Here is a 70,426-nt window from a genome sequence, read left to right as displayed (position 1 = left end):
CTAGTCCTCTGTGTTTTGCAAATATCTTCTCCCAATCTTTAGATTGTCTTTTTATTCTCTGTACAGGGTCTTTCACAAAGCAAAAGTTTTCAGTTTTGATGAAGCCCAATTTATTGATGTTTCCTTTTATGGATAATACTTTTGGTGTCAAGGCTGAGAACTCTGTCTAGCCCAAAACCACAAAAATGTTTCTCCCATGTATTTTCTTCCTAAAAGTTTTGTAGTTTTAGGTTTCACATTTATGTTTGTGATTCATTTTGAGTTAATTTTTGTATACAGCCTGGAGTCTAGGTCAAGGTTCACTTTTACCTATGGATGTTCAGTGGTTCCAGGACCATTTGTTTACAAGGCTATCCTTCATCCATTGGATTGCGTTTGCATCTTTTTCAAAACTCAGTTGTGCCTATCTGTGTAGGTCTATTTCTGGATTTTCCATCCTTTCCCATTGATTTATGCTTCCATCCCTCCACCAATATCACACAGTCCTAATTATCATAGCTATATAACATCTTGGAATTGGGTAGACTAATTCCCACTTAGTTCTTCTTTTTCAAAAAAAAGTGTGTGTATATATTATTTACTTCTTATGCTTTATCACAAAACCACAAAAACAATCTCCTACATTTTATCCTAATTCTTTTGCAGTTTAAAAAGATATATTTAGTTCTTTAAGTAACCTGGAGTTTATTATTATGACTGGTGTGAAGTAGAAATTAAACTTGACTTTCATTTTTTGCAGTTGTTTCTCCTAAAATATTTAATTGAATGTTTTGTCACTCATCTGAAATACCAACTGTATCATACACTAAGTTTCTACATATTCGAGGGTCTGTTTGTGCACTCACTATCCTATTACTTTGGTCTATTTGTCTATTTATTCCTATATTATTTTTAATTCTCTAACTTCATAATATGTTTTGTTAAAGTAAATTAAAATGGAGACCAGACCTGAAGAATCCCTACACAGACAAAGGCAGTTAGGATAAGTGACCTTAACCTTGCTTGATTTGTAAACATGAGTGAAACTTAACCTGGGCCATTTCTTATAAATACTTTTTTTTTTTGAGACAGGGTCTTGCTCTGTTGCCCAGGCTGGAGTATAGTAGTGCCATCTTGGCTCACCACAGACTCGATCTCATGGGTTCAAGCAATCATCCTGCCTCAGCCTCCTGAAGTGCTGGGATTACAGGTGTGAGCCACTATACCTGGCCCCAAATGCCTATGTTAAAGAAAAATAGAATTTAAGCTCAACTAATCAGAAGCAGCCAACAAACTTATATAACTGGGAACAGTTTCCAACAGGATAAGCCAAAGAAGGCAAGTGTATAACTACAACCACTCAAATTTTTTTTGCTTTACTTCCCTTTTCATCCTATAAAAGCCTCCCTCTTGTAGTCCCTCAATGAAGCTTCCCAACCACTTCTGGTTTGGAACCCAATTCATAAATCTCTGTCTACTCAAATAAACTTATTAACATTTTGTTGTGCCTCAATTTACCTTTTTAATACTTTTTTTTTTTTGACAGAATCTTGCTCTGTCACCCAGGCTGGAGTGCATGGCAGCATCTCGGGTCACTGCAGCCTCTACCTTCTGGGTTTAAGTGATTCTTGTACCTCAGCCTCCTGAGTAGCTGGGATTACAGGTGCACACCACCATGCCCGGCTAATTTTTTGTATTTCTTGTAGAGACAGGGTTTTGCTATGTTGGCCAGGCTGGTCTCAAACTCCTGGCCTCAAGTGATCTGCCCACCTCGGCCTCCCAAAGTGCTGGGATTACAGGTGGGGGCCACCATGCCTGGCCACATTTTTAATAGTTTTGATATCTGGCAGGATAAGTTCCCCTTTACTCTTCTTCCTTTTCAAAAGTCTTTTCTTATGCATTTTTTCCATGTGAATATTAATCATCATCTGTCTATTTTAATGAAGAATTCCAGTGAGATGGTTGTTGGGATTGCGCCAAATTTATAGATAATTTTATAAGGGATATTTTTATAATATTGAAATTTCCCAATGTAGTAGAATATATATCTCCCTTTATTTAGGTCTTTTATGTCCATCATTAAGTTTTACTGTTTTCTTTGTAAGTTTCTTGCATTTCTTTTAAGGACTGGTACTAAATATTTTGTGAATTTTAATTGTGCTGTACAGAGGATTTTGTTAACATATAATATCAAGTTGGTCACTATCATGTAGGAACACAGCCTTTCACATAGCTGTTCACATGAGATACTCAGGAACCTTCTGTGGTAAGCAATGTTTGAACCGTCTTGTGGAAGAAGAGACTGAAGCTCAGAGAAGGAAGCCTGGGGCCAAATGCGGGTCCCCCAGGTCCAAGTGCCAGGCACAGAAAGCTTCCACTCCAGGGAAGGCTCTCGAATGTGCAGACAGTGGAGCTGCAGGGTCTCCCTTTGGCTTACAGAGTGTGGACCCAGCAGACAGTTCCTGGCCTCCCAGCGAGGCTCCAAGAAGACCTAACTACAGCCCCATTTCCCCGCTGCTTCATCTTTGTCTGTCACAGGCAAGGTCTGCCTTTCTCTTCAGGGGGACAAGTGCCTGGCTCTGTGACCAAGGCAGAGCCCAACTTGGTAAATGGTTGCTATGGTCATTAAAAGATTAGAGGGTCATTAAACCATGGGTTTGGTGATGGGGGTCAGGTGGCTGAGCATTCCCTGAGGACAAGGTGAGAGATTAGTATGGAGGAGACTGGTTAGAACCAAATTCCTGGCTTGGGCAGCAAAGGGGTTCAGGAATGAAGGAGACCAGCCCTCAGGTTCCAGGGCAAATAATGACACCCTCTACAGGGAGGCAGGCCAGAGAGCAGGAATTGAGGGGTCGGGCCAGTGGTTTGGGAGGCACATGAGGTGGGGTGCGGAGTGGGATGGTCTGGGAGCCTGAGGAGCAAGAGAGCTGTAGATCACATCTGTGAGTTAGAAGTGAGCTAGGGGAGTTTATCATGTGTGTGATCCTTGGCTTCTCTGTTTATTTCCTTGCTTATCTCACTCAGGATTCATCATGGTGTCAGTAAAAGACCTAGCCTGTGTAAGGAGGCCAAGCGAGGCAGGATGGGTACCCTGGGGCCAGCATCTTGCAGAGGTGTCAGTGGGAAGCAGGATGAGGGAGTTCCTCAGAAAGAAGGAGACTCACGGCTGGAATCCCACCTACTCTTCTTTGCCTGAAATACTCATTTCGGTTGCACCATGCAGATTCAGGGTTTGGTACTAATGAAGATTATTTAGCTTCTTAGCTTTGTGATCATAGCTATTTTCCCAACTGCAAAATAGGGATAATAATTCTACCAAGTTCCCCAAATTGTAGAATGCTCATCACTGGAGATTTGGGGTGGTATGATAGATTATTTTATATAGTACATGGCCATACCTTTAAACAATGATAAATAACATAGTGAGAAATACATCTCTTTTTTCTTTTCCCCCAAATTTGCCTGATGACATAAGGAGAAAGTTTCCTCCTCAGAATGCCTCAGCCTCAAAAAGGGCATCCAAAAGGCAATACAATGATAACATCGTACTGAATTTTGCAGATATTCATGACAAGTGATAATGAATATAAAACTTCCTTTAAAGGTAAGTGGGTTTGGGTTGGGCGCGGTGGCTCATGCCTGTAATCCCAGCACTTTGGGAGGCCAAGGCAGGCAGATCACTTGAGATCAGGAGTTGGAGACCAGCCTGGCCAATGTGGTGAAACCTTGTCTGTACTAAAAATACAAAAATTAGCTGGGCGTGGTGGTACGTGCCTGTAATCCCAGCTACTCGGGAGGCTGAGGCACAAGAATTGCTTGAACCCAGGAGGCAGAGGTGCAGTGAGCCAACGTTGCACCACTGCACTCCAGCCTGGGTAACAGAGCGAGACTCCGTCTAAAAAAAGTTAGCGGATTTAAGCTTATCTAAAGGTAACTGATATAAAAGAAAATTGATTTAAAGAAAAGAAATAAGAAATTGTACAGGTGGTGTGCAAAAGACAAGGCAGAAATCTTACATGTGGTAAGCAAAGGATCCAAGTTTGGGGTTCAGGGTAGTGGTGTGGGGAGCTGTAAATGGAAATAACACACTCAAAGGCTCAGCCCAGTACCTGGAACATAGAAAGGGCTCTCTCAATGATGCATGACAATAACTGTCGTTCCCTTTAAGTGAAGCTTGCCAGATTCAGCAAATAAAATCAGTGCACTCCCAGTTTAATTTGAATTTCAGATAAACAATAGGATTTTTTAAGTATAAGTATGTCCCATGCAATATTGGGAACATATTCATCCTAAAAAAGTATTTATTATTTAATTAAAATTTAAATGGAACTGAGTGACCTGTGTTTTATCAGGCAACCCTACTTCTCATGCCTTCCCTGGAATGCGGGAGAATTGGACGTGGCTTAGAGACCCTGGGAAGTCACCCGGGATGCCTATCCCCCACCAGAGACTTGGGCAGAAGATGGTCAGGGGATGTGAAAGTTCCCGAGGAGGCCAGAGCATGCTGAGGGCAGCCTCCAGCCGGGACATTAGACACCCCTGCCCTCCCCACAACCCTGGCTCTGCCACTTGACTCTCCAGTTTCCTGTGTCCTGTCTTCCACCTGGCTGTGATGGGGAGGGGACCAGAGTGGCCCGGGAGTGAAGTGTATTACAGACAGACAGACAGGAGCTAGGTACACTCAGGAATTCGCTACGTGATGTTGAAGGCTTTCCACAGGGACCTGGGCCCAGAGACACTCAGTGGAAGAGGTTTTACAAATATCAGGCTGAACCTGGCCCTCCTCTCCACCTCCCTCCCTGTCTGCACTGAGCCAGCCAAGGAAACCTCTTCCATCCATAGAAGGGCGGGAGCTTGGCCAGCAAAGGGGACTCAGGCTTTGTCACTTTTCCTTTCATTACCCTCCCTGGCCATGCTGAGCAGGGGTCCTCTGCCAGGCCACAGCGGCAGATGTCCTGGTCCTTCTCAAGGATCCATCCCTACATACTCACACACACCACACTCACAGCACACACACCACAGACACACCACACTCACCACACATTCGCACCACACACACCACACTCACAGCACACACACCACAGACACACCACACTCACCACACATTCGTACCACACACACCACACTCACAGCACACACACCACAGACACACCACACTCACCACACATTTGCACCGCACACACCACACTCACAGCACACACACCACAGACACACCACACCACACTCACCAAACACACACCCCACATACACCACATTCACACCACACACAACCACATATACACCACACACACCACACACCACACATACACACCACACACAGCACACTCACACCACACACATCACACTCACAACACACCACACTCAACACACACACCATGCTCACCACACACTCACACCACACACACTCACAACACACACACCACACTCACCACACACACCACACATACACACCACACACACCACACTCACAACACACACACCACACTCACCACACTCACCACACATACCACACTCACACCACACACATACCACATACCACACTCACCACACACACATCACACTCACCACACACTCCCACCACACACACACCACATTCACAACACACACTCATACCATACTCACAACATTGACATCACGCACACAGCACACTCACCACACACTTGCACCATAAACACACCAGACTCACAACACAACACACACCACACTTACCACAAACAACACATACTCATACTATACTCACAACACACACTGACACCATACACATACCACACTCACCACACACACCACACTTACAACACGCTACACATGAAACAACACACACCCACGCCACAGACATGCCACACAGCACACAACACACTCATATCACACTCAGTACACACAACTCAAACCATACCACACTCACAACACACAACACACACTCATTCTATACTCAACATATACTGACACCACACACATACCATACTCACTTACACACTCACATCACATACACACCACACACAACACACTCACATCACACACTCATCACACACAATACACACAACACACAATACACACTCACACGACACACCACATACATATACCACAGTCACCACACTCGCACCACACACAAACTCAAACACACATCACACACACCGCACATTCATACCACACTCACACAAAACACACAGCACACTCAAACCATACCCACACCACACACACCACACTCAATACACGCACCACATTCATACCACACTCACAACACACAACACACTCATACCACACTCACAACACACAACACACACACCACACTCATACCACACTCACAACACACAACACACTCATACCTCCCTTACAAGATGGATTCACAACACACACTCACAACACACCACATACAACACAGACATTACACACACCCACACTCACCACACACAACACACTCATAACACACACACCATACACATACACAGCATACACATACACACGTGTATCCACGTTCACACCACACAAGCATACACACACACCACACCACATACACACATATACTACATCCCACATACCCACACCATATACACACACCACATGCACATACAACACACACACACCACACATATACACCACATATATATACACACTCACAAAACACACACACATTGTTAGCTGCAGCAAAGCGTGACTGACCCCTTCCACTTGCTAACTCAGCTCTTTGCAGGGGATCGGGATCTTCAGCCCAAGACTTCAAGCAATGCTCCCTGTCTCTGAGCTGAGAGGCCAAGCAGGAGGATGTGGTCATAACTGCACCCACCTGTGTGCTCAGCTCCCCTCCCCCGCCCCAGGCCGCTGTGTCTCTGTGCTCTACCGTAGAACCCACTTAAACTCTCCCCATCTCCTGGGGGCTGACCCTGCCTGCCAAGGACATCGTGAGGGAGCAGGGTTTAAATGAGATGCACTCTCATTTAAATTAAACAGCAGGAGCCTGTCACAATCTCAAGGGAGAAAGACCTCAAAAATTTGTGGATGCTCATGTCTGGAAAAGGGCGACTGTGGTTCATACCAAACTGAGAAGAAAGAGATTCATGAGCCCAGCCTGCCCCACGGCATTGATCAGCCCCGTTACTCACATCCACAGAGCAGGGTGACACAGCCACTGCCTAATGCTTACTCATGCACTGCCTTCTAGCCTGGGTGTCTGGTGCGTGTGTGTGTGTCCTTCCTGGATAAACTGAAATCCCTCTACAGCAGAGTGACCTCTCCTTCCTCAGTGGCCTCATGGAGATACAATAGGTGTATAATAATTACTGCCTGCCCTGCTCAGAGCTTCTGAGCATTCCAACGTGTGTGTGTGTGTGTGTGTGTGTGTGTGTGTACAAGGAAGTCTAGCTCCCATATCTGCTCTTAATGGTGTTACAATTTTTTTTTTTGAGACAGAGTCTTGCTTTGTCACCCAGGCTGGAGTGCAGTGGTGTAATCATAACTCATTACAGCCCCATACTCCTAGGCTCAAGCAATGCTCCACCTCAGCCTCACAAGCAGCTGGGACTACAGGCATGCGCCACCACACCTGGCCAGTGTTACTACCACTGCACACCTTCCTCTCCGTCCTCCAGGCACATACAGAGAGCCCTGAAGTAACCACAGACAGTGGTCGTGTCTCCCAGCCCATTGGAAGCCTTGGTAGAAGGAGGTCCCCTGTGGCTCCTCCACGCCATTCCTCTCACCCCCTTGTCCCCAGATGTCCTCACAGGGACCCATTCTTGAGATGGGGAGCAAGCCTTCCCCTCAGGCCTCCCTCTGTATCCAGGCGTGGCCACTCAGGCCTTCTGCTCCTCTTCTTCAGGCCCTGCCTTGGCTGTTATGTCCTATCCATCCTCTCTCTGACTGTGCCCAGAGAACGAGGGAGTCTGACTTCAGATTTTACAGACAGAAGATATCCCAGGAATGTGTCCATCACATCGCCAAGCCAGCCCCTGTCAGCACAAGGCCAGTGTGGAATGAAGCTGAGTCTCTCTCTCTTCACCTGGAGTCCAATGCTCATCCGTGGCCATCGCTGTGTGCCAAGGATGTAGGGGTTGGCCAGGCCCAGAAAAGGGGATGTGGGCAGTGTGGGAAGAAAGAAAAAAAGCCCTCCAAATACCGGAAGATGGGCACAGTGAGCTCCACGAGCCAGCCACAGCTCACCTTGCCATCTTTACCTTTCCCATCTTGGTGGGTAGGGTGGGGGTGCCCTGAGCACTGCACAGGACGGAGGGTGCTTCAGGGCCACCGCAGCTGCGACCAGCATTTGGCTGAGAGATAAACCCTCCCCAGCCAAGAATGCCGCCCCTGGAGCCTCCTCTCCCTAAAAGCTTAGTGGCAATTCTAGCAACTCGGGGGTCAGGCAGTGCTGGACTGGGGCGAACTAACAGAGCCTCCTCCGTGGGAGCCATTTCCCCTAATACCCCCTTGAACAAAGGCCTGAGATAGCTGTCCGCTGGTCCACACACCTGTGGAACACCACCCTCCTTGCTCTCATGCCTTCTCTCGGACTCAAAGGCCCCAGAGAGAAGCCCCATTCAGGCAGCTCAGCCTGCACCTCTGCTGCAGGGCGCTGGGCCACACCTGCCGCCCCATGATGTGGTCCCTTCTCCAGAGCACGGGGCTTCAGGGTCCTCCCTGCATGGCATGGACAGTTCTGAGGGATGGCTGTGACACGCAGCACGAGGCCACCCTGCTTCCCATCGGGGAGCTCTGACATCAGGGGCCAAGACATCTTTTTGAGATGAGTGGGGGCACGGAAGAGACGTTTGGATGTTAGAGTCGTGGTCTCCAAAGTGGGGACTGACCCAGCTGCTGGGCCTCCCTCCAGCAGCCCAGCCCTGGGTGGACAGGCTGCTTTTATGATGATAGTTAACTTTTTATAGATATTCCTCCTGCAGCAAGTTAAATTGCATCTGCTGGGGCAGACATCCAGGCCAAGGGCAGGCAGATGGAGCGGCCGGGCCCCGAGGCTCTGGCGAGCAGGTCTTCCTGCTGTAAAGCTCTGTGTCTGATAGGAAATCCAGGCTGGAGTGTGGGCACAGGGCAGCTTGGGTTGCTTCCTGAGGGTCTAAGAGCCCCAGATGAGTCGTCCTTTTCTTCTGCAGCCTCTTCATGTGGCTCTGAGTTCTGCACCTGGGCAAACTTCCTTGTGGGAGGAGTCATGAGTGGGTAGAACGTGCAGTCACAGCTGTATGACCAGCCAGGGAGGGGGCCTCAGCCAGTCAGCTGTGATGGGGCAGGGGATCGGAGCCTCACCCGGTTGGTGGGCAGGGATCTGGCCCTGAGGAGCAGGGCCCCGGGAGTGGGACCCTCATCCCACAGGACCGGCAGCACTGGGCAAGTTATTGCTACAGGGATTTGGCCATGGCATATGGGGTACAGACCAAAACAGGGACCACCCCCAAACTCAGCCTGAGTCGACAGCACTGCCCTCTAGGCCTCCACTCCCCACAGGGAGAAGGGCTCCCACACTGGTCCCTCTGACGCCTGCAGAGTCACTTTTGATGGGGCCACTTCGCCTCCCAGCCACCCCGCCCTTGGTCCAGGGCATTAGCGACTCGGCGAGATGCACTGAGTTTGACTTTCAACACACATTTATTGGACACCTAACTCCCCATAGGCTGTGTGTTAAGTTCTGGGGCTTCAAACTCTGCTGAATACAGCCCCTTCCCTGGAGGAGTGCCTGGGCTGTGAGGGAGCGAGAGCAGTAAATAGTCGGGGTGATTGCGTGAGGATAACAGAATGCACAGAGCGAGGCTGCGGTCTGAAGAGAGGCCAGGCTGCAGGGCCTGCTGGGACTGGGACCACTGCTATCCCAGCCCAGCCTCGGCCCACTGCTCCCAGTTCCTCCTCACGCTCCCCACCTCTTCCTGGGATGCCTGTCATGACCAATAGCCAACAGGAAAAAGAACACCTCCCTATCTGGTCTTCCTCCACAGGGACTGGTTCTTGTCCAGGGACACACGCCCTCTCCAGGAAACCTGTGGACCCACTGGGCTGGGGCAAATAACCCTCTTCTCCAGAAAGCTCCTAGCAACTTAGATGGCTAAGCAGAAGTCCCATCAGGTCCCAGTTACTCCATCACCTGGTCAATTTGCAGGTCCCATACATTCAGTGTTGCCGAGTACCTGGCATGTGAAAGGTATTATATCAAGTGATGCTTACAGCTTCCCTTGAGGGTAGGCAGGGTGCCCAGATATTACCTAACACTGCATAACAAACCACCCTGACACTTAGGGGTTTAAAACAAAAACAGCAGTATTTATTTTGCTCATGAATATGCAAAGTGGGCAGGGCTGGGCGGGCAGTTGTTTCTGCTCCACTTGGCTTCAGCTGGGGCAGCTTGGAGGCTGGAGGCTATTATCATCCGAAGCTGCTCTTTCACTCACATGCCTGCGCCTGGGGTGGGAAGACCCGATGGCAGGGGGCAGGCACAGCTGGGGTGCCTCACACTCCTCTCTCTATCTCCTTGCAGCCACGCCTCCCTCCAGCCTGGCGGTGTCAGGGTAGCTGGACCTCTTATGTGGGCTCAGGGCTCATGGGGTGTGCGTCCTGAGCAAGAGCAAGCCAGGCCGAAGCCGCATTCCCTTTTCTAACCTAGACCTTGGAGTCATGCAGCACCATTTCCGCCTCTATTAATCAGCAGTGTCTCATCAAACTTGGCCCATACTGAAGGAAGGACAATTGGATTCCATCTTTTCATGGGAAGCGTGTCAAAGGATATGTGAACACGATTGTGAGCCTGTTTTTAAATCACCACTTAAGACAAGGTTGTTGCCTTATTTTAGAGAGCAAAAAATAAAGTGGCTTGTCGAGTTCATGCAGCAATTTAGAACTGATGAGAATTCTAAGCCACTTAGAGATGAGAATCTCCCAGCTCCAAGGCCAAGGCCTCCTTCTAGTCACCAGTTAGTGCAATGATAAAGGGATCAGAGTCCCTCGGAGCATCTGATGAAATCCATAGACAATTTTCCCAGAAAAAAAAAATGCACGTGCATTAAATCTTGGGTCTATATGTGTGTGGGGGAGCAGAACAGTATAACCAAAAATATAAGGCTGGGCTAACCAATTGTGAGCTCAGCCTGCCCCTGGCGCAGCCACCACACTTAGGGCAGCCAGTGCGCGGCGCGACTCAGCCTCGGGTTTGGAGAAGGGCTTGCTGTGGGCAGTGCCCTGGGGACTTGCTGTGGAAGTCCCATGCTGTGCTGTGTCAGCCAGCACCTCCTCCCCATACATACCATGTGCAGGAAAACAAGTGTTTCCTTCCTGCTGCTGACATGGGCGGACTCCAGGGTTCTGGATGGAGAGACCCAGAATCCAGACTTCCCTACAGCAGCCCCCAGCCTTCTCACAGCCCCAGGGGCAGCTGGACAGGTACCCAGGGCAGCCACACAACAGAACAAGAGGCCTCGTGGAGCCTGTTAGTCTCTGCATTTGACACAGCGAGGGGTGGCGTAGTGGTCCCTGCCCTCTTTTCCTTCTGCTCACACCTGAAGGAGGAACAGGTGCATCGGAACTGCAGGAGGAAGAGAGTTTGGAAAAGTCCCTGGCGTGACTGTCATAGATAATTCCCACCTTATCCTTGCCCTCGAGAACCACACATGTAGTAGATGACATAGAGGCATTTAACAATTTCATATAATTTAATTGTTTTGTTAAACAATTGTGTTTATCAATTGGCTCAGAAAATCCCTCGAAAATAGGACAAGCTGTTCTCATGAGTGTGTACAAGTTGTCTCTAGCACACCGCTGATTCAAACCCAGGACCTCTGACACCAAATGTAACCCCCACTCTACACAGCCAAAGGTACTGGAGCTCCACAGGCAGTAAGTAGTGGGGCTGAGATTTAAAGCTAGTCTGACCCCAAAGCCAAGTGTTAATCATTATCATTTGGATAATGATCTCCATTGGAGGGCCTGATGGGAGAAGAGGAGAAACAAGGACGCTGACCCAGAATGCCTGTGGGCTTTACTTCCCTGATCCCAGGCCACGGGGGCAGATTGAGGGGGGATGGTCGGGGGGTGTCATTAAACCTCAGGCATAGTCAAGCATTGTTCCCTCACTGCAGAGGGGCAGACCTGCCCAGGGTCACACACAAAGCATGGGGCTATGCTCAGACTAGAGCCTGGATCTCCTCAGTCACCCTCAGACCAAGGCATACCCTCAGCCCTGTTGACCTGTGCCCGGTGGGGACCAACCAACAAAAACCACTACTGCAGACAGGTGTGAGCTGTGAGGAAGTCCCGTAAGACAGAAAGGCTGAAGCCTGCTGTAGCCCAGCCTGGGCCAGACCCTCTTGGGGGTGCTGCAGTTTTAGAGAGGAGGGCACCAACGAATCAAACAAGAGCCCTGTTCACAAGCCGCACTGTCTAACACAGTTGCTACTAGCCGCATTTGATAATTTATATTTAAATTCATTAAAATTAAGTACAATGTAAAATTCAGTTCCTTAGTCATAATAGCCACATTTCAAGCGCTCAATAGCCACCTTTGGTTAAAGGCTATTGTGTCAGATAGTGCAGATAAAGAACATTTTCATCAATGCAGAAAAATCTGCCGGACAGCACTGGCCCTAGAGGAAAGTCAGATAAAATGAAAAACAACAATTTCACCTGCCGGAATGGAACCAGCTGCCGAGAAGTGTTTCTTGGAGGAGGAAGGTCTTGAGGTTCCAACTGACAGGAGCCCTGCCCACTCCCAGGTCTGGGCCCTCCCTCTTCTCCCCTCCAACCCCAGCCCCAGGCCTGAGCACGCTCTGGTTTCTTTCCGGCTGCTTGTGTGTGGCTGTCCTCCACCACCCGGGGTGGGGAATGGGGCCTGTGGGGACCTGCAGAGAGTTGCCCAGGAGCCAGCAGACGTGGGAACAGCTGAACCTTCTCAGGCTGCCAGGGCCGCGGCCCACTTACCCGCATCCCTAAGGCTCAGAAAAGGAGGGCTCTGGGGAGCTGCTGGGGCTTGGAAAGTCACAGTGATGGTGCAGGCAGGGGCGGGCGCTGTGTGTTTGTCTCTCGGCATCTTTGATGTGCCTCGGAGTCTTTCATGTCGGAGGCTGTCCTCGGCCAAGGGCCCCATGTGCTGTTTGCTCTTTTCCTTTTATTCCTTTTTTTATTCATTTCATTAAATTGGTTCTGTACAGGGCAAAAGAAGAGCCCAGCAGACAAGAAATGCTCTCAGGTTATAGGGGAAGAGAAGTGGGGGTGAGAGCTCACTTCTGGCTGGGCGGGTGCAACTGAAAGCAAAGCACTGGCTCATCCACCCATACTTCAAGGCTTCAGCTGCTCACACACTAAGTAAGACCTCTTAGAATCTTTATAGAACCCATGCCTACTTCTTGTGGATGAAGATAAAATCCTTATGAGATCTTAATGAAATCCATGTAGAAGCTTCATAGAATCCTCTTGGATGCCACATAAAAATCCTCACAGAATTCACCATATTGCTCATAGAAGCCTAAATCCCCACTGCCATACGCACAACACACACGCATAACATACACTGCACTCCAGTGGAAATAGCAAATTATCTTGAACCCCATCTCCTTTCCTCAGAGAACGGCCACTTGACAGATCTATTCTGTAGATGGAGGGACTGGGAACATTGCCCAGGGTGAGGTTGCAATGCAACCTTTTGTGGCCTGACCTGGGCAGGCCTCTGTGAAGGCCCCTTACTCTGCAAACCAGGTCCCTTGGGAAGAGGAGAATAATGTGCAAAAGGATCCCAGGGCTTCTGGGAAGAGCGGAGAAGCCAACTCCTGTATGAAAATTCATCATGGTTGCCCTGGGTGCTCGATCTGCTGGGACGGAAGCCCTGTGATGCAGCAGGAATTGTTGTTGGTGTTAATGTGTCCCAGCACCTACTCCTGTGTCCGGCACACATGGTAGATCCTCAATAAGCAAATGAATGAAGGTGTGCTAGCAGGAAAGGATCCCCAGGGCCCTAACGAGCACCCACCATAGGACAGGGCAAGCAGCAGGCCACCACGAAGCTGCACCAGGTACTGGGCATTGTTATGGGCTGGGTGGGGACCCAGGCAAACGAGACCTCTCTGCTGAGTGGATGGATGGCGGCCTGGCTAATGCAGGGAGTAAAGGGGTTCTGACAGCAGGCGGGTGAGGTCTGTCTGGCAGGCATCCTGGTGGTTGATGACCAGGAACTGCATGGCCAGTTGGCCCCGGGCATGCAGGCTGAGACAGCTCCAAGGATTATATCCTTGCAGGGCCTGGAAAAGTTTTCTAGTTATTTGTTAGCTTCATGTCAAGCAGAATGGCTTTCTTTCATTCTTCAGCTGTACTCGGCCAGAAGTCCCCAAATTCAACCTTCAGGACCTTTGCAGGGACTTAGAGACAGGAGTCACAGAGCAAACCTGACTGTGGAGCTCAGATTATAAAGAGGAAAGAAATTCTGCTTCTTCCAGGCACAGAAGGCAGTTGATCCTTAGCGGGAGCCCTGGGCTCCGAGAAGCCCCTGGGGAAGCAGTGGAGCTGACACTCATCTAACAGGCCGAGCTGTGTGTGTCTGTCGCCTCTCTGTGTGGGGATGATGGCACCCACACTCCCAGCAGCTCTCTCTGCACATCATGGTAGAGCCCCAGCTCCGTGCCCTGCCCTGGGCATGGCTGAGAATAGACAGGTGCCCTCCGCATTTGGGAATTAGCAGTTTTAGTCTCTCAAGAGCAAAGTACGCCCCGGATACATGTTTTAAAAAAGAAAGGTAAGAAGGAAGAGACCCCTTTCCCCTGCAAAAAAAATCAGGCCAGGTTGAGCCACTTCTAGCCCAGAACTGTTTTCATGGCAAACCCTAACATCCTACTTCTGCCAACATTCAAATTCAGGTAACTTAGAGGGACAGCTAAAATCCAAATGAACAAAAAAACCATATCCAGGTTGCCCACCAGTGCCTCCAGCATGCACAGGGCCATGCCCCATGCAGCAACATCTCTGAGCATCAGGGAGTGGTGGCAGTCACCAGATTCCTTGGGTGATGCAGCCACCAGCTGGAATCACATCAGGAGGATATTGGAGGAGAAGGCAGGAGCAAGTGGGGGGCATACCACAGAGGTCCTTGAGACGGGCTGAGTCGAGACTTTGTATTTAGGTGCTGGGAGCCTTTAGAGGCTTTGAGCAGGGGAATGACTTTTCAGACACATGCATTAGAAAGGGTTATATTTAAGGAAAACACATGCTCCATATGCCTGGCACAGTCCTGGTTTGCCTGGACAGTTCCAACTTATGCCTGCTTTTCCTAGTAAACTGATTGCCCATTACACTCTCAAGAGTATCCTGGTTTTACCTACTGGATATTTTATGATATTAAAGAATTATTTTTAATTTTTAAAGTATAATAATATTATAGTTACATTTTAAAAAAAAGAATTCTGGGCCAGGCACGATGGCTTATGCCTGTAATCCCAGCACTTTGGGAGGCCAAGGCAGTTGGATCACATGGGGCCAGGAGTTCGAGACCAGCCTGGCCAACATGGCAAAACCCTGTCTCTACTAAAAAATACAAAAATTAGCCAGGCAAGGTGGCACATGCCTGTAATCCCAGCTACTCGGGAGGCTGAGGCACAAGAATTGCTTGAATCCAGGAGGCAGAGGTTGCAGTGAGCCTAAATCATGCTACTGCACTCCAGCCTGGGGGACAGAGCGAGACTATCTCAAAAAACAAACAAACAAAAAAGAGTTCTGCCGGGCATGATAGTGCATGCCTGTATTCTCAGCTACTCTGGAGGCTGAGGCAGGAGGATCACTTGGCCCCAGGAATTCTGGGCTGTAGCGCGTTATGCCAATTGGGTGTACACACTAAGTTTGGCATCAATATGGCGACCTCTTGGGAGCAGGGGACCACCAGTTTGCCTAAAAAGGGGGAACCAACCCAGGTTGGAAACGGAGCCGGTCAGAACTCTTGTGCCGATCAGTAGTGGGATTGCGCATGCTCTGGGTACGTTGCCCAGGCTGGATCCCACTACTCTTACTGTGTTGCCCAGGCTGGAATGCAGTGGAATTCAGGCTTCACTCCTTTCAGTGGAGCCACTGCACTCCAGCCTGGGCAACATAGTGAGACCTCATCTAAAAAAAACAAAACAAAACAAAACAAAAAACAGTCCTTATCTTTTAAAGATAGATTGATTGAAAGATAGATCAATCGATCTAGTGCTCACTCTGGCAGCACATATACTAAAATTGGAATGATACAGAGATTAGCATGGCCCCTGCACAAAGGATCACATGCAAATTTGTGAAGCATTCCATATTTTATGATGAATGTTTGAGAGATGAATATGTCAATTACCCTGATTTGATCAGTACACATTATATGCCTCTCAACATCACTATGTACCCCATAAATATGTACAATTACTATGTGCCAACTAAAAAATCTAAAAAATAAAGACATACGCTTAGATATTTATAGATGAATATTGTCTAGAATTTGCTTCAAACCAATCTAGCAAGGGGAAGTGGTGGCCGAATGTGAGTGGGAGTAGAGACGAAATAAAATTGGTTGAGTTGACAATTGTGGAGTTTTAGTGGTGGATACATGAGGTGGTGGTGTGTTGATGATACTAGTCTCTCTATTTTTGTGTTTAGTTAACATTTTCTGATATGTAAGTTTAAGAAGAAAGTGTCCCAGAGTGGACAATAAATATGGTCACTCTAGTTCAATGGTTCGCAACTTGGAGAGATTTTGTCCCCAGGGGACAGTTGGCAAGGTATGGTGGCCTTTTGGTCATCACAACTTGGTGGCAGAGGGGGGGATATGCTACTATTACCTATTGGATAAATGCCAAGTATTGGTTTTTATTGCTAAAGGCTGCAATGCTCAGATTGCCCCCCACCCCAACAAAGAATTCTCTGGCTCAAAATGTCAATAGCGCCAAGGGTTACGCCCCGGGTTAGTGTAATGTCTGTGACTTACTTTAAAGCTCCATTGTATGAACAGAAGAGATAGTGTCTCTGTGTGTGAGCTAATCGTAATGTATGCTCTAGGGTTGATGAGTTAACACTTAAAGTAACTCACACCCTAGAAGTGGCTAGCAAGGGCTTCAAATATAGTTATTTAAATCTGCTCCCCAAAATTCATTAACTAGCATAAACAATATCCAGGTAATTTGTTGTTGGTGAAGTGAGTGATGTTCAAGAACTATATTCAGCTGGAAAGATGGTTTAGGCACCTATGTCTCTGCTTGAACAAGACAGAAGAATCCAGCAAACCTGGGTGCCTGACAAGCAGGGACTGGTGCTCTGGGTCTATTCCCATTTCATTCTGAGTCCCCTCTTGGCCTTGACAACTCTGTCTCCTGGCCCAGCCAGAAGCTCGGCTGGTCCCGCTGACAGAACATCGCCATATCTTTGAGCTACTGGACTTCCCATGTGAGTGCTTATCAGCATGCCTAGAGGTAGAGAAAGGTGATGCCCCAAGTTTAGTGGAGGGGCCAAATGACTATTTTTGTGACTATTTGCTAATAAAAGTATGTCATTGTGGCAGAATATGGTCTGAAATTTACTTTCATTGTAACATATCTCCTTGTGGCAAGGGTGTGGGCCTGAAGACCCTTTCTCATCTTATCTTTGGGGATTAGGAGACACTAATGTTTACCCTAAGAACTTGATCATCATTGAACAGCCAAGTTGGCTGAGATCAGGAAGATGATAATGGTAGTGTGTGTGTAGAGAACAAACTGAAGATGAGGTTAGAACCTTTGCCTTCTCCATGATCTGTGTATCTTTCTCATGTCTTCAAGGAACACCACATACCTCCCTAACACCACCACCATGTATCATTGAATAGCTAGACTGGCTGAGATAGAAAAAATAATACTGGAGGTGTTTGTAGAGGATAGATGGGAGAGGAGATTACAACTTTTTCACTCCCTTTAGGATCTCTCTAATATCTTCCATACACCTGTCTGGCACCAACACCATGTATCACACGCACTTTTCCTGCCCCACCAGCGTCTCACCTGTGTCCCCCGACACCTATATCTGTGGCTTCAACCATGGCCAGGAAGTGTCTCCTTGTGCCCGAGGCCTCTCAGGTGTGTCAGCAAGTAGGTAGGAGAGTCTCATGGCTCAGTCTGGCCTCAGAGGCTAGAATGTGTCATGGTGGCCGTGATTGGTTTCAGCTGCCTTTAGTCCACAGCAGGGCATGTCTTCCATCTCCAGCAGGAGCCAGGCAAGAGCAGGCTGCCTCTGTGTCCTAGAAAGCCAAGGTCCTCCCTGGGCATAGCTGACGCTGCGCATGTAGGGACAGGAGGACTGTCCCTGGAAGGTGAGAGTGGCTGGGAGGGCCACACGGGAGGCCTCATTTTCAGCCACCAACAGCTCAGGAGAAGTGAGTTTCTCAGAGGATATTCTGAGAGCCTGTTTGGATGAGGAGAGGCTGAGAAGGCAGTGGCCACTGGGCATTACAGTGAGGGCAGGTGTGAGTGGGTGTCCCCTAGGAAGGGGAAGGAAGGGTGGCATGCCAGCGAGGCAGGGAGAAGTTCCCGGGGCTGTCATCAGATGACCATTACCAATTTCAGTGTTCTGAGGAGGAACATTGCTGCCCTAGCCAGCTCTCATTGCACATTCATGCACACACAGATACAGAGAGATACACACACACGTGCGCACACGCGTGCACACGCACACACACATACACACACGTACACATACACAGGTCACTGAGCCACATTCCTTGGCCACAAGGTCCTTTCTTTCCCAAGGTCTCAGATTGCGTGTCTGACATGGATTTTTCCTAGCTGCCTATCCCATGGTGTGCAGGCTCCCATGGGGCCCCACAAATGCCCCACAGGCCCCAGGGCAAGCTGCCCGACACCCGGAACTCTCCCTCAAGGTGCGGCTCTGAAGTAGACCAAAGAGCCCTCGCCAAGGGCTGGGACTCTTCCCAGGAGACGAGTGCTCCTCCGACAGGGCCCTTAACAGGAGTCTGGCACCTGTCTCTATGGCTGTCTCTACTCAGTCCCAGCTAGTAGCAGCACCGTGGGGAAGCCTGGGGTAAGAGGCAGAAGGGGATTCTAGGCCTCTGATCTCTGCAACTCGCCCCCACCTAAACCATGCCAAATATACACACGCTGAAAAAAATCACACAAATCAAACACAGTGTGCCGCTTCAAGGCCCTTTTCCCACCAACTGCCTCCTTGACCCTGCCTGTCTGGGGGTCCTGGAGCCACCTGGGTCTCAGCCATGGTGGTGCTGGGCTTCTGCCGGGCAGTGAACAGCTCATGCTCTCTCCTCATCCATCGAGGGCTCTCTGGGCCCAGGGACTGGGCTGGGCATTGTTGATCTCTGTCTTTCTAACAGCAAACTCAGCCCAGAGCCTCCTCACCACCCCTCTACCTGCAGTGCTCAGAGAATGTCGGTGAACATGGGCAGAATTTAATTGCCTGGCAAGTTCAGATTTGCACCTTTGATCTGCAAACCTGGCAGGGCTGGGTGATGGGAAGAACATGGCATTTGGGTGCAGATGAACCTGGGCTTGAAACCCAGCTTTGTCATTTCTATCTTGTGACCTTCAGTAGCTGCTTCACACGTAACATCCCTCTCCATCCCTCTCCTGAGCCCAGGTGTTCTCATCTGGGAAGTGGGGAAAGTCGTACCTAATTCACAGGAGAACATGTGAGTGTACAACCAGCCCAGCCCGTCATCTGGTGGCCACTCATCTTCCTTTTGGGGATGAGCTGGGAGCCGTGATGAGTGTTTCAGTCTTGGTTCGGGGCAATGGACCTAGTAAGCACTTTATATATATCCTAATCCTCCCAACAGTCCTATGAGGAGGGCACTATTATCATCATCAACTCCTTTGTACAGCCCAGGAAACTGAGGCACAGAGAGATTATGAAATTTGGCCAAGTTCACACAGCCCGTAAGTGACAAGGCTATGGTTTGACCCAAAGCTTTTGGACTCTGGGGCCCACCCTCATAGCTATGTTACTAAACTGCTGGGTGTTTACCCCAAAACAGGAAACCTACAAAGCGGTGTTCTTTGAGTCTATCAAAAATATTTACTGAGTTCCTCCTAAGGAATTAGGAGAGGTGGTCTCAGCCCCACTGCAGGCTGCTCTCTGTGGGGTCCTGGGGAGCGGCTCCGGCCCTGGGCCTGCTGGCAGAGCTTTGCTGAGACCTGGCAGAGGCGGCCCTGCCCTGTCACGTCTCCCTCCACAGCCCACTTGCCTGCCAGGGTGTTTGAACAATGATTAACCAGCAGCGGGCAGGCCAGTGCAGGCCAGGCTGGGCACGGCGGGTGAGCTCACCCCTTGCACAATGGTGGCCGCACCCGCCGCCCGCACCCACCTCCCGACTCAGGGGCCGGCCCAGTGGGGCAGGGCCAGGCGGGCTCCCAGAAGCAAGGGACATGAAGCTGGAGGGAAATAAGGGACAGCCTAGCCAGATGTGCAGATGTGACTACAATCACATTTGATGCCATCCTCCCACTCCAGCCCATGCAGACTCCAGCCCCTCTTGCCAGCCATCCACTGCTGGGATGAGACCAGCCTCAAGGGAGATGTTCCTCAAACAGTGTCACCTAAGCCTGTCCCAAGCTGCTCCAGCCACAGAGCATCAGACTCCAGACTGGACTAGAGGACGCAGGAGGACCCGCCCACCCAGGCCCATGACAGACAGGGAGCCACGCCTCAGGCCCCTCCTCCCCTTTCTCCATGAACCCTCTGAGCCTTGTGGAGCCCGGTCTCTGGCCCTGGCTGCTCGGGGAAGCACAGGCATGTGCCCATACCCACACCAGCCCCCGGGCCCCTCCCTGGGAGCATCCGGGGTCTCAAGCGCCAGAGCCTGCATGGTGGTGGTGGTGGAGAATTCACAGCTCATTCGGAGCCAAATCTGTCTCCAGATTCACCGACGTTGCCACACCTGTCCACCCCAGCCTCGCCCGAGGCTTCAGCCTTTTATTTGCTTGTTGAGTGGAGCACTAAAGTCCTTTACCCTAAGTAAACCGTGTGTCCATTTCAGATCCGGCTTCACTGCCTCAAAAGCTAGGAGGACTGAAGAAGGTTGGGATGTGCATCTGGGGTTCGGGGGACAGCACTATGTGTGGGGGTGGGGAGGGGGAAAGATAATTTTCTGTGAAGGTGGGAGGGGTGGAGGTGCCTTTACCCCACTCCCACTCTCCCTCCTCAGTGTTCCGAAAAGTCTGAACCCTGCTGGTCTGATGAGGGCTCCCAGCTGATCTGAGGGCTCAGTCAGCCTTGCCGGGTGCCCCTCCAAAAGAACCCAGGAGTCTGGGTGCCCAGGTCTGGGCCTGCCGGAGCTCCCTGGCCCCTCCTCACAGCCAAGAGACACTGTGATCCTCAGACTCTCTGAAGGCCCCTCAACAATCAAAAAAGGGTGGGCTCCCGCTTATTGAGAAGTTGTGCCTTTTTTTGTCCTAGATTCACCTGCCCAGCCTCAGGGACCCCAAGTTCTGGGTCATGTGCTTGGGATATCCTCACAGCCCGGCCTGAGAAGAGCTGGGTATTCTGGCTCCCATGGTGCCCTCATTCTCTCAGGACACCTGAGGCCCTGGCCCTGAGGCCTGTCATGCGGCCTTCTTGCAGCATCGCTGTTTGTTTCCTGAGCTCCTGTCTGGGCTATGCCCTGAGGAAGAAGAGAGTAGAGAGGATGCGCTTGCTGCCTCGGGGGCCTGCACCCTGGTTGGGGAGCCAGGCATGGATGCGGGCTGCATGGGTGCCAGCTACCATGATGGCTCCCTAGCAGCACCGTCTGTATACCACACTTTGTTCTGAGCAGGTCACATGTGTTTGTTTGTTTATTTATTTATTTATTTTGAGACAGAGTCTTGCTCTGTTGCCCAGGCTGGAGTGCAATGGTGCAATCTCAGCTCACTGCAACCTCCACCTCCCAGGTTCAAGCGATTCTCATGCATCAACCTCCTGAGTAGCTGGGATTACAGGCGCACGCCACCAAGCCAGACTAATTTTTTGTATTTTTGTAGCAAAGGGGTTTTGCCATGTTGGCCAGGCTGGTCTCAAACTCCTGACCCCAGGTGATCTGCCTGCCTCTGCCTGCTGGGATTACAGGCATGAGCCAGTGTGCCCGGCCAATATGTGTTTAATTATTTATTACATGGGCTTCACAAGCCTGTGAAGCACATAGATCATTCCATGACCACCATTTTAAGGATGAGGGAAACGCTAAGGCGTAGTGACAGTAAGCAACAGCCTAGGGATGTACAGCTAGTAGGTGGCAGAGCCCAGCTAAGACCCAGGCAGCGGGTCCAGCACCCATGCTGTCAGTCTCTATGAGATGCTACCTTTGGAGCAACATGCACCAGGAAGACAGGGCCAGGGGCAGCTTTCAGAGGGTGTAGACCAGATGGCGGCAGCGCTTGGCCCTGAGGTGTGATGGGATTTTGTGAAACAGAAGCAGCACAGGGCAACGCAGACAGAGGAAGCAGAAGCAGTATCTGCAAGCCTCGGAGGTGTTAATGACAATCACCCGAGGAAGGAGGTGGGGACAGGGGACTCCTGTACTTTCCCCCATACCCTTGCCTTGTTTGAATCTTCCATAATGTGCATATATTCATTAATTACAGGTGAAATTTAAACGCACAAAAAAATACAGTGAAGACTGAGTTGTGTGTCATAAAGCCATACAACTCAGCAGGAGTTGGCAAACCTTTCCTGTAAAGGGTCAGATAGTGAGTATTTGAAAATATTTTCAACTACTCAACTCTGCCACGGCAGCACAAAAGCGGCCATAGACAAGAGGCACACAAACGGGCGGGGCTGTTTTCTAATAAAACTTTATTTATGGACATTAAAATGCCACATTTTCACATGTCACAAAATATTCTTCTTTTGAAGTTTTCAATCGTTGAAAATGTAAAAAGCATTTTTCCCTCACAGACCGCACAAAAGCAGGCATGGAGGCAATACTGTGGCCTGTGGGCCATCGTTCGTACACACCTTCCCCAAAAGGCTCAGATAGGCGAGAGAGCAGGGAGGCTCCAGAGTTGGCTGGAATCTAGTTGGCTGAGTCCAGTCACTCAGGTTGGCTGCAGCCCAGGAGTCCCAGGAGCGAGGAGCAGCAGGGCTGGGCCAAGAGTGGAGAGGGCTGAGGACAAACCCATAGGGCCTCGAAGGCCCCAGGAAGAGATGTTGTCACAGCTGACTCAGCCCCGTGCTCAGACTCCAGTGTTACCAGGTCCTGAATGTGAGACGCAGGCGTCTGCTTCTCCGAGCTTCAGTTACTTCAGCTGTAAAATGGGACACTGGCATTGACCTTGAAGGTCATGATGCATGGAAAGAGAGGGTTAGATCTTGTGAAAGGGGCTGAGGCTGGTGCCTATCCCGCACCAGAGACCCACGGGGGTGACGATGGTGTTTGCTGTTCATTCACACAATTGTTTTGGTTATTCTCAGGATGTTAAGCAGGCTCATGTCCAGGTATGTGTTTTAGAAATGTCTCCCTGGTGCTATGTGACGAATATGTCTGCATGTCTGTATGAACATCCTTCCTTCACCTTCCAGAACCTTCTCTCGGCTGCCCTGTACTAGGAAGACCAACCTGAGCAGACAGCATCCACAGGCTCCCTCACCCTCCTGTGGACAGACAACTCAGCTACTGGGGACCCCCAGAAGGAGATGAGGGGAGGGAGGAGAGCAGGGTTCTCCCTGACTCCCTCCTGCAGGCTGTGTGCAACCTGGATGCATCTTTTTGGAAAAGTCACAGCACTCTCCCAGCTCACCTCAGAGATTCAAGGGGGTCTCCCTGCCCCTTGCCCACATCTTTGTACACTCTTCTCAAATTATCCAAATTTGAATTCGACCTGCCTGATTGATAGAGGGCATAAGACTGGGTAAAGATACCAGCTAGGAGACTATTGCTATCATCTTGATGAAGGAAAATGAAGCAGTAAACCAGGACAGTGGTGATGAGGGTGAAGGAAGAGCTGGAACCAAGACATATGTAGACATTCAACAGGTGGAACCAGGAGCATTCCAGAGAGGGAGGAATCTCCAGGAGCAGTTGCATCTCTGGCTCAGGCAACGGAGGGGATGGAGATTCTGAGAGAGGATACCCAGGGGGAGAGGCTGGTGTTTGGGATGGAAATGATAACTTTGAGGCAGTGCCTGCAAACATCCAGGTGGATAAATGCACATGTATATCCAGCCTTCCTGAAGCTCTGATTTTCTACCATGTTTAGCCAGGATCCATCCAGTTCTCCCAGACAAGCCATGTCAGGAATGGCTTGGGAGCCATGGAGAGGGGTCAGTGAATAGATGGCTGCTGGCCTCGTCCTTCCCCTTCGGATGCAGGAACAAGGCTCTCAGATGCATGAACTCAGCCTAGAGTTCCTGGGTCTCCTGCTGCACCCACAGGAGACGTCTGGGAGGACTCCATCCCCGGAGGTGCCAGCAGTTAAAGAAAGCCAGAGCTGCCAGCCAAAAAACACCTTTGCCCATCAGCCAGGAAAGCTGAACAGGCTGGAGTGCTTCCATATGGGAGGCACTGGGCTTAGATCTTCCTTTAGCCATCCATTCCTTGGGGCTTTCAGGGGGCAGGAGGTCAGATCTATGCTTTCCTCGGAGGTGGGCCCTGGTGCTGGGGCGGGACCACAGGTGGCAGAGGGTGGGGGCTTAACTCCTCAGGCCTCACTGCTCATTCCTAGTTGGACTGACTTCTGATTACATTGTTGTTTCAGAAACAAGCGCTCGATGGCATATTTCTCAATTGAGTCACTGCTCAGTTTGCCTTCTCCCAGGAAAGCAAACACTCTCTGGCTTCACCTCGGGCCATGGCTGTCATTGACCTTACTTACCTTGAAGGGCTCAGCACTGGGTTCCCAAGGCCCTTTTTAAGATCCAGTTTCCCTGGTGCTTTGAGGAGGGTGGGGGGCATCAGAAGACCCTCTTGCTGGGAACATCCACTTCCCGATGCCTCCTCCTTTGACGTCGTGAGCCACAGGCCACCAAGCAGGTTCTGTGGCAGCAACTCAGAAGAGCCCTCTGGAGTAGGAGAGCCTGGATCCCGGTGCCCAAGGTGGGCACAGCCTGCAAGCAGCTCTGCTCAGAGAAGTCCCGCTTCCTAGGACTCATTCTGACTGTGCACATGACACTTTCTGGAGTAGGTCAAGAGCCCCAGGGGTCATTTGAACAGGAAGTTCTCGGGTCACATCAAATGTTCCATGTTGCCAACCCTCCATGTAACCCCTTTTCAGGAAGTCATCGGTCTCACTGGCAGGGTAGGGGAGGGCCTGGCAGTGTAACTGTCATGAGTCCCGTCTCCAGTGTCCCTCTGTTCAGTGCATTTGGCTTAACCCCCAGCTGTATGCACTGGGCCCCCAGGGCTGCCTCCCCCTACGTCCCCCACAGCAGCCCAGCATGGGGAGAAAACATCCTAAAATCACCAGGGGCTCCAGGGAAAAGCCGAGAGGGGGCACGTGGCTGGTATGAGAGCCAGGAATGCCCATGTGTTCAGGATGGCGGAGGCAATGAGGAAAGAGTGGCCCGATCTTCTCTCTGTTCCCTGCCTGTCCGTGTCATCCCCACTGGGTTCTAAATCCCCCTCGCATGTTCACAGGTAGCTCGCTGCACCCAGAGACCCCACCAGGCAGATAAACTTCTTCGTCCCACAGACAGAATTCCTCGACCTAGTCTTGCCTTCTTCCCCCTGCTGTCGTCCTCATCCCACTTCCAGCTGTGCCTGAAGACAATCTGAGGGTCAGACTGGAGGGCGGGGAAGGAGAGGCCGAGCTGCCCCATTCACAGCGTTCAGGACTGTCTCTGCCCCAGGTTCCCTGACTCCTGGAAGTTTCTGGAGTCCTAGACAGGTCCTCTTGGCACTTTAGGAACCAGCTCAGGGCCTGCCTCTTCCTGGAAGCCCTTCCTGTGCGTGCTGATGGTCTTGGAATCAAAGCGCAGCTGCTGAGGAAGTAACTGGGAAAAGCAAAGGCCGGAACTGCAGGGTTGAGGAGGAGGAGACAGTGAGGAGAAGCCCACAGTTCATCTCCGGGGCTCCTCCAGGTGGCTGGCGGAGCGGCTGAGTGGCCCGAGGACTTCCTTTCCCAGGAGGCTGCGCCACAGACTTGGAGCTGTGGGGTGGGGTGGCAGGTGAGAGCGTCCAGGGGGCCCAAGACAGCTGTCTCACTGTGCGGTCTGAGCACCCCCAGCCCGGGCATGTGAGCAGAGCTGACTAACTCTTGCAGGAAGTGGCCTCAAGCTGGGAGGGAATGGTGGGAAGGCCGCCTGGGAAGCGGGGCTCAGAGGATGCTCCCCAGCCTGGCCCCTGACCCATGAGAGCACACTGTGCCCTTTGAGGGTGGCCTGCTCTAGCCATCTCTGCGGGTGCTGCAGGGGAACAGGGAAACGAGGAACCAGCATCTGCCCACAGCCTCCCTTCTCCCACAGAGGCAGGCTCCAGGCCTCAGCTCCCACCCTTCCACCAACTCACCTCCCCGCCTCACCTGGTTTTCCTATTTTTTTTGTTCTCCAGGCTTTTCCCATGGGAAAATCCCACCCACCATTCCAGGCCAGCCAGAAAGCCTCTCCCTGACACCTGACCAAGTGTTCCCTGCTGGCTCACAGGTAGCCAAGCCCCAGAGGTCTGATATGTGACTTCCCGGCAGGATGCTGTGATCTCCAAGGGCAAGGTCCCTGGAGGGAGCCGGGGCTGTACAATGTTGGCCCTCAGCAGGATCTCCAGGCAGGACTGCTTCCTCAGGCCAGCCCATGGTTCCTCCACCCTGGCTCCCACTCCCCATCCCCCCTGGCCTCAGGGAGCTGACAAGGCCAGAGGCCCCTGAATTCCTGCCCGAGGGCTCACCCCTGCCCTTGGTTTCACAGACCACCTTTGTGTAGGTCACGGTTGCTGAGCTCTTTCTAGCCCAGCACAAACCTGGGGCCTGGTCTTAGTGACTGACCCACCGGAGAGCTCCCAGTAACTCCCAGTAACTTCTCTGCCAGTCATCGGCTGCTACTCCTGTCCCTTTGAGGAACTAACGACTGTTCTGTGAGTCAGTAACTAGGGGCAGAGGGAGGGGTGACAGACTCATTGCAGATATCAGGTGATCACTGCAGATATCATGTGATCGCTGCGGCCTTGGAGCCAGAGGCGTCCCTGTTTCTGCTTCCCCAAGAGGACATTCTCCTGCCATGGGGAAGGCCCCCACTCACTATACATTTGCGGCATCTAACCTAGATGGGCTCGAGAAAGCCACTCCGCACAACAGAAAGAGCACTGGCTGGGAGCAAGTGAGTCTGGGCTCCCCACGGCTGGCAAGAGACTCCCCTTCTCTGAACCTCAACTTCGAGGGGGTGGCCCTCAGAAACCCTAAGAATGCTCACAGTTTTGTGACCTCTTGAAGTCCATGTACATGAAGCAGCTGCGGGCTCAGCCACATCCTGAAGGATCCCATGAGGACGAGTCCTCGTTAGCATCTGTCTGCCCTGGCTCCTAGAAGAACTTGTGATGCTGTGATGAAGCTTTGAAGTCAGGCAGTCCTGGGTTCAAGTACCGGCTCTGCCTCTTACCAGTACATTTTGCACCTTTCTGAACTTGATTTCCAGATGAGGAGATCTGAGGCCCCAGGAGGGAAGGAAAGCACCCAAGATACCAGGCGGGACCCTGGGCCTGCTGGCCTGCAGCTCTGCACTCCTTCTCCAGAGGGCTTGCCCTAGAAGGAGCCAGGGTGCTGAGAAGGCTGTTCCACTTTCAAGGGCTGAAATGAAGGTGGTTGTGTCTCACAGCCTGGCTGGCAAGGCTAGTTCCTCCACCCTGGAGCATCTGTAGATACACCACAGACACAGTGAGGGGAGCAGACAGGCTGGGACCACCTGGCCCTGGAGGGAAGCCCTGGGAAGGCTGGCTGGGCTGCCTCCTGGGCTGCCTCCTGGGGCTGCAGCCGGTCCTGTGCCTTTCATCTGCAGATACCCGGCCTCCCTCCCCACATGGTGCCCAGAAGGCCTGTGGGAGCTTCCCCTGCTGAAAGCTGCTGTCAGCAGGGGGCCACACCTCCCGTAGCCCTTGAAGTGTGAATATTTCTGCTTTCATAGCACACTCACCCCAGGCCCCAGTCCCTCACATCCCTTTAAGAGATGTCCATTACCTGAAGGATGGGGAATGGAGCGGCCCATGGGTGGAGGAAGGGCAGACAGGGTGTGGAAGCAATAGTTGTGTTTGTACAAATGGAGCCCTCCCCGCCAGCCACTAGAGGACGAGCTCGAGGGTACAGGTAGGTGTGTCTGTGCAGATTGGTCACTGCACCTATGCGGTGTCTGCTTGAAGCAGTGTCCTCTTTTCTAATGTCAGTAAAAGCCATGCCCACTCACCAAGCCAGGTGCCTGTCCAGAGGGGATCTTCCCCAAGGGAGCGCTGTGTCTAACATGCACAGAGGTGCTCCCTGTGCCCCTGCCTGCCCTTTGACTGTGGCTGGGGAGAATTTGGGTGGGGAGGAGGGCTCGGAAGGTGCACAACAGGTGGGAACTGAGTTCACAAATAAGCTTCTCCCCAGAACAGAACATCCTTTTTCTAAATCCCAACCCAATTGTTTGGTGACCACTAGCACTTCCGGCCAGGAACCTGAGTCCGCTGCCAGACAGCACAGTGCCCAGGAGCCCCATGACTACCTCCAGGCCAGCCCTGAGCCATCTTGAGAAGCCAGAGAGCAATGCTGCCTGGATGAGGCAGGTCCTGCCTCTTCAGTGCCTCCCTCCAGGGAAGGGTGGGGCAGAGGTCCTGGAGCCCAGCCCCCTCCCACAGCCACCCCAACTCTCCAGGCTTCAAAGGCCCACAGGTCATTTCTGGCCCGGAGGCCAGCCCGGACCAGGCCAAGCCCCAGTGGGCTGTGAATCCACCAAGTCTCTTTTTTGGGATCTCACATTCTCCATCTGCAATATGTCTTGGGCAGGAAGGATGAAGGCTGAGTTCCACCACTCCAGTGGGTGGATCTCAGCCTCCACCCTTCCTGTATTCTTATAATCAACACCCCCCTCACTACAATCCTGTATGTGTGTATGTACTTGCACATGCACACGTACACACACACACACACACGATTCTGCGGGGAAGACATGGGAGACCGAGGACCTAGCCTAGTCGTGACTCTGATGCACTGTGACCTGGCCTGGAAGGTTCCATAGAGTAAGCATCAGTACATGAGGCAGGCGCCGTGGCTCAGGGATCCCTATGGCCCCTGTGCGGTGCTTCTATGGCTTCCTTAGCCCCTCTTTTTTCTGCTCCGCCTTCTCCCAGGGCCAGGCGCAGGGAGCTGGGTGAAACAAGAGTTCATGAATGAATAAATGAATGGATGGAGTGGAGTCCCTCTCCACCCTCACTTCCGATCCCCTAATCCCCTTCCCATCCCCATCTCTAGGCCTGGCTCGGGGGCAGAGCCCCAGGTGTTTTTCATTAAGGGTTTTACTGGGATTCTCAGGCTCTAGCTGAGGAAGGCTGAAAGAGCCACCTAATCCTCTGCCCCACCCCCAGGCTGAGCCCAACACAGTGGGAGTCAGGTTACACAGTGGGAGGCAGGGGCCTATCCTCTCCCACTACCCAGACCCTTCTTGGGCAGCCTCTGGCTGTCTCCAGGAGGTCACCTAGGGCCCAGCTCGTCTCCAAGCCCATTCCCCTCCACCTGTTCTTTATACTGCAACAGTCAGGACATCCTTCTAAGGAACAAAGCTAATTATCCCATGCCCTTACTTTAGAATCCACCCAGGCTGCCTCCTTCCTTTTTTTTTTTTTTTTTTAACAACTGGCTCTGATTTGTGGCACTTGCCAATGTCCATGGTACAAATATTTCCATCATGGCCAATTTCAAACTACCTTGTGAGGTCACTGAACTCATGAGCACAGTCAGCTCTCAAAAGCCAGTAGAGCCGGCTCCCTCACCATCAGCCACACCCCTGTGCCCTTGACCTAGAAAACCAGCCCTCCTTTACTGGCTCCAGTTGTCCCTCCAGCCTCACTTCTCACTGCTTTTCCACCCCCAATACAGATACTGCACACTGGGGTGGGGGGATCTTGTGGGTCCCTGGGTGCACCTGGCACTTTCCAAGAACACTTCTCTCCTCCTCTTTTGCCGGGCCAGCTCGTTTGACAAGACCTTATTCACATGCCTCCTCCTCCAGGCAGTCTTCTCTAAGTCCTCAAGCTGGATGGGGTATCCTTCATCTGTTTCTACAGCACTGCCCTTGGACATCTGTATTGTTTAATAATGCATGTGTGTCCTTGCCACAAAACCGTGGGCTCTTCAAAGGCCAGGGCTGTGCTCCTGATATCTCTGGGTCCCCAGGCCCTGACCCAGAGGAGGCCTCAGTGACTGTGTTGAAGGAGTGAGACGCACGTAGGGATGTGCTCAGGGCACAGGGCTCCAAGGGAAGAGCCACTTCGGAGGGCTGGAGCTATTCTCTTGGGCTTCCCCAGCAAAGGCCAGCGCCGCCTATGTAGCCAGCTTCCTGGGAGACAGAGGGCACTGCCCATGCTCCTCCCACCATGGGAGAAGGGAATTGCTCCCCAACTTCTGGATCTGACATATTCCAAGTGACATCCCCCCACCAGCCCACTGGCTCATAGGGACACGGAGCTGCCTGGGGCTGGGTAGAAATGAGCTGCCATCTGTCCCCTGGTTGTTTGTCTTCTCATGACCATGGTTCCCTGCAGGGTACATCATTATTAACTGTGGTGCCAGCACCCAGGCATGTCAGGGAGGCCACCCTTTCCCATGCCTGGGAACCGCTTCGGGGCTTGCTGGGGCAGCTCCAGCCTGGAAGAGCCTCTCCCACGCCTGTCCAGGTGTCCTCTGGGAGAGAATGGATGAACAGGAAGCAACCGCGGCACAGAAGCGGCACAGACCTGGGTCTGCACGTCTGCTTGGCCACTCAGGAGCTGCATGAAGAATCAGTTTGGATCTCAATTTCCTCATTTGCAAAAAGAAGGTGGGGATTCCAGCCTGTCAGGGATTTTGCGACCATCAGAGTCATAGCCACTATTCATGCAATGCTTGCAAAGTGCCCAAACCAAAATGTTGAAGAGTTTACTCCCATTACTTTATTTAATGCCCCTAGGAGATGAGTTCATTTCACAGATGACAGAGCTGAGGTTCTAAGGAGTTTATGGTCACACAGCCAGTAAAGTGGGGTCTAACCCCAAAGCCCCTGCTCCTGCCACTATATTACTCTGTGTCCCTGAAATCGGAGGGTAGGCATGGATAGAGCCTGGTACATTCTAGGCACATTGGAAATGGTAGTCCTTATTCATAATTAACCAGAATCTTGGTGCCTGACATTTAGTGGCACGCTGCGTTTTCTTAAATCTCTTTCCAAGTCTCATCTGTGCCTGAAGGTGGGCACCGGCCCTCCTGCTTTCCCTATAAGGAAATGGAGGGGTAAGGAGATGCAACAGTTTCACGCAGTCCCTCAGCCAGGGCGGGCAGAGACTGCTGAGCCCCAGCTCTGGGCTCCCGGCCTGGCCTCTGGCTCCTGGGAGAAATTCCCCTTGTCTGGGGTGCAGGCAAGGAGGGAGTTGAACAGACAAGGCTGGGAAGAAGGGCTGCCCGTCAGGCTCGGACGTGGACTGTGTGAGTACCAAGGCCAGCCCCCTCAAGCTGTCTCCACTTCAGTCTCCACCAGGGGCCACAAAATCATATCCAGCTAGTCCCGAAGATCCAGGCCTGCCACCTTGATCAAACTCTTATCCTCTCCAGACCTGTTTCCTCGCCTGTGAAACAGAATAACGCCTGCAGCACCACACAGCTCGAGTTTGTGTGAGAATACGATGAGGGAAGGATGGTGAAGACCCCTGAGCACTGTGGGTGTGAGCGCTCTCTGGGGAGGGGCCGGCCCTGGCTGGTCAGCCTTGTGTGGCACTGTACCGGAGAGGCACATCTGAGGGACAGCTAAGCTCCCCCTGGGGAGCAGGGACTGTGCCCCATTTCATGCACAAAGCATGCTTAAGTTCCCCCTGCGAGAAGCCCTGCTGTGTGTCTGGATTCTTAGGCCTGAAAGGCCTTACCTTTCACATCAAGCGACCAGTCTTTTCTAATGAGTTCAAGTGGTAGCACATCTGATAGGGCAAAACAGCCTCATTTACAAAGAGAAAAATAAATAAAAATGTTACATAGCCTTGAGAATAAAGCCAGTCAGCCCAAGGTCCCTGGAGCAACACATAGAGAAAAAGAGTTGGTAAAAGTCTTTCTTCTTCTGTGGACTCTGTCCGGGCAGCCATGAGCTGGAACTCAGCCCAGCCCTCGTGCCACGGGATATTTTCCACCCTCAGAAGTAGCTGGGCTGGACCCAGAGGGGAGGCCAGGCTGCTCCTGCACTGGGGACCCAGGGGCCCAGTGTGGACCCTCTTCCTTGGCCGTCAGGCTGCAGGGAGCGCCTATCAGGAGGATGGGGCTGGAGTCTGCATCCTTGAGGCCCCCCGGCCTGGTTCTCACTAGACCTGGTCACCCTGGCCTGGCAGAATCCTGGGAAGTACGAGAAGTCATCTCATCTGGGGCCACATCTGATGGGTGAGGGGAAGCTGAGGATCAGAAGGAGGCAGCCCTGGTTAACGGATGTCACCCTGGGGCTCCACACCGTCTCAGTCTGTGGCCCTGTCACTGGTCCAACAACAACATGTATCAGGTGCTGAGAGGTGGCAGTAGCCCATGTGCGGCCATGTCATACCTCACCCAGGCTTGCAACAGACACCCTGTGTGCTAGTCACGAGGCTGGAAAATGGCAGGACCAGGATTTTGAGCCCAGGCATCTGGCTACAGAGTTTTTCTCTGAACCACCATGCCCTCCCACCTCCCCCATGAGTTCTGAAGGGGGACCATGTCTCCTGCTCCCCAGTGCCCACTTTCCCTTTAAGGGCTAACACGGGGGTTAAAAGCCCCACAGAGGGAAGCTGTTCGCCCTTAGAGAAGGTATCCCAGCTGATGGCCCAGGCTCTGTCCTCGAAAGGGCTCTGCAGATTTGGGATTGAAGATGCTGCCCTGGACTGGGCTCAGGGGCTCTCGCCTGTAATCCCTATTTGGGAGGCTATTTGGGAGGCTAAGTCAGGATGATTGCTTGAGGCCAGGAGTTTGAGGCCAGCCTGGGCAACATAGACCCTGTCTCTAATTTAAAGAAGAAAGATGCTGTGCCGGAAAGGTCTTTCTGAGGTCCAGATTGCCCACAGGGGGCTCTGAGGCAGCCCAGGGGAACCCCAGCAGGCTTGCCCTGAGGCTCTGAGGGCAGCCAGCCCATCTGCTGCCTCCTGGGTCTGCAGGTCTCAGGACTTTTCAGCCTTAAATCTAGTCCAAACTTAAACTGTCCACGTGGCTGTGCAGGCTTTGCTGAGGTCAAGGAGCAAGTTGGGGGCTGAAATCCTGCTGTCCAGGTGCAAGGCTCACAGGCCTGGAGGACAGAGTGACTTTCTCTTACTGGTCAGAGGTGCTGTCTGCTAACTGAGCTGCACCCCACCCGAATGGGGATGTGCAGAGGCACCATGTGGACTGGGGCTAGGCCTGCCCAAGGAAAGGCCAGACAGTCAGCCCAAGGTCCCTGGAGCAAGTGTCCTCCTGCCCTCTGGCCCTGGGCCTGTTCACCTCTGCAGGTTCTCCAAGGTTACTTCGCAGCCTCAGGCAAACAGACCATGCTTTCTGGATTCTAAATCAAGATTCATAGGTGGACAAAGGAAGTGTTTTGATTTATGAATCTAGAGATAAGGAAATGCTCATAGTTGAAGAGCACTTGCATTTTTCTAGTTTTGAGTGGTTACAAAGTCATCATTTCCACACCACGGAACACTATTCAGCAATGAAAAGGAACACACTCCTGATGCACACAGCTTGGATGGAGCTCAGATGCAGTCTCCTAAACGAAAGAAGCCAGACTCAAAAGGCTTCCTACTATATGATTCCACTCATAGGACATCTGGAAAAGGCAACACTTACAGGGACAGAAAACAGATGAGTGGCTGCCAGGAGCCAGGGATGGGGAAGGGGTTGACTACAAAAGGCACGGGGAAGTTTTGGGGATGAGTAAACTGTTCTAGATCCTAACTGTAGTGGTGGTTATACAATTGCATGCATTTGAAAAAAGACTGTATAACAATAAGGGCAAATTTTACTGTGTGTAAAATATACCTTAGTTTTTTTTTTTAAGAAAGGAAAAAATTACATTTTCTTTTTAACATTACATGCCCCCTTTTTTCCACTCATTTTGACTGTAACATAAATTTGAATTATTAAAATATTTCAGACCGGGTGCAGTGGCTCACACCTGTAATCCCAGCACTTCGGGAGGCTGAGGCAGGCGCATCACCTGAGATCAGGAGTTTGAGACCAGCCTAGCCAACATGGTAAAACCCCATCTCTACTAAAAATACAAAAAAATTAGCTGGGCATGGTGGTGCATGCCTGTAATCCCAGCTACTACTCGGGAGGCTGAGGCAGGAGAATTGCTGGAACCCAGGAGGCGGAGGTTGCAGTGAGCCGAGATTGCGCCATTGCACTCCAGCCTGGGCAACGAGAGCAAAACTGTGTCTCACGAAAAAAAAGAAAGAAAGAAAAGAAAAGAAAAGTATTTCACATAGTGGATATCTGTGAAGCACTCCCTGTAAATCTATGTGCTCTGCACGGAGCAGCGAGCTGGACCCAGAAGGCCCTCCTCACACCTCCTGACCCTGTGCACTCAGGCCCTATACGCCCCTGTTTCCCTTCCTGGGGAATCTGTATGGCTTCTTGCCTAACAGTGACCCACGTGGCTCAGCCAGTTACTATGTGGTAAAATACTGGAATTTCTGAGATGTTTCCATGGCTTATGGGACCATAATATTTGAAGTGGGAACCTGGGAACCAGCCTCCTCGTCACCCCATCCCTTCTCCATCAGGGAAGAGGAGAAGCAGCGCAAGCTGTCAGGCCATGGTCCAGCGGGGACTCTGGCCTGCTGTGTGACTTATCGAGAATCCTATGTCAAGATATCTTAGCTGATGTGCCCCTGCCGCGGGAGGGCCATTGGCAATGTTTTGCTTTATTTTTTTTTCATTGAACCAAAGTTATCCGGACTATTGTGCATAAAATCAACCCACTGGTTGTTCCTCTCAGTCCTCTTTCCTGAGTATCTTCAGAATCCAGTCACGGCTCCCTTCCTGCGGCCACCTCTTGTTCCAGGCCACGGCCCCTCTCACAGGGACCCTGCACAGGCCTCCCAGCTGACTGGCCCCCAAGCCCCTCCCACAGCAGCCAGCAGGATCATTTGGAGACCAAAGCCTGCCATGCTCCTCCCTCAAAGTCATGAGTACATGAGGAACCCACACCCATTAGCAAGAAAAAGATCAAAAACCCCTTAGGAAGAAGGGCCAGAAAACAGGACAATGCAATTCCTCCAAGCAAAAAGCAATACAAATGGCAAAAACATATGAAATGGGGCTCACGCCTGTCATCCCAACACTTTGGGAGGCCGAGGCAGGCGGATCACCTGAGGTCAGGAGTTCGAGACCAGCAAGGCCAACATGGCGAAACCCCATCTCTACTAAAACGACAAAAACTAGCTGGGCATCGTGGTGTGCGCCTGTGGTCCCAGCTACTTGGGAGGCTGAGGCACGAGTATTGTTTGAACCCAGGAGATGGAGGTTGCAGTGAGCCGAGATCCTGCCACTGCCCTCCAGGCTGGGCAACAGAGCAAGACTCTGTCTCAAAGCAAAACAAAACAAAACAAAATATCTGAAATGATTCCTAACCTTATTTGCAATTAAATAAAAGAAAATCAAAACAACCATGTGATACCATCTCTAACCCCCACTCCAGCGGAAAGAAGAAAATGGAACCATTTGAAGGTGTGGTCTCTGGGACTCCCACCCGAAGTTTGGACACAGGGACAGGTGTGGCCAATGGGTGACGTTTTTGGAGGGCAATTGCAAAGAACACTCCTTTCCATCCAGAGTCCACTGCTAGAAAAGCCTCTGAGGTGTTTACTGATAATGGCTTCCTAAAATACCCATGCAAGACCTTCAGTCCTGCACTGTGTACAATAGCAGAAGCCTGGAAATAAGGTGCTCACCAATAGGGAAGAATTGGGTCAGTTACAGTCCGTCCGCACAACTGAATGCTCCGCAGTCATTATATGAATGGGGTAGAACTGTCTGCACGTACCGAAATGAAACTGGGTCAGAAAAAGGAGCTGTACGTCCCCGTGGATAGACCCATCCCTTTGGTGTAACTTTTTAAAAGCATAGACTTATCCTCACAGGTATGTGCACGGAAAAAATTTCTGGAAACAGCAACCAAAAACCTATTAAATGAAATTGCCTTTGGCAAGAGACAGGTGAGGAGAAGGAGGATTTCACTTTTCATTTTGGACTTTTCTGTTCTGCTTGGATTTCTAATCATGCGCACATGCATATTTTAATTTTTTAAAGGTCATCAGGAAATATCTAGGTGGTGAGATTTGAGGTCAATTTAATTTTCTTTTTGTACTTTTCTATTTAAAAAAGAATCAAAATCAATGTGTTTAAATGTTTCAAAACAAATAAAAACCTCCACTGCTCTGGGGATAAAGTCCACAGTCCTGAGCATTACACCCAGGAGGGAGGTTCTTCCGGCTTCACCTCCAACTTCCTCGTGCTGAACTCCTGGCCCCAACCCCAGCCAACCCCATCAACTCTCTACAGTACAAAGCTCTGTGCCGTCTTACCTCTGGGCCTTTGCCTATGCTGTTCCATCTGCCTGGAATGCTCCTTCCCCTCTGGGTCATCCCTTCATTTCACCTTACGTTTCCTTTGGCTTGATGCTAGGTGCCTGCCAAGTGCTTGGTGGTATGGGCCTGCCTGATGGCTCCCCCTGGCCTCACCTCCATACCCTCAATGCTCCTACTATGCTGCCAGCCTCCCTCACTACCTTGCAACAGCCTTGAAGGTAAGGACGGGGCCTGGGTCACTGGCAATGTCCAGGGCCTGGCACTGTGCCTGGCACATAGTAGGTTTCATAAACATTTGTTGACGGAACTGACAGATGACTGACTGAATGAATGAATAAACAGTGGCACCCCAGGCTTATCCTTAAGCAGGCCTGTCTGTGGGGTGAGGTTCCTGGCCAGGCCCCAGACGCCGGGCCTGGGCACCTGCGGAGGCAACCTGGAGGGGCAGACACAGCCGCCGGCAGCAGAGCCGCCCGCTTGACTCCAAGGTGGCTTTTATTTCCTCTTATTTGGGTGCCAAGTCCCTGAACAAATATTTTCCTGGAGTGGAAGAACGGCTTAGCTCCCAGCCTTAAGTGCTGGAAACACCGGCTGGGTAGGGCAGGTTCCAGGAACCAGAGGAAGCTAGGGCCTGGCTGCAGCTGGGGGAGGGGGTCCCGAGGGCTGCCCTCCAGGCAGTGCCCACCCTCCCGCTGTCTGAAGAGGGGGCCCGCTCCGCCTTCCCCATCAGGCTCAGGGAAGCCGCCACTCGCTTGCTCTGCTCAGCGCACAGCTGCGAGAGGCTTTTGCCCTGGGCCTCTCTGCCCATAAATCAGAATCCTCTGGGATTCTGAAGAAAACGTACACCATGTGGGCCTCCCTCATTTTTGCTGAAAAAGCTGCAGTGAGATTTAAAGGAACTAATTAGAATCTCAGAAGCCCTTTTATAAGCGTTTTTCTTCCCTTTAACTTTCTTATTGAGGAATAACATACGCAGAGTGCACTCATCTAAGTGTATAGCTTGATGATTTATTTACATATATGTTCACCCTTCTAATCACCACCGACATCAAGCCAGAGAACATTTCCGCACCCCAGAAGGTTTTCTGTGTCCATGCCTAGTCAATACCACACCCTCAGCCCGAGGAACACACTGGCTTCTATTATCATCAATTAGTTTTGCCTGTTCCTGAACTGCCTACAAATGGAATCATGCAATGTAGGCTTTGTTGTGTCTGGCTTCTTGTGCTTAATATATATGCCCATGATGTTCATCTCTGTTGTACCCGTGTCCGTAGCTTGTCCTTTTTTGTTGCTGAGTAGTATTTCACTGTGTGAATACACCACAATTCATTTATCTATTCTCACGGTGAAGGACATTTGGGCAGTTTCTGTTTGAGCTCTGATGAATAAAGCTGTTACATGCATTCTTATACACACCATTCAGCAGATATATGCTCTCATTCTGCTTGGATCATAGGGTAGGTATATGTTTAGTGTTAGTAAGTATTTCCAAGTGAGTTTCCAAAGAGCTCCTATCAATTCTCACTCCCTCCGACAACCTAGGGACATCTCCCCACAACACGACGTTGCCCATCCCTAAAAGCAGCCTTTCTGGTGGTGGGAGGTGGGTGTGGTGGTGACTTGCACTGTTAAACGTCTTCTAAATGTTGCTTGACTTTCAGAGCAGGGTAGCAGTACCAGCCAGCCTCAATGAGCACCCCAAAAGCAGAGCCCCCCTACTCGCAGTGAGCCCCTGAATGCCATGCCTCCTGCCAGGCTGCACAAGGAAACATCTGCCCTCCAGGAGCACCCAGGGTGGCAGGAAGCCAGAAAGATACCTGCTGTCATGTGGCAGGAGGTGCCCGAGAGGCATGACCTGAAGTTATGAGAACACAAAGGACTCAAGTGCCTCCCCCAGGCTTGAAGGAGAGCAGGTGTGGGGCGGACCTGCTGAGGACCTGCACTGGGGCAAATCCATCCTTGCACATGTGCACGCCACGAGTGGGCGCGGCTCATGTACTGGGGAGGCGCAGCGGTGTTGGGAGAGGGAGGAAGGGAGAAAGCCAGGGGAGGGCTGGTCCCATGGCCAGGCAGAGTCTGCAGAATGGGGGCCTCCAGCTCCAACAGCTTTAGGGCCTGTGGGCCCAAAGCAGTTTCTAAGCCCCTCTAGGCTCCTCACTCATTCAGCTCCAGGTGCCAGGGGCTCACCACCTCCTGAGGCAGCCCAGCCTCCTTTCTCTTCTGCCAAGCTGGAGAGAAGGGGCAGGGGAAGAGGGTAATTGGAGTGAGGGAGAGGGCGCCTCAGCGGAGGGAGCGTGGTCCTGGTCCCGGGGCTCCTCTGCACAGTCGGTACCTGCAGACCCATTTAAAAAACCCTTTCTCCCAGATGCTGTGAGGGGCCCGTGCACCAGCAGTGCCTTACCTGGGAGGGAGCCTGAGATGGCCCACCTCAAGGCCCAGCTCTGGGACTACTGTCCCTTCCGCCCTAGATGGCCCACTCAGAGCACAGCCTCATCGCCAGGCTCCCCTGTAGGAGAGCAAGGTGAGGCAGGGGCACGCCGCCCAGGTGCAGCCAGTTTTGCCTCTTACCAGCCCCTCCTCCCCACCCATCCTACAAAGTCATCAATCCTCACCTCTGCTCCATGGCCAGGCCTCAGGCCCCCAGCCCTCTGCATCTTCATCTTTCCTGCAGCCCCTCAGAGGCACCCTCTCCCTTGTGAGCAGCCCTGCTGCTCCGCATTCCAGCCCCTCCCTCCTGCACCTGCCGGCACTTCACATCCTCTACTGACATCCCTTCCCCGCGTGAGAGACTGACTTGAATTTGTCCTTCCAGACCCAGTTCAACCACCCTCTGGCACCTCCATGACCCAGACGCTGTGCAGGTTAGGTGCCCTGTTGCCCCACAGCCCACACAGTTCTCTGTCATTGATACCACTCTGTCATTGATACCACTCTGTCATTTGTCTGCTCCCTCTGGCCACAACCTCCCTGAGAGCAGAGAGCAGAATAGAAGGCAGGGTCTTTATTCTGGCTATGAAAACATATCCCAAGCAAAACCCCGGAGACAAGCGAGGCAAAAAAAATGCTATTTAAAACAGAAGCCGGCTGCACATTGAGAGTGCAGCACGATCTGAGAGAAGATGGCTCGTGCGTTTAGACAATAACTTGGGAGGGGTCTTAGTAGAAGATCCAGTGAGTCGCCCATGCAATGTACACACACACTCTCCCCCACACCCAGGCCAGACTGTGGGCATGATGTAAAGGGAACGGAAAAAGGAAATAGTGCCCACTGCTCCCCTCCCAGGCAGGGCAAGTGGGAAAGTGAAGAGATGGGGATTAGGCTTTGCGACACAGGACAGCAGGCTGAGGCCCAAGGGGAGGTGGGCAGTCACTGCTTGAGGAAGGGGTGCCCAAGGATGACATTTAAACACCTCCACCTTTTTTACTGTTAGTCTCAAACATGCAGCAGTCTGTTTGATGGCACAGCCCTGCCCTGGGGGTGCCCTGGGGTGGGGGACTCAGAATGCAAGCACAGAGTTGCGAGAGGGCATTAAGAACAAGCAGGGCCAAGAGGTGGGACGGGGTGCAGTTTGATTTGGATATATGGGGACAGGCAGCCCAGGGAGCTGGGGTCTTGGAACCTTGCAGGTCCCATGTGGAGGGTTATTAATATGTTATTAATAAAAGTATTACTATCTGATGGCCAATTCTACAAGTGGGCCCTCCCTGTCCAGTCCAGGAACTGGCAGGAGATAAGCACTGGTATTTTCAGTGTTTGTTGAATGAATAAATGACCTGGAAAACTTTATCTCGGCCTCCAAACCCTTTGGAACACAATGTGTCAGGAAGAATAGAATTCTCCATCCTGCAAAGCCACCTGGAGCCAGCAGTCCCTGCTCCATCAGCAGGTGCAGGGGCGGGGAAGAAATGGTCCCTCCTGCTCTGCACGGCCCAGGCCATTCCTGGGGTCTGGGGTCTAGGGTCAGGGGGTGACCTGCACCAGGGACAGAGTGGGCCAGCAGCCTGGATAAGACTGGGAAGCCAGCTATAATAGATGCTCTAGGACACTAAGGACCCCTGCGGTGCCGTGTGCTGCCTCAACCTCCAGGTCTTTCACTGTCATTTTTCCCTACTAGGCACATGGTTTTTTTAGACCTCTGGCACTTAAAGACTGTTGCTAGTGAGTGTACAGAAATCACAGTGAGCAAACAATAAATAGCAAGCTTTGAGAATCAGTAGGGAGCCCATCATGTCCTTGAGGAAGGGAATGATCCAGTGGAGCCTTAAGGAACAAGGAGTGCTGGGCAGGAGGGCCGAGAGCCCCGGGAGGACGAAGGCGAGATGCTGAATGCCTGCACAGGGGTTTGGGGGAGGAGGGCAGAGATGGACTCTGTCTTCCACGACAGGAGGGACCAGCATGAATTCTGCTGTTCTGTACCAAGCCAGAGCATTGCCCAGAACCAGGCTCCCACATCTAGAAGGTGACACGGCTGGACATCGCCAGGCCAAGAAGAGACTCAACCACCACCACAGCAGCCGTTGCCCGAAATGACAAGTACCGTTTATTGTCGTTACACAAATGGACCCAGCCTCTGGCTTGGGCACCGTCCCACGGACCAGCAGATGAGCATGGTCAGCCGACCCCTTTCCCCACCCCCGAGTCACATGCAGTCATACACTCCAGGCAGAAAGTCGCAGTATCGAATACCGGACACAGGTTCCCTTGGCTTGGTGGTGCATCTCTGATCCACAGACTGGCCCACCTCTCGGAGTGGCCAACGGAGTCGCTGAAACGTTGTGAAATAAGCAAGTAAGTGCAGGAGCCCTCGGCTGGGGGCCTCTGGCCTCTGCCAGAGGGTGGGAGGAGGATGTCCAAGGTGTCTGCGGGGTAGGCCTCGGCTCCACACCTCCGCTGTGACCACAGCCTCAGGTCAAGCTGTGCTGGGGCCATCCACCTTCCTTTGCCATTTAGAAGATGGGGCTTGGAGCTTGGCAACACAGAAATTGACATCAGCCTTATAAAACCTTGGCTGAACCTACCGACCTCCAGGAGAATTTCAGCCAAAACAAAAAAGCAAATACACAGAGGGACCCTGGAACCAGAATCCCTCCCCATGGGAAAGACGAAGGCACAGAGATTCGAGCCAAGTTTCCCAACATGTTGGTGTTTGCAGAAAAGTCCGGTCACGTCACACACAGCACAGAGGCAAGAAGCGAAGGCAGTGGCATTCACAGGACTACTTTATATTAAAGTTTATTACATTTGGAAAATCTACTGTACAGGGAAAAACCCATTGGATTAAGTAGAGTTTTGCCAAAAGCAAAAGACTATCACTCTTTGGAAAATATTCCTGATTCCAGCCCAGGGCCCAGGGTGGGGCCACAGGAGCTAACGGAGAACCTGGCCTTGGATGGAGGCGCTCAGAGCCAGCTCTGCCCAAGACACCCCTTGTCAATTTCCAGGAGGAAGCAGCCCCTGGAGACGGCGCCACAGGCAGGACGGGCGTGGTCTGCAGGAGGATCTCCAGGCCCCTGCCGCCCTCCCTACAGTCCTCTCTGTCTGAAGGCTGAGTCCCAGCATTCACTTCTCACACGGGCTTCTCCAATGTGGCAGCGGCCCAGGCCTCAGCATGGCCCTGAGCTCATGGACACAGGCACAACTGCTTGAAAGAGGCGGCGGCCCCACGGCAGCCTGGACTGGCCAGCCTGCCAACAGACCACCAGAAACGGGGCCACCAGACAGATAGTCCATACCCTGTTGCACACATGAGCGACAAACTCAAGAGACAACACACAAACTAAGCCTACATTTTGGCTTCCAGATTTGGTTCTCCTAGTTTAAAAAAAAAAAAAAAAGTCTTCTTAACCCTGATGCTGTCTCCCGACCATAGATTAGGGAAGCAAGATGGGGGGATACCGAATCAACTTACTTAACTTACCTCAGAAGTAACAAGGTCTACTGGGCTATGAACAAAGAACTAGAGGAAACATGTGCAAAAACAAGTCGATATCTAGATTAGACCTCCCCACGAAACAAAGTGGACTCCTGTCCCCTGCCACTCAGCGGCCACCCCCCCAAGATGCTTGGTCCTACCAGTAAGTGCTATAGGTGTGTGAGCCCCAAGCCCCACCCGCAGGATCTTCCAGCCACATGAGGCCATTTAGGTCCAAAGCAGTCGGATCCCCCTCCCCTCCAGAGCTGGGCCTGGGGAGAGGCTGCTTCAGTTTGGAGAAACTGAGTCAGAATGGTGCGATGCCAGGTGCTGGCTGTGGTGGAAAGGTCCTATGCGAGAAACGCCTGGTGCCCTAAGTCTCCAGGAAGAAGTCAGAGAAGCAGAGTGGAGCTCCCAGCACACCCCAGGACTCCGTGGGCAGGAGCGACCAGAGGGGCTGGAATGCTGGGGAGGTGGCCTGGTGGCAGGGGAGGCCAGGGCCTGCAGTTCTTCAAGGAAGAGGCAAGTGGGGGCCTAGTGAGTGGCAGGGCGGAGGGGGCGCATGGCTCCCGCGTCAGGCGTAGAATTCCTCCTGTTTGGTGGGCTTCTGGTAGGCCCCGCCGTTGGCTTGTTTCGGCTCCTCCAAGGAGTAGCTGCCTTCGTCCTTCTTCTTCATGCGGTACAGCATGAAACCCACCAGGCACACAGCAAAGATGAGCCCCACGAGGCCTCCGGCAATGACCCCTAGGGCAGGTAGACGGGGCCAGCTCAGCTCAGCGGCTCCTTGGGCTTGCTGCAGACCCTCCCCAAAGCAGTGGCCTTGGCTGTGGTCAGCCCCACCCTGACCCCACAGCAGCAATTCACCCCCAAACTACCCCCCTGAAAGAAAACTCACCTCCCAGCACCTCTTTCCTGTCCAGGAGGCCCTGTGAGGCCCCTGTGGCCCCCTGATCCACTGGGGACTGGTTCCGGTGGTCAGGCTCCACGGCCACTACAGCCGTGTTCTCCCCCGAGGTTTCAAAGGTGAAGTCCTGTGGGAGGGCAGGGGCAGATTGGGTTGGCCAGGTCACCGCCAGCAGCAGCAACCAGCTCTACTACGAGACCCAGAAGCAGCTCCTGCCTCCCTGATCTTTGCCACCACCCACTCAGATGCACCCAAACCAGGATCGCACAGAGCCCGAAAGCCAGGCCTTCTTGCCACATCAACTCCGGACCCTGGCATGGATATCACAAAAAGTGATACAAAGCACACATTTTTGTATGGAAATAAGCAGACTTATTTTAGTGTAAAGCGTAAAATTCCCACGAAGCTATAAAATAAAAAATTGGACTTGGTATAACGTTCACTCTTGCAGCAGGGGCTGCAAGTTTGGATTGTGAGTTTGGGGAGCCCTCTCTTGGGTGATCTTTAAGGGTGCTTTTGCTCTGATCTCATAATTAGTCTGTCCTGCTCTGGGCAAGGCCCTGGGGGTAGGGGAAGGTGGGCCCCTGTGCCCTGTCTTCCTGGTGAGGAATACGAGATGCCCGCAGGGCACAGGTGTAGGGCCTGCCAAGTGCCAGGCATTAGGACCAACCCACCCAATTTCCCAAGGAATGCAGAGGCCACTCACCTGTTCCCCAGAGCCCTCTGCTGCTGGGAGCTGACTGGAGGCTCCATCCTCAGCAGCCCTCTCGGTGGCAGAAGGACCTCCATCCTCTGTGTGGGGAGTGTGAAGGTCAGCTTGGCTGGGTCCTGCAGGGGTTGAGGTCTCATGGTGGCCAGGCTGCATGTCCCTGTGGGGGTGGGAGGTGGCGGGCTCCTGGGCCGTGGTGGCTGTGGTCGTTGAGGCCTGATGAGTGGTCGGGAGCTGTGTGGTCTCCCTGGGTCGGGGGGTGGCCTCCTGCTCCCGGGCGGTGAGGCCAGGCTCCACTTCTAGCAGGACTACAGCCTCTCCCTCCTTGGGCCCCTCTCCAGCCGGCAGGGTGGAGGTGGAGGCAGCTGTAGCCTCCAGGCCGGTGGGTTCTGGAGACGTGGGAATAGCCGTCAGGAGCCGCGTGTCCTTCCAAGTGGAGGGGGTCTGCTGTGACAAGGTGATATCTTGCAAAGCACCTGCAGGACCAGAAGCAGAGTGTGTTGGGGAGGTGGGGGGTGGGGAGGACCAGAAGCAGAGTGTGTTGGGTGGGTGGGGGGAGGCTCCAGAGCACCTGGGCTGGCCAAGCTCAGGCTATGAGGGAGGCTAGTACCTGGACAAGGCAGCTGAGGCTAAGCTCCTTGGAAAATGGACAAGGAGAGCTGTCCCTTCCCACTGTGTGTGTCCAGGTGCAGCCTGGTCTCTGGAGCCACGAGACAGGTGCCTAGGCCACCTGGGAGAGCTTTTCTGTGACCACAGGGGTGGGGTGGGCATCCCTTAGGGGCATAACTACTGTGGTTATCCTACTTATCCCAGGGCACACACTTCTCTGGCCCCACCCTCCCTGAAAAAAAGGCCCCCACTTCCAACAACAGACACTTCCAACAACAGATATCCTACCTTGCAGCTCTCAGGCCTCCGCTAGGTCACTTCCCCAGGGATGACCTCAGCCTCCTTCCTTAGCTCTCTCACCCCTCTTCTGAGGTCCACTCAAGAGCCACCTCCTCTGTGAAGCTTCCCTGACCACCTCCAGCTCAGGGACTTCTCTCCCCCAGTCCCCCGCAGGGAAAGGGGAAGTAAGGAAGGGAGCTTGGATGGAAGAGCTACACCCCAGCTGGCTCTGTGCTGCCTTACAGATCCACAGGCTTATCAGGTCAAGGTATTATTCCCATTTTGCAGATGAGAAAACAGAGGCTCAGGAGTCAAATAACCTTCTGAAGGGGGTTCCAGAGGTTTCTTAGTGAGTAAAGCTATTCCTAGTGAATATGAGCCTGCGTGCAGCAGGCGGCCGTGGGGCCTTCTGGAGCTCACAGCCTTCACCTCACCTCCGAGCATGAGCTCTCCTTAACCAGGCAGCTCACGGACCCCATTCCTCTCCTCAGCATTGCCCTTTGGAGCCAGCTGGGTGGAGACAGGGCAGGCAGGGTGCACTCAGTACATGCTCAGTAAACACAGGAGACTGCCTGACCACTGCCCCCAGGCATGACCTGTTGCCGTCTTGGGTCGGGGGGCCCCCATGACAACCTCACCTGCACCTGAGCCGGAGAAGTTGTCAGAGTCATCCCCAGAGCCATCTTGATCTTCAGGGGGCAAATTAGTAGCCACAATTTGCTGGAAAAGGATCAGAATATGGTATGAGTAAAGGCTTGGCCGGGTCTCTGCTGCTCCTGGGTCCTCTCCTAGACAGCTGAGTGGACTCACCCTACCCTGTGCTGCACAGGTACACAGGGAGAAGCCTTCTCATGTGGCTCCAGGACCCTCAGCTCTGGGCAGCACTTTGGTCCCCAGGCCCCATCCCCTGATGCTACAACACAGCCTGGTACTGGGTGCAGGGCTGCAGGGGCACAACAGAGTAGGCAGGGCCCTCACCCTGAGAAGCTCAGTCTGGTGAGGGAGCTCCAGACCTCTCAGAAGGGCAGACAGGGAGCTGTTATTGGGAACATAGGCTGTGGTCCCCATGGGACCCCATCAGCCCACCCTACACTGTGAACCAGCTCTTGGGGGCCATCAGCCAGGGAGCTTTGGGGCCAAAGATTGCCGACCCAGCCCCACTGAGAGGCTTTCAAAAACCCCCAAGAACAATCTCACGACAACCTGGATGCAGAGGCAGCCTCCAGGCATGCTGGCCCCCAGGTGTGGATACCGAGGACGGCACAAGGGGCAGGGGCAGGGCTGGGCACAAGGAACTGTCTGTTCTGAGGCAGGTCTGCCCACGCAGGGCAACCCCAGGCCTGGCCCTGATACATCTTCCCACACTTGGCCCAGTTCCTGTCTATAGTAAAGACTGGGTGCAGGCCCTTTGGTCAGAGTATCATCCTCCTTGGGGAAGGAAGGACAGGGTGTCCATCAGGCTGGGGACATATAAGGCTAATCTGGAAGGGGCCCTGCACTGACAAGCCTCCAAGAAGTGGGCTGTGGGCCTGGGACGGGCCCTGCTGGCAAACAGCAGCCCCAGGAATGCTGCCCGCCTGCCCAGCTCCAAGAGGCAAAGGGGCCAGAGGGCAAACATATACACATCTCTCCAGTTCCTGAGGCCGGGGCTGACTGGCAGGACCGGGGGCGGGGGCGGGGAGGCAGGATCACGCCACACACAGTGAGCAGGCCTGTGCAGAACCCTGGTCGGCAGGGAGGGCAGAAAGTCAGGACTGCCTCTGCCCTTCACACTGGCCCCAAGACCTCAGGTAAGGAAGAGAGAACCCAGCAGCCAGGTGGTGAGAAGTGTGGCTTTGAGAGCCCTATTCACCTGCGAGCCTTAGACCCAAGGACCCCACTCACTACACAGTCTATCTTGAGAGGGCCCCAATGTCTGGGACCAGAACAAAGAAGGAAAAAATATGCAGAACAGCACAGTCCAGAGCACTAGCTTTAGGAACTCCGGATCCTGCCACTCACTAGATGCGTGGTCCTGGGATGTCATTAAACCGCTTATGGCTTCTGTCTCTCCGTCTGTAAAATGGGGAAATAATAACATCTACATTCCAGGACTGCTGCCAAAATTCAATGAAGCTATGCCTAACACAGCCTGGCACCCAGTGGGCACCCACAAACAGTGGCCACTGTCTAACTAGGGGAGCCTCAAATGCCAGCAGGCCTGTCTAGAAAGAGGGTGAAAGGGAGGTAGATAAAGTTTCATGAGAAGAGGGGGGCAGGAAGAAGTCTGTTCACCAGAAGCCTCTGCACTGACTTGTCAGAGGGGGCCCACCTGAGGCTGGGCTCCAAAGGAAAAGGGCCTCCTCAGCCCAAGAGGCCTTGCCAGGCGCTGGCCATAGGCCCACGGGTCTCACTTCTGGGTAGTGCAAAGCAGAGAGGGACAGACAAGACCTCCTGCCTCCTGAGGCAGCCCTGGGGCAGAGCCAGACCAGGTGGAGGCTCCACGTCCAGGGGCCTAGGTCAGAGGGAAGCGTCAGACACGTGTAGAAACCACAAGGTCAGAAATAACACTGAACTTCCTTTGAAAGGACAAAAGCTAAACTGTATCTTCCTTCCCCCAAGAGAAAGGTTTTGACCCTAGAAGGGCAATTCATAGCCCATCTACAGTAACAAGTCACATTCCACCAAGGCTCACCTGCAATGAACAGTCACAGTCCACCATGGCCCATCTACAATAAACAGTCATTGACTTGACTGGTGCAGTGGCTCACGCCTGTAATCCCAGCACTTTGGGAGGATCACTTGAGCTCAGGAGTTCCAGACCAGCCTGGCCAACATGGTGAAACCCCCATCTCTACTAAAAATACAAAAATTAGCCAGGCATGGTGGTGCGGGCCTATAGTCCCAGCTACTTGGGAGGCTGAGGCAGGAGAATCCCCTGAATCCGGGAGGCAGAGGTTGCAGTGAGCCGAGATTGCGCCACTGCACTCCAGCCTGCGTGACACAGCAAGACTCCGTCTCAATCAATCAATCAATAAAAACAAACAGTCATGGTCCATGCTCCCCCCGCCTCCACACAAGGCCACATCCGATCTACAACATCTCCATGTGGTGCTTCAAACACCTGTGCTGCCTTCCCAGAGCTCTGAAGCTGCCCTAGCCTCCCTCAACCTGTCTCCTTCATCAACAAAGAATACTGCCCACCAGGGGGTCACAGAGTGGGCACCCCCACCCATACTCACTGGGATCATGGCTTCACTCTCATCCAAGGACTCTGCCCTGCCCTCTCCTGCTGCACCGCCTCCCTCAAGAGAAAGCTTGAGATGGGGCAGGGATGGGGCAAGGCACTGGCACTTCGACCCCACGAGCCTCTGTTGCATTGTAGAGTGCCGAATCTTTCAGCAGAAGCCAGAGCCATTGGATCCATGCTCCATTCAACAATGAGGCAACCGAAGCCCACAGGGAAGACACACACACTGGGGCCCATGTACAACCTGGGAGGCACCGCCCAGTTAGACCCAGGAACGCCAGGGAGGCCCCAACACGTTAGCAGTTTCCCAAGAGCAGGGCTTTCCTCCTGACTAGATAAGCATTTCAGTCTGCCCTGTCCCTAAAAACAATTTGTTCCCTCAGTTCGGCTGGCTTATCCCTCTGCAATCTTGTTTACACAACAAGCTCTTAAGCAAATGTTTTCTCCACTGAAACCAGCTCCCTGGCCTCCGGGGGCCTCTCCCCTCCCTGGGCCTTCAGTCTCCACTAAGGGGACAGGCTAGAGAGACCTCCCAAATCTCCTCCAGCTTGAACCTTCTGTGACAGCCCCTCAGATGAGAAGGTGAGATTTCAGCCCCCTGAGGAGGAAATTAGCAGAAACTGCTGAGTTTGAACTTGGATTACCAAGGTGCCAGCTGACTCCCGGAGTTTCTGGTGAGACTTTCGATTTCCTTTAGCAGGCCTGCTGTGCTGACAGCCGGCAGCAAACTCCCTCTAGGCCTCCTGGGTAGCTCTCCCCAGCATCATCTCCAACCTGGGTGCTTCCGAGGCTGCCTGGCCACGGCTCAAGGCTGCTCAGGAACAGGTGGCCTCAGCTTGGAGACTACCTCATGCCCTGCCCAGGAAGGCAACAGGCTAACCGGCCTTTAACCTCTGTAAGTCCCAGGAAAACCAATTGTTCATAGAACGAATCAACAACTTTGTGCTAGGTAAGATCTAGGCTTCCACTCATTCTGTTGTTCAAAGCAAGGGATGCCTTGCCCCTTCCCCACCCACAGCGCAGACCCTAGAAGCTCACTGATTAGAAAGCCCAAGGTTTGGCTCGCCTAGGGGCTGGGGGATCAAGAGGCAGCTGCCTGGAGTCTGGGGACAGGGAGTAAGGGAGTAAGGGTCAGGTCAGCCCATCTCCATCTCAGCCATGCTGGTCTCCTGGCCATACCCTGGGGACCCTGGAGAGAATCCTGGGGTCAGGGCTCTGACCCAGCAAGAAAGAGAGTGTGAAGGAGTGCGGCCTTCTCTAAGGCTGGAAACACTTTCCACCCATTCCTCTTTCTTCCCTACAACTCCCCTGCAGATGAGGCAGCGGGGCTGAGATCACTGTCTCTAGCAGATAAGGACTAGAGACTCTGAAAGGTGAGGGACTTGCCCAAGGCCGCCCAGACACTACAACTCCCCGTGCAGCAGCACTGCTCTCCTCACCTGCCATCCCCTTCTCTCTCCCCAGCCCTACCAGTTGACCCAATCAGTTTTAAGGAAAACCTGTCTAAGGCTCCTCAATGGGATGGAGTTTCACTGAGCTGGAGTCACTGAGCCTGCCCCAGTGGTGACGCTACCCAGGGACCAGCCCACATTTGAGAGGTGGAGAGGAAATGGCGTAGACCAGAACAGGACCTGTGCCACCAGGGATGGGGAGTCATCATCACCGGCTGCCAGCCACTACAAAGAGCACATCTGAAGTCTGTGGGCAGAGAGCTGGCAGAGAAGCTTCCAGAAGGCAGCCTCAAGCCAACTGCCAGCTTTCGCTCCCGTACCAGAGGTAAAGAGGGCCACTCTCCTTGGCAACCTCCGTCTCAGCAGAGCCCCTTGTCCTGGCCAGCCCTGGGGCTAAGGGGCAGCTGCGCTGCAGCTCCTCTGCAAGACAGCTCAGAAGTGCCTTGGCTGCCTCAGAAGCCAGGATGTCCAGTGGGCATCTCAGACAGGTTCGAGGGGGGGCAGCGGGCCCAGTCGCTAACCCGAGAGGTTGCCCATCTACCCCTCCCCCATCAGCCTGAGGCCACCAGGTCAGAAGGCCTTTGGTTTCCAGCCCGCACCCTGAATCACTGACATTGGTCACCTGCTGCTTGAAGTGAGTGATGGGTAAAACACAAACCCCTTAAAAAGCATTACTACCAGGCGCGGTGGCTCCCGCCTGTGGATCCCAGCACTTCAGGAGGTCGAGGTAGGCGGATCACCTGAGGTCAGGAATTCCAAACCAGCCTGGCCAACATGGTGAAACCCCGTCTCTACTAAAAATACAAAATTAGCTGGGCGTGGCGGTGTGCACCTGTACTCCCAGCTACTTGGGAGGCTGAGGCAGGAGAATCACTTGAACCCAGAAGGTGGAGGTTGCAGTGAGCCAAGATCACGCCAGGAGCTTTTGGAGAAAAGAGGGAAGAAACAGTCTGGTCCTGGCCTGGCAGAGCTCCCAGCCCCCCAGAACATATGGCCAGGTGTCCGGCTCCAGGGGGATTTAAAAAGGGGGAGCTTCAGAGGCTGAAGTACAGAGGGCTGCCCTAAGGGACTACTAAGGCCAGGCCTTGAAGCCCCCAAACCAACTCAGGAGAGGATAAGACAACGCTCACCCCAGGCACTAACTTGGGCAGCGCAGGGGGCCTCTGATTCGCAGTCATCCGTGGTGGAGCAGGAAAGGGAAGCTGATCTGTCAGCTGTACCTGCCCCGTGTGGCCACGAAATCCCCGGCTTCTGTGGGAGCCCAGTCACTGAATCAACAAACCCCAACAAACCAGGGATAAAGAGCTGCCCCTTATCAAAGGAGCTAGGTCACCGCCTTTCACAAGCAACCTGGACCAGGGGCCATGGCACTGGCTCTGGGCCAGTGGACAGGAGAGACCCAGACCTGTTCCAGAAGCCCAGGCTGCGAGGTCATGAGGCAGGAGGGCCCATGGTCATGGCAGGCTGGACACCCACCCTCCCCATCCCGAGATTCCACACAATGGCAAATGTCCTCAGGAGGCTTGAAACAGGGTCACAGTTGTTTAGAAATCTTCTTTACCCCCTCGGTTTCTCAGTCAGATCTACACATACAAGGAAAACAGGCTGACTCTCCCCTCCCCTAGACTTCAGGACCCTTGGGGGCTGATATCTCTGAGCTGCAGAGCCCCAGCCTTTACCCCCACCTCTGCATCAAGACACCATACTGGCTGAGGGTGATAACCAAACCATCACCTGCATCCAGACTGGGGGCTCTCAGCTTCAGGGTCCCCAAGAATCACCAGGAGACCACTACAAATGAAGTCTTTCGCGTTCCCTGCCCAGAGGCTGACTGTCATTCACAAGCCCCAGGTCCTGTAGGGGGTCTTCAGACTGCACTTTGAAAACAATGAGGGGAGGAAAAGGCATCCCCCAGAGTGGCCCAGCCTGGAGGAGGCAAGAGCTCGTTTCACTTGAGTCCAGTGTTCAAAGTCAAGGCACTGAGTAGCAACAGAGCCCTGTGAACAAGCTCTAGTGGCAAAGGGACCAGGGAAAGCTCAGCAATGTCCTCTACATTTCCGACACGTCCACTCGCATAGATAGCACACCACGGTGGCAGCCCAGCCTCCCTCCCCCAGGAGCTGAAGGCCCACTGAACATCCAGAAGCACCTACATGACTGGGAAGTGTCTACTTGAAGCTGGGCTGAGGCTCCTTCGTGCCTGGGGCTGAGCCCACTGGCTTCCCACCAGCCGGCCCGGCTGGACCCAGCAGGGGTGAGCAGAAGACAGCTGCTGGAGCTGACAGGCAGGTGGGCTCCAGGGACGAAGGCTGGGCCTGGAAGGCAGCACAGGCTGCAGGGCCTGGTCCTGCTCTTCCAGGGGTACCAGTGGGAGGGCACGGGAGAAAAAGCTGCAACACCCTCTCCCAGTCCCACTGCCTTCCGAACGCCTCAGTGCCCTGCAGCGTGGATCTGTGGCTGCCTTCCCTCTGTGGGGAGCCCTGTGACCCTTTCCTTCAGCCTGGACTGAAACGGCCTAAGCACTGAGCAGGCAGGTCATATCCGAGCACCCAGGAGCAAGGGTCTCTGGGAAAGGGCTGGAATCCGCCATGTGGCTCCCGTGCTGGGGACCTGGGCAGCTTTCAGCCTCTCTCTAGACCTGTTCCCCACCTAGACGCCAGAAGGGGCTTGGTGGACAACGCTAAAGTGCCTTACGGCTGACAGGCTGGCCCCGCCGGCTTTAGCACCTGGTGCTGCTCTGGGAGCTAGACAGGGGTTCTGTCCCCCAAGACTCTCCAAATGCCCCCTCCTCAGGGACCCACAGCACTGATCACCAGAGGGTGGCCCAGGGAAAATGACCAGGTCCAACATGGGGATAGTCTGGTGACAGTCTGGCCTCTGTCCCTAAATTACGGGGTGGTGCCAGAAACACCTTGCCTCAGGTTGTCCATCTGTACAACGGGGGTTTGGCCAAAATGGTGGGACTCGTGGGAGAAGGCAGCAGGGCAGGGCCACAGGCCAGGAGACACTGGGCTCCCCCAGCCTCGGGGTTGTGGAGGAAGTGCTAGACACATCACTCCTCTCCTAAGGCTGGTTTCCAAACTCAGGAGCCGGGAAAACACAGCCCGCCAGGGAGGCAGGCTGAGGCTGCAGATGGGGTCTGGGCCTCCAGACCCGAAATCCCCCACTGAAGCCATTCCCAGGAGGAGGGGCCTCACCGGTGCCTCAAGGCAGCATCAGCATTTCCGGTGACAGGCACAGCAATTTATCAGCTCACTGGCTCTCTACTGAGAACAAGGCAAGCCGGGGCCTGCCGAGGGTATGACAGGCAGGGAGTGATGGGCCCGGCCCAGGGCAGGAGGGAGACAGAAATGGGCAGGAAGAGGAGGCTGTCCCCAGCAGCACTTCCGAGAGGAGGAGCACCTTTCGGGGACACTCTGGACGGCACCCCCACGCACAGCCCCACCCTGCCACTCGGAAATGGACCCCTCACTGTCCTGGGGGCTTCCAGGGCAGGGCCGGGGTGGAGGGACGGCATTCACATTTGGCCTTCAAGACCACTTTCAGGTAATATTTTCCATTTAGTGTGAGGTCAGGGCTTTACAGATGGGAAGCCTGAGGTCAAGGTCGCAGAGCCGAGCCTCCCAGCCCTGGGCTTTTTGCCCTGCACCGCACTGCCTGCTCACAGTACACCGGGGGCGTTTATTGAAAGAGGAGGGATCCTGGCAGCCTCATGCCAGCTCCGATGCCCAAGCCAAGCCAGTGCTGCCCCCAGCACCCCCATACCTACCCTTCCACAGAGCTGGCGCCTGCCTCAGCAGCCCACATGCCAGGACTGGTCTCAGAACAGGCTCAGCTGAGGGCTGGGTGTGGAGCTGTGGAGCTGGAAGACCAGTTCCTCTGCTTTTCCCCCTCTGGCAAAACCCGGGCCAGGCCAGGCAGGGCAAGGTTTCATCCAGGCAGGCGATGAGCAAAGCAACCCAACCCAGGCCCTGCAGCCTCAGTGCCTAGTTCTGCTCCGAGAGCCAAACAAGGGATCTGTCTCCCAAGACTCGCCAAACACCCCCCACTTAGGGACCCACAAGGACACTCGATCACACTGACTTGGTATCATCACCCTCAGCTTCCCAAGGGGAGTCATGGCTTAGGCAGGATGCCAGAGATATCCTAAATCAAGGTGACTGTGGGGCAACTGGCACCCTATGGGGACAGACGGGGCAGCCAAGCCTCCAAAGCACTGTCCCTCCCCCAGCCCTGTCTGCCCTAAAGAGCCCACCAAGGTCAGAATCTCAGCCAAGATTTCCCCAGTCGGCCCTTACTGAGAAGCCCAGCCCTGTCAGTCCCCACCAGGTCCCCTGGAATGGGTAGCCACCGGACCTGGGGACCGGGGCACCTCTGCCAGATGGACTTCTAGGGACATCCTCCCCCTTGTACTTGCTAAATAAAGTGTCCTCAAGTTTCACAGAGGCAGAAACTGCACTTTTGGCACACCTGCAGCCGGCCAGGGCTCCAGCTGTGTGTGAAGGTGGGGGAGGGGAACAAGCTCCAACTTTATTACCAAAATCTCTCCTATCAGTGTCCCTGTCATTGCACAATATCCCTTTGAAAACAAGTCCTCTGGGAGGGCTAAAGGGTACCAGCACTCACACTACAGCATAAATCACTTCCAGGTGGGGAGGGGCTAACTCTGGAACTAGGCCACTGCGGGTAGGTGGGAGCTCTGGGAGAGGGAACAGGATTACAACAGAGAGGCTGGAAGATGTCAAGGGCAAAGTTTTTAACCTTTGTCAAAATGTGGATGCCAGCAATGCCATACCCAGGAAAGGAGGAAGAAATTCTCTTCACTCTTCCTGGAGTCACAGATGTACACGGTTTCTCCTCCCGCATACAGAACAATGGGCTAGCCTGGGAACCTGCCTCTCAGATAAAGAACAATTCAGATTGAGTAAGCACTGAGGCTGCTGAGAAGCCCAGAGACACGGGAAGGCAGAGTGTCCCTGAAGGAGTCCCAGGGGAGGGTGGGGCTGGTCCCTTCTGGTTTGGGGGATGGGAGACAGAATTTTCTGTGACGGCTCTCTCTGAAGAGGGAGAAGCCACCTGGGAAGCCAGGTGGATCCTCCAGATTACTGGTGGGGCCTCAGGTCAAGTGGCTTGCCCTCCCTCTGATGGGCTGGCAGATCTGCACAGCCTCCAACCCCCAGCACAGAGCTCCTAGCCCTCTCAGCCTCTGCACACGGTGGGTGCTGAGATGGCTGAAAGGGAGACTGTGGATACAGCTCCAGTCTGAAAAGCTCAGCATGACCCTAGGAAAGGGAAGTAGCCACATGCCTTGCCCAGAGCTCAGGGACTACCAGGGGAGTTGGTGGGCAGGGGGTGTGGTGGAAGAAGAGTCTAAGCCTCTGATCTGGGCTGGAGATTACTTGAAGAATAGAAACAACTGAATTAGGCTCTAGGGAGAAAAAGTGATCATAGCTAATGTTTATTGAGTCCTCTGGGCCAGAGGAGCTGGCAATCAGTTTTTTCCAAGCACTTTCTCTGAATTAATTAGTTTGATCTTCACAGTCACCTTAGGTTCTAGTACCATGCACATTTTACAGATGAGAAAATTGAGGCAAAGGAGCTATGTCATCTGTCCCAAGGCACACAGCCACTGAAGCCAGCAGTCTTGCTCTGGCAGTCATGCCATGAACCACCCATCACAGTGAAGCCCACAGGGCTCTCTCACTCTCAGGAAGACAACAGCCATCATTTCCACTGGTGGCACCCTGCAGTCTGGCCCAGCTTTGTCAGCATCCATAGAAAACCCAGCTCCTTCTCCAGGACAGCCATCAGTCTGAAGTTCTGGGGACAGGCCACTGTGCCCCATTGCTAGGGGTCCTGCCCAGCAGGCCTGAGCCCCTACCAGGGTGCCCCAATGTCTGGCTTTGCCTGGCCTCCTCTCCCATCTGCCAGCCCAGCCCATACCTTCTCAGGTCAGGAGGCAACCCAGCCCGCACCTTCTCAGGTCAGGAGACAGCCCCTGGCAGAGGCTCGGGTGGAAGAGAGCAAAGTCTAGCCTGCTAGTGAAGGCTCATGTTTCTGAGAAGGGCAAAAGCCATGTTTGCAGGCCCTGTTAATGTCAGCAGCACTGGGGTCAGACCAGCAGGCCATTCACACAGAGTGACTCCACGCTCAGGCTGGGTCAGACTGCACCCCTTCCCACAGGTCAGCCTCAGTGCTCCCCTAGACTTGCTTCTCTGTGCTCTAGGCAAGGAAGGGGTCCCAATCATATCACATATGGTATTTCATGGAATCTCTGCAAAAGCCCTCTGGGGCAGGATATGAGAAACTCCATTTTACAGATGGGGAAACTGAGGCTGGGGTAGGTGAAGAATTGTGCTCACGATGACACAGGGAGGAAGCAATGAAGTCCGGATGTGATCCAGGTGGGCTAGACTCCGTGTCCTGTGCTCCTCCTGGCCTCCACAACACCTCTCCACTCCAGCCCGAGCCGGGACTAACCAAGCCAGCTAGTTCTCAGTCCCACCTCACCTGTGAAGCCCCAAGGTCTCAGGACTCAATAAAGGCAGGAAGGCCCAGGCCTTCAGGCTCAGGTGACTGCCTTACACAGGGAAGACAGGTGGGCCAGAGTGCCCACTGCATGCCCAGCCTCCAGACAAGATCTCTAAGAATGAACCTCATTCATGGGAGGTGGGCAGGGAGGCAGGGGGCTCTATGCCCTTTCTACAATTCCCTGAGCCCAAGACAACCAGTCACTGCTGCAGATTCACCCAAGGAGACTCAGGGGTGAGCTTCCTGGACTTTCCAGGCCTGACCCCAGGGAAACTCCTCCTGTGCTCTTCCCCCAGGCCCCAGGTCCCTTTCAGGGAGGAAGGTGGGGGGCAGGGCCTGAAGATCTCATGCAGCCCAAGCACGGCCCACGATCCCAGCCTGGCCCTCAGCCCCACAGGCCCTGGCCAGCCTTGAGGTCTTGCCGCCCGGACCCTCCCCGATACCCCATCCTGGAAGAGATATGGTCACCATCACAGCAGCACTGCACCCTGCGGTTTTCTCTGGGAGAAGCTGGAATGACACCAGCCTCTAGGAAGGTCTCAGAGGCTCCTGAAACGCCCCACAACCTGGGGCCCTGCAAGCCCAAACCTGACCACCATATTCACCTGGAACACTCCAGATAGATGGGCCTTCCAAGGCCTCGGACAGTTTCCTGGGCAGCAGGGATGACAGGAAGCTACTGGAGGTAGAGTCAATGCCACTCTGACACAATCAAGTCCCCAACCAGGTAAGGTCCCTGGAGCATCAGCGGCCACCACTGGTATTGGTAGCATGGGAACAGCAGGGCCAGGGCCCAAGTTCTAAAGGGCTTTCTGGGACCCAGTTCATGACAAATGCCATAGTTGGCCACGAGCTCCTCGGCCCTCCAGAAGTTCCTCCAACCTCCCCACATCCCACCCTGGCAGACGTGCAATCCTCACCGTACGCATCCCAGGCCAGGCGCCAGAGTTCTGTCTCTCAGCCTGCTGAGTAGCACAGAAGATCCACAGAGAGAGCCAGGCAGCCCCACGTGGAAATGACTATGAACTCAAGCTCACGCCACCGTGGGGAAGAGTTCCCTGAACACCTTTGGAGATCCATGGTGCACACGAGTGGTCCTAGAGCAGGACTGGCAGCCTTTGCAGCTCCCTCAGGGAGACCCCCTGCCCTGATACTTCCCATGGCCAGAAGGCAGCCCCACAGGTTTGGAGCTCCATAAAATGTCCTGCCTTACAGCCCAGGCTCCTAGTTCGATACTGCTGTATCGTGGGACTCTGGAACAAAACCCTTCCTGTGGGGAGACGTGACAGGTGCTGAATCGCGAATCCCGTTCATTGTCACTGCAGAGACCACCTCTCTCGTCTGGTTCCAGTAACAGCCACCCTCTCTTACAGGAATCCCCTGGACCAGATATGGAACTCTCACCACTGCACAGGGCTACGCACACAGCAGGTGCCCAGGATCTGGGCTTTAGATCTGGTCAAGCCAGATAGGTCTCATGAGGCCCTCAGAACTTGAGGCAGCAGAGCACAGGCAGGCCCCCAGATACCCACCAGTCACACGACACAGCCACAAGAGGCCATGCACACCCAAAAGCATTGCCTCACCTCTGCCTCTCAGCCCCTTCCCCCTATGTCACAGATGGGTTCACTGAGACCAAGAGAGGCCTCTGTACACAGTCACTCGAGAGTGAGGAGGCAGGGCCAGGACAGAAAGCCAGGCCCCTGAGCCCCGGCCTGTGTCTTGCTGCACTTTCTGCCTCGTGCCGGCCCCCAGAGGGCTTGCAGTGGATCAAGGTTGGTTGGGTGAGTCTCAGGGGAGGACCCGTGGGCCTGGCACCATGACTCAGCTGATGAGTGGACTGATCAACATGCCCGCCTTCCCCACTGCCCCAACCTGCCCGCCACAGCCTTCATTCCTGCTGTGGAGTGGACCTCGGGCAGGTGCCAGGACTCTTGGGTGTGTGTGCGGAGAACATCACACAGCCCCAGCCCTGGCCCAACCTCACCCAGGCACCTCTGTCCACTCCAGCTCCCACAAGGAGCTCGAATCCACCCCTCAAGCAGCCTGCCCTGCCCTCCACTGGCCTGGCCCATCCCACCGATGACCCCTTGGGCAACCAACTCTCCTTCGAGTCCCTGGAAAGAATACTGGCAGAGAAATGTGAGCCCCCAACAAGTCCTTCAGTGCCACCTCCGCCCTTCCCAGGATAAGGTCTCTCTGTAACCATGTGGCTCTCAGAACTGAGGACAGGAAGAACGACCCTTTGGCAGAGGAGGAAACTGAGGCCCAGAGGGGCAATGGCCTGCCACAGCCAAACAGTCGGGGCTCAGCTGAACCAGGAAGGCCAGGTGACCTGACTGCCTGTCTCTGTAGGAATAACTCCCACAGACTTCCAAGGCCAAGGCCGTGATGGATGTCAGAGCCACAGTGAAAAAGAGAAAAGGCCACCAGCAGAGGTGGGAGGCAGAAAGGAAGCTGGTGTCTGAAAAGGAAGCTGCAGCCAGATAGTGACCAGGCCCCCCAAAACTGAGACTGCAGCCTGACAGGGGAAGGCAAGTCAGGAGTGCCCAGGCAAGGCCCAAATGCAGTGGCAACCTGTGCAGTAAGCACCCCCACACACACACACACACGGACACACACACACACACACAGACACACACACACAAAGACACACATATACACGGACACAGACACACACAGATACAAATATACATGGACGCAGACACACACAGACACATAAACACACAGACACACACACATAGAGACACACGTACACACGGACACACACACGGACGCACACAAACACAAAGAGACAGACACATAGAGGGACACACACACGTACATGGACAAAGACACACAGATGCATGGACACACACACAGACACATGGAGACACACAGATATACACACAGACATACACACGCAGACACACACACACACAGACACACACACACACAGCATCTCATGGTGCTGCAACCCTCAGGTGAATCACTAGGCAGGGAGTTTTTCCCAGGGCTGACGGCCAGAGGAGGCCCATCCTCTACACAAAATTAGGCAGCCACAAAGCCATAAAAGCCAGGAGGTCAGAGACCCTTGAGGGGCTCCCAGTGGGGAGAGGAACCAGTGGCAGCCTCGGGAAGCCCCGAGCGCAGCAGGAGAGGTCGCTGGGCAAGTGACTGAGTGCAGGAGCAGGTCCAGCCGCCACCTGTTCTGCTCTCCTGACTCAATGGCCCCAAGACCCAAGATTTCCCACGGCACACCCCCCTTGCCCCGTAAGCTTGCCCCCACCCTTACAGGCCCTGCCAAAAAGCAGGACACTTGCCAGGGGAGGCTCAGGCCACCCCTCCCCGAGATCCCCACAGTACTGACCACAGGCAAGCTGACCCGGTGCACCTGTCTCAGGAATGCCAGGGACCTTCTCACACTGTCTCTCCACCTAAATGAAAGCTTCCTGAGGGCGGGCAAAAGCAGTAACATCACAGGTAAAGCTCACTCTTCCAGGGGAAGCGATGGCGTGGGCCCCATGACCACCTGCAGCTGGACAAGACAGTTGCTGAAGTAGCCCCAAGCCCAGGGTCTTGCCTCTGCGGCCTCACCTCTACAACCTGCACCCCAAACATACCTCCTTGTGGTGAGGGGCATACACACATCAGCCTTCCCCTGGAGCCTGTCAGGGCACGCATGTCCCATTCAGTGGAAGGTTCCAGAATACATGCTCCCATCCAAAACCCAACCTCTGCTGGAACAGCTGAGAGAGAAGTGACAGGGTACAGGATCCCAGCACCAAAGCCCTCTTTCCACAAACTCCCTGAATCTCTCAGGGCCTCAGGGGCCCTTTCAACCCAAGATTCCAAAACTGGTTGGTGAAAAGAAGGCAATCAGGCAACAGTTGAAGCCCGGCAATCACCTAATGACCAGTTCCTCATGGGCTGTCCCCGCCCCCAGCAGGACCTGGTGTTGGAGGGGACCAGGAGGTGACTGTGGCACCAGAGCCAGGAGTCCTGGGTTCTGGCCACCACCCGCGCCATGCTGCCCGCCTCCCAGGCTTACAAAAGAATCTGCTAATTCCAAGAATGTTTCCCCAGCACCCAAGGTAAAAGATGGTGCAAGCTGGGTACCACCTGGGGTCTGGCCTGAGGGCGCCATCCAAACAGGCCCCTCCACACCCAGTCCACATGGTTCCCACCCTGCTCTCTCAGGTCCCAATTCACTTCCTGTGAGGAGCTCTCGCCTGTCCCTGAGGGGCCATCAGTTGAACCCAACTCAGTGCTGTTTGCCTGATGGCACTGTTCAGGCCAGCTCAGCCTGGCCCAGCCCCCTCAGCCCAAAACGCTCATATCCATGGTCTTCAGGACGGACCAGCAAATGCCCAGTAGAGCCTTGCAGGGTTCAGCCAGCCCCCAAATGCCAGGCTTCTCAGGGGAGACTTGACAGTCTTGCGATGTATTCACACCATACCCATACACATGCGCACACACACACACTGCACACACACACACAAATCCTGTCTCAGCCAATGGAGGGGCCCACCACCCTAGGCCTCAGCTTCCTCATCCACAAAGTGGGGCAATGATATATATTGTAAAGGTTTTGAGTAAAGTTCAAATAAGAATGAAAGAAAAGTACTGAGCACTCAACAGTAGGCACTCAAAAAAAGGTAACCTTAATTATATCGACAGCTAACTTTCCTCAGGCGGTTTCATCACAAAGTACTTTCACATGTCCATTATGAAATGAATACGCAAATGACAGAATGAGGACAGGGAGAACAGGTATCATGATGTCCGCTTTACAGATGAGGACAACAAGACTTGGAAGGAAAGTGACTCACCCCAGATTATGGAGTAAATTAGTGGCAGAGTTGAGACTCAGTCCTGGGGCTCTACTTAATCCAAAGCCATTTCTGGCCTGTCACACAGTATGGATGCACATTATATAGAAACAGGAACTAAAATCCAAATCAAACATGTGGTGAAGAGTTGGGGGCATGACCGAAGCTGAGAGTAACAGTCAAGGCTGAAGAATAATGGCCCTCAGCTGGTCAGTCCAGCTACCTGTGACCAGCAAGTCACTTACAAGTCAAACCGGGTCGAGGAACTTGGAACATGGGGGTCAGCAAGCACTTCCCCCAAGAGATGACTCATTTTTCTCCACTGAGAGAGGCCCCTAAAGGCCTCACCTTGGCAGCACCTCTTTGTTACTCTAGGTGGGGTGCAGGGAGGTAGAGGGGAGACTGCAACAGGTCCCAGCTGAAGTTCATGAAGGGTACAAAATCCACATATCACAGATCATCAGTCTCACTCACAGGCAAGGCCCTTACCCAGAGCCTAAAACTCTCAGCTTGGAAATAAGCCTAACTCATCTGATTAGTTTCTTAGTGCCACTGGAGAAAAGTAACAAATTAGAACTGATCAGAAAAGCTGCTGGCTGCACTCAGGCACACAAATGTCACTTCTGGCTGCTCTCTGGAAAAAGCAGAAAGACCAGAATTCAAAACAGAGCAACCTGGGGCACCAGGCAGAGGGGCAAAGTGCTCTTCAGAGCACAGTAAATCCAGGAGACAATGTCCTAACCCAGCACAATGATGAGGAGGACGACCCTGGCAGGCAGAGATTAAATCATGCCTAGCATTTTTTGGTTGATAAAGGAAGGGAAATAAATACTTCAGAGAGTCCTGCCCAGAGTAAGAATACTCGAGGGTAATAGGGATTCTTAGCTTGATGAAAAAATATGAATACACAGGACACCTCATTCCCAAGGGATTTCAGGAATCCAAAATTCTGCTGCAACAGAAAAGAGTCCTCTAAAAAACTGCAGAAGTCAAGCTTTTCATTAATTCTTTCCAGGCTCTCTCCTTTCTTACTGTCTCCCTACCAATGTGTGTTAATGAGGTTTTACTGGAACCCATCATGAGCCACAGGTAGAGACTTAAACCGCTCCACCCTCCCTGTAGAGCTGAAGCCAGGGATGACATCACTTCTAGAAGGCTCTGAGCCTGAGCGGAGGCAGCTAGTGCCTCCCCCCATACCCTCTCTGCCAGGCTGTGGGAAAATGTCTCTACTAGCCCCCATAATTAGGGCAAAAGGGATTTTATGCCTTTCAAGAAAGAGAAGAGAGAAAGAATGAAAAATAGCAAATAACTATTTCAGAACAAGCCATTTTTCTTACATGGCAGAAACAAAAGACCACAGTAAACACACACACACACACAGAGAGAGAGAGAAAGAGAGAGAGAAACCTTTTTAGACAAACCTGTTTTAGTCTCTTGGGAGTGGTTTTGAGCAACCTCCTCTCCTAGCAGCCTCCCCTCACCCATTCAGTCACTCCTTGCTTCCCTGGTCCCCAGGGGGTTTCTGACCTGCTTCCCACTGGGGCCAGAGTGAACTTTCAGAGAGGGTCAGATCTCTGCCACTTGCAAATACCTTCTCCCATCTTAAAGCAAATCCCAGCTGCCTGATTTCTTTTAGGAAAGGGGTATCAGAGCTTTGGGAAGGCAGTGCATGCCCCCACCTTTAACCTAACATGGACATTCACTGTAAGAGGAAGAGGGCAGAACTGGGAAAGAGAAAACAAACTAATCTTTGTAAGATCAGAAAAAGCAAAAAGAACACCTAAGCTTCAAGCCGAAGGCTGACCCCAAAGCTCAGGTGGGGCTTTCAGGCTCAGCTCAAGCACCTCCTCCAGGAAGCCTTCCCTCCCTGCAGCTCCAGGGAGTCTCCCTCCTTTCCCCTTTTGAGACTCTCCTGCCTCCTGGGCCCTATGTCCAAGTTTCTGGGCAAGAAATAACGCCTCACACTGCAGCATCTGCCCCAGCCCACAGAAAACTCCAGGAAAGGCAGTTCACGGGGAAGCCCAAACTCCACCTGCCTCCCCAGCATTAACGGGTGCGGTGGGATCCCAGGGCTCTGGAATGTCTGCTTTACCCCAGGCAGGCAAGGGAACCAGCAGCCCTCCTAAATCCAGCCGGAAATAGGTGGAGGACCCAACTTCAGCCGCCCCTGCTGAGGCCCCATCATGTGCGAGAATGGGGTAGTGAGGTGATGCCTGGCGGTCCAGGGAGGTAAGCCACGCAGCTCCATTCTCTTCTCCAAACTCGGAGCGAAGACTCCAAGCACAGTCTCAGTTCCACAGAAACCACCACCCTAGAGAGCAGCTTCTTGGACCTGAAAGCCAGGAGTGCATGAGACCCAGCTCGGAAATCATGGCCCTCCCCGTGCTCCCAGATACCCCTCACAGTCCAGCCCATTCACAGTTCAATAGGCACAGGGACCTCTCCTGGACCTGAAAATGTCTGGAAGCACGAGTCACCTGGGAAGCAGGGAGGGCGCTTTACACATCGGTCTCAGAAACGACTGTCCCTACCTCATCTCCCATGAGACAGACTCTGTAAAGAAAAAAAACCCCCAAAGCGCTCAATAACTGGCAGCTACTACACGAGGCAACGCTTACGGAGGGTCAGCGCTGCTGAGACTTGTCCAGATGCCACATTAGCAGTGGAGGACCCGAGTGCCCACCCCGCCCCCGCCCCTTCCCTGCCCACGTGCCTCCCTTTGCCAGAGCTGGGGAAGTCGAACTGTCCAGATGTAGTGGCGAGACACCGCCACTTCCGGAAGGGGAAGCGCCCCTGGCTCCGCACCTCCCCTCTGCATCCCTGGGGATGGCCGAGCCGGCCCGCAGGAGGGACCCCGGGACGCCAGCACCGGGCGCGGGGGCTGGGGAGGTGGACTCGGGCGGCAGACTCGGGCACCGGGCGGCCCGCGCTGACACCTGGATGCGGCCCAGGTCCCAGCCCCCGTCAAGGCCGGCGTTATGGGGCGGTTCCCAGGAAAGGGTTACAGGGGCCGAGAACAAAGCGCCCCCATTGGGGAAGGCGGGCTAGCGGCCGGTGGCCGGGGCGGGAGAGCCACTTTCTGGGGACCCTCAGGCTGCTCTTTGTCGGCCACGTCCCTCTTTAGTGGAGCGTCAGCCCCGCTGAAGGTGGATGCTGCATCCCACCCAAAGGCCTCTTACAGCCTCGAGCTCCACATCTGCCCCTCTTTTCCCCCAGCTGCACTGGGCGGGCCAAGGGACCCGCCTTCCCTCCGCGCGGCTTCAGCACAAAGCCGAGCCGGGGAGCGGGAGGCCATTCCCGGGTCCCCTCGCGTGGAAGGCGCCTGCGCCTCGGCCGTGCCCGGCACGGGAACGCGCCCTCCCCGGCCAGCTCAACTTCAGCAGCCCAGAAGTTGGGCTCCTCCGGGTCTCCAACGTTCCGAGGCCAACTTCCCGGAACCTCCCGCTGCCGGGCCGGCTCAGCTCACCTCGAGCCGCCCACGGCAAGCCCGAGGGCCCTGCAGACGCTCGCCCGCGCCCCCCACGCAGCCCTGGCCCGGCTCCCAGGGCCAACGCGGCCGCCTCCCGCTCCCGCGCCGGCTGCGCTGCGCCCAAACTTGCCCCGGCGCAAGGGGCCGGGCGCCCGGGCTCGGCGGCGCTGGGGCGCAAGCCCGCGGGTCTGGTTTGAATTAGGGTCTGCAGGGGGGGCGTTGTGGCCGCGGTCACTGCATCCCCCCGGGTCACCGACGGGGGCCCGGCCGCCGCGGTGGCCGGGGCGAGGAGGGTGGGAACGGGCGACCCCGGGCGCCGCTGTGGGCTGGCGGGCTCCGACACATGTGGAGACGTTTTACATAATTGAGCGCGGGGCCCCGGCCCCCCACCCTCCCCAGCGCGGGACCGGTGCGGCACCCACCGACAGCGGAGGAAATTGGGGCTGGAGCCCTGGTCTCGGGGCTCACCGTCCCGGGACCCGCTGGGCTAGCGCGGGAAGAAGGGAAGTCTCCGCTCCCCCTCCCCCTCCACGTGCACCCGCCGGCATCCGCGGGTGACCAGTCCCGGCTTCCCGCCGCCTCCCCGCCTGGCCGCCGGCCGCACTCACCGGCAGGGCCGGCTGCAGGCTCAGCGCCAGCGCGCACAGCCAGAGCCAGAGCGCCGCGCGCCTCATGCTGCCCGGACCGGCGGCGGGAGAGCGGCAGGCTGCGCGGGTCGCGGCTGCGGGCCGGCTTCGTGGGTTCCGCTGCTCGATGCTCTCTTGGGCGCCTGCCCAGCGCGCCGCTGTCCCAGGCGAGGGCTGCAGGGTCCGCCGGCTGGAGTCCGCTCTCTACTGCCGGATTCCTCTCCGCTCGGCTCGGATTCGGCCCGCACCTCTCCCGCCGAGCTCCGCCTTATAATAAACCCACAGGCCCTTCCTTAGCCGTTGCAAAAACTAGCCCCCCACCCCCAGCTCCGCCAGGTCTCCCGGCCAGCCCCAGTCCACACCCCCCAGGACCCCGCCCCCCCAGCCACCCCTCCCGGCCCCTTCGGAACGCCCCACCCCCGGCCCTAGCCCCGCCCCCGGCCCACCCCTAGGGTTCTTGCCTGCCTGGCTCCCGCTCCTCCGGTGGCCGAACGTCGCTTTCGGGAGCTGTGGTCCCCGCAAGCCGCGGTTCCCGGCCTTTCAGCTCGGCTGCTCCCTGGGTGGTGGGGCCGAGGCGCACCCCCTTCTGCCCGGGCCCGGGGTGCGGAGGCGCAGCCCGGGAGAGGGGCTGAAGGGGGGCAGGCAGTCCTCGGGCGCGAGTGTGCAGCGCCCTCTGGGCGTGGACGCGGAGCGCGCTCCAGGTGCGCAGGACTCCTAGCTCTCTTGGGGAACGCTTTCTGGGGCAGGGCGGGGACCCGGGGGCGATGGGGCCTTCAACCGACGGGCAAACACACACAGACACACCCCGGCTCTCCTCCAGCTGCGATGTGGCTCGCTGCGCCCCGCCGGCCCAGATTCTCCCGTACGCTCGCGTTCTTCCAGCACTCCACAAAGTGCTGGAGACTTGGGGCCTTAGTTTAAACAGCTGCACCCGCACGGAAGGGCTGCAAGAAAAAGGGGGACGGGGGCGGAGTTCGCAGCGTCTTTCTGTGGAAGACAACGCCCTCTCTCTTCATCTGAGCTAAAAGGAAAAATAAGTAACTTCTTTGTTCCCCGGTGACCTCGGGCACGCGGATCTGAGGAGCACCGTGCAGTTGCTGCGCCTTCGAGATCCCCTGCGAGGCCCTGGGCCTCAGTCCAAAAAGCTGTGGAAGGCCTGCGGGTGTAGGGGAAACGGCCGAGAGAGCAAAGGGGAAGAACCGGACGGGCCCTGCCCACATCTGGCAGGCAGGAGAGATGGTGCCAAACGACCTTCGCACCTGCGCCCTGAGACCAAAGATGGCGTCGTCCTCCCCTGTCTTCCCTAGGCGGAAGGCAAGAACTTGGGTCGGCCTGAGCTGGGGACCAAGAAAATATCGGGAAGTGTCCAGTGTTCCTCTTTAAAAGAATTAAACCTTCCTGGGCCACGCAGGGACTGACCGTGGGACCCTGGACTCTCCTCCACCTTCCACCGTGGAGCAGGCTCTGGAGCCGAGCAGCCTCCTGCGTCCCCATCTCATCCCCCCACTCCTCCTCACAGCACTAAAAGATGATGGCTCGCTTGTACCCCTGCTCCTGAGCACCTGTTTGACCTCAAAGAGCTCTCGCTTTTGGGGTCTCCGTCTCCCCAAGTCTGTCTAGGGGGCAGGAAGACCTTCATCAGGGTTCTTGGGGGCCGATGTGGGCTCGCTGAGTGCCTGAGTGATGGATGGTCTCACAGCACGGCACCACGGAGGTCCAGCCGAGCTCGAGGAGTCCCTGTGGATTAAAAATGCCCTTTTCGAAGGTTCTACCTCTACCAGAGGGTGGCTCCACAGATCCCTTCAACCCAGTATGGTGGAAAAATAGGAATTTTGGAATCTTACCTTTCTCTACTGCTCAAAACAGAGGAAACTGGGGTCAGGGAGGATTTGATGGAGTCTTTTCATTTTTTAAAAGTCACTCACGGCCAAGCGCGATGGCTCACGCCTGTAACCCCAGCACTTTGGGAGGCCGAGGCGGGCAGATCACCTGAGGTCAGGAGTTCTCGACCAGCCTGGCTAACACGGTGAATCCCCATCTCTACTAAAAATACAAAAATTAGCCGGATATGGTGGCAGGTGCCTCTAATCCCAGCTACTCGGGAGGCTGAGGCAGGGAGAATCGCCTCGACCTCTCGGGTTCAAGCAATTCTCCCGCCTCAGCCTCCTAAATAGCTGCGATTACAGTCGCACACCACCACAGGCTGGCTAATTTTTCATTTATTTATTTATTTTGTATTTTTAGTAGAGACGAGGTTTCACCATATTGGTCAGGCTGGTCTTGAACTCCCAACCTCAGGTGATACCCCCTTCTCGGCCTCCCAAAGCGCTGGGATTACAGGCGTGAGCCACCGCGCCTGGCCTTTATACTTGTCTTCTTGAGTGCATGTGTGAGGCTTTCTCTAGAAGTAGAGCTCTGGATTATAGGTATAAACATCTTCAACTTTCTCAGGAATTGTTGTAAGCAATTGCTCTAAGCAAATTGCTCTCCAAAGGGCTTGTAGTAATTTACACTCCCAACAGCAGTTATGAGCATTTCCATTTTTCTACATCCTCCTATGACTTGGTGTTGGGCCTTTTATATTTTGCCAGCTGATGCAAGTAAAATTATATCTTATTGCTGTTTGATTTTGACCATCCCTCCCATTAGGAAATGTTTTGCTGAAGCCTTTAGTTGCCGACTGGTTGGGCAGACGCTTCTGTTTACTTATCACATCTGTTTTCCTCTTTCTCAGTAAGAGATTCCTTAAATTTCAGTTGGGCTTATGGCTATTTAAAATAAAGATTACCTTTCCCTGCCTCTCTTACAGCCACGCGTAGCCACGATTAGGGTTTTGCCAGTGGCACATGAGCAGAAGTGGTACATGCACTTTCAGAAAGGTGTCAAGCATGCTCTCCTTCCCTTTTCTCTTTTCTCCTGGCCGGAATACAGATCTGATGGCTGCCTCTGAAGCAGCCTTCTTGGACCATGAAGTGAACATGGGAACAGAGGCCATCCACAGCAGAGGAACAAGTTAAAGGAAGCATGGGTCCCTGCCCCATGGAGTATAGCGTCATCCCTGGACTGCCCACGCAGACTTATACATGATGGGAAAATGTCTCTTTTTGTTTGTTTAGGACACTGTTTCTCTGAATTTTCTCTCACTTGCCAGCAATTCTAATCCTCAAAATACACTGATGAATTCATTCTTCTGTATATGACTAAGTGAATCATCTCAGAAGAGTATGGGGAGGACAACTGGAAAAAGGAAGAAGAGGTGCCTGAGGAGGAGGGTGAGAGGAATGGCTTTGAAGATGCTGCTACAAAGAGCCTCTAGGAGGCAGCCCAGCCAGTTTCCCAGCCCCAGACTGTATGTTACGTTTGGGGACAATTCCTGCCCAAAAAAGAGGTGTAGGCTAGAAGGAGCCATGTTGGAGAGGTCTTTCAGAGAACTGTCTGAAGGCCACACCGGCGTATGTCTCCTCTAATGCACCGTAGGATTGGCTCTCACTGGGTCCCAGTGCAGGGGCATGGCCCTGAGTGCCATCGGGGGACTCCAGAGGAAGCCCCTCACCCACCACTGCTTCGGAGCTGTCCTTGGGTCTGTTGTGAGACATGAAGACCTAGAAGCAGTGGAAAGTTTTGGTTTCTTCTAAGGAACGAATATGTTCATCCTTTTTTTTTTTTTATTTTTTATTTTTGAGACGGACTCTCGCTGTGTCCCCCAGGCTGGAGAGCAATGGCATGATCTCGGCTCACTGCAACCTCCGCCTCCTGGCTTCAAGTGACTCTCCTGCCTCAGCCTCTCAAGTAGCTGGGATTACAGGCACCCGCCACCACGCCTGGCTAACTTCTGTATTTTTAGTAGAGATGGGTTTCACCACGTTGGCCAGGCTGGTCCCGAACTCCTGACCTCAGGAGATCCACCCACCTCGGCCTCCAAAAGTGCTGGGATTACAGGCGTGAGCCACCGTGCCCGGCCATATGTTCATTCTTAGATATTGAGAAATATGTAACCAAGTGTGTCTGCACTTTCGTGCTTTGGCAGCTCCAAATCATCTGGGGATTCAGTGTGCAGCGAGTGGATTGGACTTTATGTCCTGCTTCTCTGCTCTCAACCTCAAACCTGCCTTGCCCCTGTGCTGACTGTCCCTTTCTAACTTATAATTTCCCTTGCCTTCTAAGTTGCCTCTAATATTTAGTAGCAGGAAAGAGAGAGAATAATACACCTTTTGTAGATATCATTGGAATTTACACATCCAAATCAGAGTATCTACTTCCCCAAAGCGATCCCCGCAAGGGACCACCTTTATCACCTCATGGTGCCCATCATCCTAGGGAGGCCTAGGAACCCTTTGTCTATGGGAATAACTTTTTTGTTTTGGAGGCGGAGAGTGGAGTATAGTTCATTTATTTGATAAATATGTCTAGAGATGGAGCATTACCCAGTTCCAGGAAGCATGATTCAGTGTCTTCCATGAAAATGGTATCCTGGCTGGGTGAGGTGGCTCATGCATATAATCCCAGCACTTTGGGAAGCCAAAGTGGATGGATCACTTGAGGCCAGGAGTTCGAGACCAGCCTGGCTAACATGGTGAAACCCCATCTCTACTAAAAATACAATAATTAGCCTGGTGTGGTGGCACATGTCCATAATCCCAGCTACTCGGGAGGCTGAGGCACAAGAATCCCTTGAACCTGGGAGACAGAGGTTGCAGTTAGCCGAGATTGTGCTACTGCACTCGAGAGAAAGAGAGAAAGAGACTCTCGAGAGAGAAAGAAAGAAGAAAGGAAGGAAGGAAGGGAAGGAAAGAGAGAACGAGGGAAGGAAGGAAATGAGGAAGGAAGAAAGGAAGGAAAACAGAAGGAAAAAGGAAGAGAAAGAAAGAAAAGAAAAGGAAGGAAAGAAAGAAAAAAGAAAGAAGGAAGAGAGGGAGACAGAGAAAGAAAAAGAAAGAAGAGAAGGGAGGGAGAGAGAGAGAAAAAGAAAGAAAAGAAAGAAAGAAAAAAGAGAAGGGAGGGAGGGATAGAGAGAGAAAGAAAGAAAAAGAAAGAAAGAGAAAAAAGGAAGAAGGAGGGAAGGAAAAAAGACAAAGAGAAAAAGAGAGGGAAGGAAGGGAGGGAGGGTGGGTCCTGTGGAATCGTGCTCTAGAGATTCACAGTCCATAGCATCGGGTGTGAATGGTGCCTGTGGAGCTGTGCAATGCGGCAGTGCTATGCTGCAGAGACCCTACTGGGAGCCAGGCCCAGGGCTGAGTGCCGGAGATACCAAAGTGAAAACATAAGGTTTTCATTTGCTGTGATTTCAGTCTTTGG

The 70,426-nt window shown here is 53.6% G+C and overlaps 1 protein-coding gene, 1 long non-coding RNA gene and 1 other non-coding gene across 6 annotated transcripts; 2 read left to right on the top strand and 1 right to left on the bottom strand.

The window, feature by feature from the left end:
- The first annotated feature begins 16,125 nt into the window (after positions 1–16,125).
- LOC112208333 (U6 spliceosomal RNA) lies at positions 16,126–16,230 on the top strand. The gene has a single exon (XR_002942735.1). It is a non-coding gene; the product is annotated as a U6 spliceosomal RNA (small nuclear RNA).
- Positions 16,231–41,119: 24,889 nt separating this feature from the next.
- On the bottom strand, positions 41,120–66,355 carry SDC1 (syndecan 1). Of its 4 annotated transcripts, XM_016947786.3 has the most exons (6): positions 65,593–66,355; positions 65,114–65,398; positions 45,653–45,734; positions 44,124–44,602; positions 43,409–43,544; positions 41,120–43,257 (listed from the first exon to the last, which is right to left on the bottom strand). In XM_016947786.3, the coding sequence occupies exons 2-6, from the start codon at positions 65,177–65,179 to the stop codon at positions 43,088–43,090; spliced, it is 933 nt and encodes a 310-aa protein (XP_016803275.1). In that variant the 5' UTR covers positions 65,180–65,398; positions 65,593–66,355; the 3' UTR covers positions 41,120–43,087. The 4 variants fall into 4 exon arrangements, with proteins under 4 accessions (XP_016803275.1, XP_016803283.1, XP_016803273.2 ...); XM_016947794.4 differs by lacking the exons at positions 65,114–65,398; positions 65,593–66,355 and adding an exon at positions 50,825–52,906; XM_016947784.4 differs by lacking the exons at positions 65,114–65,398; positions 65,593–66,355 and adding an exon at positions 48,236–48,670.
- Positions 48,649–54,135, top strand: LOC134807831 (uncharacterized). Its single transcript, XR_010149187.1, has 2 exons — positions 48,649–48,917; positions 49,708–54,135. It is a non-coding gene; the product is annotated as an uncharacterized LOC134807831 (long non-coding RNA).
- Positions 66,356–70,426: the final 4,071 nt, after the last annotated feature.

The sequence above is a fragment of the Pan troglodytes genome, chromosome 12, assembly GCF_028858775.2.
Source record: "Pan troglodytes isolate AG18354 chromosome 12, NHGRI_mPanTro3-v2.0_pri, whole genome shotgun sequence".
Taxonomy (NCBI): domain Eukaryota; kingdom Metazoa; phylum Chordata; class Mammalia; order Primates; family Hominidae; genus Pan; species Pan troglodytes.
This window is presented reverse-complemented; position numbering and strand designations above follow the sequence as displayed.

Bases quoted from the DNA above. Each gene is read 5' to 3' on its own strand.
- SDC1 (XM_016947784.4), bottom strand. From the start codon at position 48,373: ATGCAACAGAGGCTCGTGGGGTCGAAGTGCCAGTGCCTTGCCCCATCC. The intron at 44,603-45,652 runs GTGAGGTTGTCA...CTGGTCCTGCAG, and splicing joins CTTCTCCGGCTCAGGTGCAG to GTGCTTTGCAAGATATCACC. The intron at 43,258-43,408 runs GTGAGTTTTCTT...TACCTGCCCTAG, and splicing joins CAGGAAAGAGGTGCTGGGAG to GGGTCATTGCCGGAGGCCTC.